Source organism: Papaver somniferum, chromosome 8 (genome assembly GCF_003573695.1).
Source record: "Papaver somniferum cultivar HN1 chromosome 8, ASM357369v1, whole genome shotgun sequence".
NCBI classification, from domain to species: Eukaryota; Viridiplantae; Streptophyta; class Magnoliopsida; order Ranunculales; family Papaveraceae; genus Papaver; species Papaver somniferum.
The window spans coordinates 145,776,511-145,848,599 of record NC_039365.1 but is presented as its reverse complement, the minus strand read 5'-3'; the positions used below and the strand labels follow the sequence as shown (position 1 = coordinate 145,848,599).

The 72,089-nt window shown below is 35.7% G+C and overlaps 2 protein-coding genes and 2 pseudogenes across 2 annotated transcripts; all 4 read right to left on the bottom strand.

Annotated features, from left to right (window-relative positions):
- Positions 1-30,317: 30,317 nt before the first annotated feature.
- Positions 30,318-35,378, bottom strand: LOC113306147. Its single transcript, XM_026555119.1, has 3 exons — positions 35,087-35,378; positions 34,783-35,030; positions 30,318-30,635 (listed from the first exon to the last, which is right to left on the bottom strand). The coding sequence occupies exons 1-3, from the start codon at positions 35,376-35,378 to the stop codon at positions 30,318-30,320; spliced, it is 858 nt and encodes a 285-aa protein (XP_026410904.1).
- Positions 35,379-40,175: 4,797 nt separating this feature from the next.
- LOC113306146 lies at positions 40,176-41,460 on the bottom strand (annotated as a pseudogene).
- A 5,009-nt stretch (positions 41,461-46,469) lies between these two features.
- Positions 46,470-47,948, bottom strand: LOC113306145 (annotated as a pseudogene).
- A 3,011-nt stretch (positions 47,949-50,959) lies between these two features.
- LOC113303357 lies at positions 50,960-64,290 on the bottom strand. The gene is made up of 27 exons (XM_026552389.1): positions 64,077-64,290; positions 63,241-63,471; positions 63,002-63,061; positions 62,775-62,867; positions 61,941-62,169; positions 61,703-61,809; positions 61,467-61,529; positions 60,734-60,834; positions 59,669-59,763; positions 59,439-59,459; positions 59,004-59,099; positions 58,798-58,918; positions 58,463-58,645; positions 58,048-58,229; positions 56,892-57,163; positions 56,156-56,257; positions 55,392-55,568; positions 54,960-55,148; positions 54,016-54,257; positions 53,783-53,929; positions 53,354-53,573; positions 52,959-53,087; positions 52,692-52,832; positions 52,244-52,327; positions 51,970-52,155; positions 51,726-51,785; positions 50,960-51,643 (listed from the first exon to the last, which is right to left on the bottom strand). The coding sequence occupies exons 1-27, from the start codon at positions 64,083-64,085 to the stop codon at positions 51,569-51,571; spliced, it is 3,615 nt and encodes a 1,204-aa protein (XP_026408174.1). The 5' UTR covers positions 64,086-64,290; the 3' UTR covers positions 50,960-51,568.
- Positions 64,291-72,089: the final 7,799 nt, after the last annotated feature.

Sequence of the window (72,089 nt, the reverse complement as noted above, 5' to 3'; positions counted from 1 at the left end):
TTCCCCTTTTCTGAAATATTTTGTGACCTTGAGTGGGCTTTGGTGTTGCGACCAACACAAGTAAATTACAAGGACGACCACTACTAATTCGACCCTGTCCCTTTAGTGTCGTGCTTCGTAAATGCTAATTCTGCTTCTCTTTAGCCAGTTATCGTTTCAGTGATTGGATTTTCTTGTAATTCCTGTAAAATCTCTAAAATATAATTATTAGCGAGATATCGAGATTTAGCTAGTGCAAATGTGGGTATAAAAGTGTCGCACTTGCGTTCTTATCATCTGACTGTCTAGTTGATTCTCTTAAAAGTATATTGGAGTTAGTCCATACAGATTGCTAAGCGAAATATTGAGTGAGATTGTTAGACCCCCCGTTTTTCAGTAACCCTTCTGTTAAAATGGGCACCCCAGGAGACTGCCCTTATCTTAGTTAGAGATGTTTAATTAAAATAGTAAGACTGATGATTGGGTAGGTGTGTGACCGTTGATGGTTCAACACGCTTCAATCACCGATTGAGCTAGATCAGGGTTTGATGATTTGCTTTTAAGTTGTAAGAAGAGTTCTTCTTATGAATAATCTGACTTTTATTATTAATGAAACTCTTGGTTGCGCCTCTGTACACGGAAATTGGCTTGAATCTCTGATTCAGGAGGTGATCGTCATCATTTCTATCCCTTCTATGTGTTAATTTGTTGTAGGGATACAACAGAGGATTGTGAATTTGAGGATGAATTGGTTGGGAAAACAACTAGGGGTAGACGGTTGAGTAGTAGAAACACTAGGGTATCAGATGAGGTGGCGGAGGAGTATTGTGAATCTGAGGATGAATTGGGTGGGAACAAGAATGAGGGTAGACTAGATTACAGTTTCCATGGTGGGGGACAACCAAGAAATGGGCCTGCATATACCATTCTTCGTGGTTAGAACATTTCTGTGCATAAGATTGGAAGTTTCAGCAAACCCACGTCTACCAACTAAACCAATCAACTTACAAACAGTGTATTTATGTAAACATAAAAATAAAAATTCTAGACGAAACGTGTTAGGGAACCACATGAAAACCGCTACTCGCAACAAAACTCAAATAATGGGACCTCCTGATGTCCTCCGCGGGACCCATCGGACCCACACCAAAAAAATTGTGAGATAAAAAGTGGGATACGGTTTTGGTGTAGTCTAATTAGGCGGTTTGTTTAGAATTATTCAAATAAAAATCCACTTACAAAGTGTTTCAGAAAATGAAACTAATAACAAGTCATCACTGTGAATTCACAACAGGCAACAACCAATAGCTCTCTACAACCAGATGACATCATCAAAAGACCACCTGCTTCATACAATCCTTAGTTATAACCATGGTTTAAGAATCATACCAAAACCAAACTCATGGTGAAGTATATTCAGCACCAGCATCAACAATATGATAATACCAGCAATAGATCAATGGTACCTTGCCTATCAAAAAAAAAAAAAAAACTACCTTGACATTGTAGTAAGGGGTTGCCAAGACATACTACCGAAACTTAAACAGAACCCACTTGCTGCTACACCAAAGCAATGCTCATCAAGTTTTCTCAATCCCATATCTAAAATTTTTAATTAAGTTCTTGTACTCTACAGAAATTATCCACACAACTCCATGAAAGCAATGCTCATCAAGTTTGCCCAATTCCAACATAACTGTAATTTTAGTTTCCGATAATCTGTAAGACAATGAATTACATGTAATTGAATACCTAATTTAATGACAAGTATGGAAAAAAAAAGATCAAGTGGACCAGCACCAAAAATTAGAACCCACAAAATTTCATCTCTTTCATTGATTCAAAAATCACTAAATCTTCTAATTGAGGTGGTGGCTGAATTTCTGGTAAGCAAATTTATAAGGAGATTGTAATGGGAAGAGCTAGAGTATCCCTGTTGTTGTTGGTGATCAGGAAATTTGGTTGGATACCATTATTTACTGAATTCAGTTCATCATAATTAGCAAACAGCACAATACCTTTCAATTTCTTTAGATTTAGTCAAAATTTTGATAGCAAATATGGTTTTTTCCCTTTTTGGTAGAAAATCCTCCCTAGATGTAAATCAATTTCTATGTAAATCGATGAAAGTCACCTGATTCCCCTCTTCCTAAAAGAAACGAATGCGTTTTGAGGTTTTGAGTTTTTTGGTCCGAAGGAAAGAGGAAAAGGCGAAAATAAGAAAAAGGGGTTTATCTAGAAAGAAAAAAAAAAGTGTCGTTTTACGGATACCGGGCCCGGCGCGACCCAGAACTTATCTTCTTCAGCGGAACTCTGTTTTTTTTCTTTCTCGATTTATCAATTCTGATTTTCTTTATAGAGGTCAAATAACTTATAGTTATACTGTGTCGTAGTTCAAATTAGTTAATGTGGCATGATTAAGTTCGATATTTTTCAGGCATTGGCTATATTTTCATGTAATTAGGTAGATTTGATGAATTCATAAAAAGAAATTGAACATCATCAGCATTATGAATTTCTGATCCCAATCAAATTTTATGTGATTACAGATCATTTTAAGCATTTGGGATGAGATTGAAAACATATATAGTATGGAAGGTTGAATTAGAACGAAATTTGCAGAAAATTGATTCCCAATCCGTCGAATTTTGATGAAATGAAAAAAAAAATAGATATCAAAGAGGACCATAAAAGTGTGACTGACACTTACATTGAAGTGACCATATAGAAGGCCTCCCTTAAGGTCGGCCAAAGACAATCTAGTAATAGGGACACTAGGGTGTCGGATAAGGATGTGGAGTATTGTAAATTTGAGGATGAATTGGGTGCAAAAAAGACCAAGGGGAGACGACATTCGACTAGTGAAAGAAGTAAGGCATTAGATGATGATGACGAAGTGTATGATTTTAAAGATGAAAATGACGAGGATGAAGAATTTGAGCCAGATGGGATTGATTTTGTTGATGAAGAGGAGGAAGATTTGGAAGAGGTGGAGTATAATAAATCGATGAAGCGTAGAAAGATCTCGGTAAAAGGACGGAATAAAAAGAGGAAAACGAAGGTTTCAAAGAAGAGAAAGAGAGAGAGAGGAATATTAGGAGTGACGAAGCCAGCTGAAAGTTCTGATAAAGATTTTGTGGATACTGTTAGTGTTGCTAGGGAGAAATGTAAGAAAACAATGAGGAGTAGAACCAAAAGAGTTGTGACGGATTGGGATTCAGATTCAGCTAGCTCAAAGTCATCGGACTTGGAATACACTATCTCTGAGGAAGAGAAAGAATCTTTGGAAGAAGCTAAGAAATTCTGTGGGGAGCTGAAAACTTGTACTAGGAGTTCAGTTCAAATGAAAAAGTCGCAGGTGGATGTTGAAGCTTCGGATCTCCAGGAAGAGAAACCATTGAGGAGGTTAAGAAAGGGAAAAGCAAATGTTAACGATTTAATAAATGATTCAGGGAAGCAAGTATGTGGAATATGTTTATCGGAAGAAGGGAATGCGATAGTCAAGGGGACGTTAGATTGTTGCAGTCATTATTTTTGTTTTGGTTGCATAATTGAGTGGTGAAAGGTAGAATCTCGGTGCCCTCTTTGTAAACAACGTTTCTCGAGTATTACGAGGGCTCCAAGGTCAAGCATAGGGATTGACCTGAGGACGACGGTGGTTCAGGTGCCAATGCGTGATGAGGTAACTATTTTCTGTACTTTTTACTGTCGGTTGTCAAAATTTTGAGTTTTAGTGATAGTGTCTAATTAGGTCCTTCCTAGAATGACCATAATTTACTTACAAGTAGGACTAGGAACCATTTAAGATATAAACTTTAGTTGAATATATTTTTGAAGTGTTACCTCAACGGCATTTGGCCTGATATTAGCTATTGTGTTTAAAAGTTTATAGTCCGTCGGAGGAAGAAGTGAGGGGATACTTCGATCCATATGAAAATGTGCTTTGTATGGAATGCCACCAAGGTGGAGATGATAGCCTTATGTTATTATGCGATATCTGTGATTCTCCTGCACATACATATTGTGTTGGTCTGCAGAGAGAAGTACCTGAAGGAAATTGGTACTGTGAAGGTTGTAGGATATCTGAAGCTGGTTCGTCAAATATACAACTTCAAATCCTAGCAGTAATCATGGTGTATCAGGTAATGTTAGCATCTCCACTTCTGTATCAGCCTATAGGACAGACACCGAAGGTCTCTTTCCACCTCCCCTGCATTTTCCAATACAGCAACCAGCATATTCTCAAGGATATAAGAATTTTCAGTTTCCTAGATATCATGTTCATGAGAGAGTTGACACCCCTGCTCCAGATGGAGAGGTAGCATGAACATGATATCTAGTAAAGTTGATTTAATAGACCAACTTTGCTTCAATAACTTCACGATCGGTTTACAATCAATAGAGAGAACCAAATGACTGATTACCTTGGTCGAACTTCTGCGATTCCTGAAATCGACTTGAATCGTGAAGTTATTGAAGCAAAGTTGTGTGAAGATCTAATAGACCAACGTTCTGTAGATGTATTAATTGGTGGTAGTATCAGTGCTGAATTCGATCACTGGGTACAAGAGGAAGGATGACATTCTGCAAGATTAAGTCCATCGAGGCAGGTTTGGGAACAAGTACTGTCGTTACCGATGGTTCTGAACTTGCAACTTTGCATTCTAAACATGACATGACTAACTTATTATTGGGTTCCGAGCAATTTAATCACTGCAATAGCGTCAGGTCAGATAATAGCATTTCTCCCCATACAAAGTCATATATCCATAGAGAAAGTGCAAGTTAATGTGCATTACTGAAGCATTTTAGATTCTTAGTCAAAAGAATACCGGTATGTATATCTTCATAGCTATATTTTTAATCTTTATATAAGCAACTGATAGTTCCACATTTTTATTACAACGTTAATGGGAAGCCAAATATTTGCATTAAATAGACTAACTTTTCTTTCTGGTTTCTTTATTTCAGAAACTGGTTTCCAAGACGTTTCACCTGGCTTACCATCATTTTACGAGTTTGACAACTCGAGCGTGTCAAGAATCTAATTATCCTGTTGATGCGGCCCTCAAAATGTTGTTTTTTTGCTATGGAGGATGGAACAGTTGATATTGGTTGATATTCATCTTGGCTTAATTTTTTATACACAACGAGGATGGTGTTGATAAAAACGGCTAAATTCAATTTTTTTTAGACGCATGACTGTATTCATTCTTGATATCTCTGTTAGAGCACAGCTCAGCCGAACTCGCAACCGTTGCTATCTTAAGCATGTTTGTCAATGTTAGAGATCAAAACTATAAGTCTTGATTTCTAGTCTACTATTAGCTAAGTCTCGGACTAGGATATAAAGTGTAGTTGTGCTCAAGACTCCATGGCGATCATCATACAAAGACGAAGAACTACTCAAGGAACTGGTGGATCTTCATCGACTAAAAGGTATGTGGAGACTTGAACTTATCTATCACTCAAAAGTCTATTTATCTCCTATCTTGAGACAAAAGTCGTTTTGATATATAGACTATTATTATACACATTTGCTATTTCGAGTCGAGTTTATCTCGCTTATTTGGTAAGCTTTCGCTTTGGCCAAGTTCATCTTTACTAGTGACGAAAGTCATGTTAAGTTTCAATCACTTGAAAATGGCTTTGACGAAAAATGGTTTGTGAATAACAACTATATAACGTCCTCTAAGAATTCAATGATTGAAATGAGAGTTTAGATTACATAACCATGGAAGGATATAAACATTGTGTGGTAACATATATGTGTGTAAGTCCTTATTCCTTGAACCAAAGTATGTGTACTTTGCTGCTCAGGAAAACCGGAACTAGAGTCCACGTACAGTCGAAAGTTCTCATCCTGAGAAATTCTGCTGGAGTTTGTAAACTAAATACAAACTTATTCTGGGTACTTAAGTCTGCGTACCAGTTCGCGTACTTAAGTTGGTTATTTTCTAAAAACGATTATTTGTGAACTTAAACTTATATAAACTAAGGAATGTATAATTGCAAACCGTGGCTATAAAGCTCATGAATCGATTTGAGTAAATCAAATCGTTTTTGTTTCAATTGTGTCTATTATAAAGATCTAAGCAATTGAACAACTCTCTAACTAGTTCATTTGAGTCATTTGAACTAGTTATGGTAAAGAAGAATATGGTTGATATGAAAGTGCTCATTGGCTAACCATTTGGTTAACTACTGTTGAATCAACTAAATGTACATGTTTGGGTACGGTTACACAAACCTAAAAAACGTGCATTTCATTTGTGTGTAACAAGCTAAGTTTCGATCTAACGGTTGAAAAATATTAGCTTGAATCTAATCAGGTTTTCATCTAACGGTGAATATTGAATGTTTTGTTACTAAGCTAACATTGATTACAAACCCTGATTTGAAAAACTATATAAGGGAGAACTCTAACAACTGGGAAACCTAATCCCCGCACCTCCTGTATGATACTAGTTGTATAAGCTAGAGTCAATTCTCCCTTAACCTTAGGTTTCTATCGAGACCATGTAGGTTAACGACTTGAAGACTTCATTTGGATTGTGAAGCCAGACCGATACTACTTTCTCGTAGTTGTGTGATCTGATCTTGTTGTTTCTATCGTACTAAGTACAATCGTAAAGATTGGCTTGAGATTGATTTCTCCGATATGCAAGAAGTAGTCACAAACATCTTCCTCTCATCGCTTGTGATTCCGCAATATCTTCTTTCGCTAGTCTATTAAGATTATTGTGAGGTGATTGATAATATTAGGTTGTTCTTCGGGAATATAAGTCCGGGTTATCAATTGGTTCCTGTTCACCTTGATTTATCAAAAGACGGAACAAAACTCGTAGGTATTTCTGTGGGAGACATATTTATCTATTATTGTAGACTTTTCTGTGTGATACAGATTTGTTTATTAAAGTATTTGACTTTGGGTTGTAGCAACTCTTAGTTGTGGTTGAGATCATCTAAGGGAATCAAATGCGTAGTATCCTGCTGGGATCATAGACGTAAGGAGCGCAACTGTACCTTGGATCAGTGTGAGATTGATTGGGGTTCAACTACAGTCCAGACCTAAGTTAGTTTGTAATAGGCTAGTGTCTGTAGCGGCTTAATACAGTGTCGGTTCAATCTGGACTAGGTCCCGGGGTTTTTCTGCATTTGCGGTTTCCTCGTTAACAAAACTTCTGCTGTCTGTGTTATTTCTTTTCCGCATTATATTTTATTATATAATTGAAATATCACAGGTTGTAAGTTGAATCGATCAATTGGAAAATCTAACATTTGGTTGTTGATTGAAATTGATTGATCCTTGAACATTGGTCTTTGGTACCGTTCAAGTGATTTCTCTTGTATTCAATTAGACTCGCATATTTCTATTTTCTTGAGTTAGTATTGAATTAAGAAAGAGAGATATAACTCTTTGATATACTTTTATTAAGATTGAGTCTGATTGTCTAGTTGATTATCTTAAAAGTATATTGGAGTTAGTCCATACAGATTGCTAATCGAAATATTGGGTGTGGTTGTTGTACCTCCGCTTTTTCAATTTCGATATCTTAAAATGTTGTAGACCACATTGTTAGTGATTTAAGGAATTCCTTTGTGAAAAGCAGAATAAAAAAAAAAATTGAAAGACAATGTATTGGACCCTGTTATTCTCATTGGCACCAGTAACATTAATATGTTATAATCCAATGTACACCAACAAAAAATTGTGATCCCAGTTTTATAGATATACAACCATACCCTTTGAACATGATGGTGGTGCTTGATTATATCCTTTGACCATCTTTTTGTTTTTTATTTTGACACAGCATGCTGGGTTAAGGACACCCAAACCAAAGAAACAAAAAACAGAAAAGAAAACCAAAAAACTATTTTCTTCTTCTCCTATGATAGACCTGTTGTGCCTTATCAGCTGTCAGAATTTCTCTAAAATCCTGTAATAATTGCATAATTCATATGATTTTAGTATCCATTCTATACTTGTTTTAGCTATTATTCTTGCATGTTTTCGTATTATTACTCTTGTTTTCTCTTATTTGCCTCTAATAGGTGAATTACACAAAAAGGAGCTACAAAGTGCTGAAAAGATCTAAGATAGAGCTGGCAAACGGGCGGGTCGGGGTTGGCTTGTGACCAACCCGCGGGTTACGGGTTAAAACAAGCCTAAGCTTGCGGGTTGATATTCTTCACGGGTTGTCATTTCTTCAACCCGTGCCCGTAACGGGTAAAACCTGCGGGCTCACGGGTTAGCCCGTAAAATTAGTATTAAAAATTAAAACTTAATTATAAGTATTAATTTATGACATAATTTCCAAATTAATCAAAGGGACTTGAGCCCAAAATCAATTACATCCATCTGATTAAGCTATTTGTGCAATTAACGAATTCAAGATCAGGAAAACAACCCATAGTTTATCATACAAATCGCAACAACTTGCTCAACACAGAACATCAAGGTTAGTAAAGATTATATGAAAAGGATGAAGTACTCTAAATCCCATTAGATATTATATCGTCAGAAACAACATATGGATCAAAATTCATACGAATCTCATTTAATGATTTAAAAAATCTTCATGGTCTTCTTTACCAAAAACCCATCCGCTGCTTTAATTTCTTCTTCTGAGAGACGATGTTGCCCCATCAATCAAAAATCAAAAAGTAATAGATTCAAGAATTGAACTGGAAAAGTAGCATAAAATCTACTAGATAAAACAACCACAGTTGAACAACATGGAATCAAAGAAAAGATTCATAATGATTCTTATAATAAAACCCTAACTCTAAATTCATCCTGAGTTTACAATAATTATCTTCTTTTTTTCTGTAAACCAATATTCAAATAAGAATAATTATTTTTTTCTTCATCTCACGATCTTAAAACCCATCTTGAATTTGATAATCAATCCTCAACTCACAAAACTCTAATTTATCTTCTCTAAATTACTTCGCCCTTTTGAGTCGGAATCAATTTCTCGACTCAACAACACTACCAACAACCATACTTCGATCTATATTTCCTCAATTTCATACTCAATCTTAACCACAGAGAAAACCCTAACTTTTTTCCTTTTCAATTCACAGCTTCATCATCATCTTCTTTTTATTTAATTAACTTCAGTAACACCATTATTAACACCAACAAAACCTTTCCCCTCAACTCTCGGTCTCAATCTCTCACTATCATCTCTAATTCTCCACCAGCCGAAGAACACAGAAGAAGAGAACGAGCAGAAGAAGAAAAGAGAATGATGTTTTAGGTTTAGCCTTTCCTTTTTATACCTTAAACGTAAGGATATGATTAACCCTAGATAATCTGACGGTAAGGATTAAATATAACTTATTAATTAAGCACTGTGGACGGGTTTACGAGTTGTACACGCGGATTTACGGTCCGGGACGGGTTAGCCCGTTTTCCTACAAGCCGACATTTCTCCAACCCTAACCCGGCTTGTTTAGACACCAGCCGAGCCGGGTGCGGGTTTTTTACGGGACGGGACGGGAAAACCAGCGGGTTTTGGCTTGTTTTCCAGCTCTAATCTAATAAGAGAAATATCCCAAGTATGCAAGTGCCCAAGTCCAAAAAAAGTGTAAGAAGTGCGACGAAAAAGGAGCAAGACGCTCAAAATCAAGAGACGGGACAAAGAACGATATTAACTCATTCAAATTCAGGATTTCTTATCACCACCTTGAAGAGAATTTAAAGAGGAAAATAATTCAAAAATAATGAGGTCAATCCGAGTTCGGACGAAGGAGTTGTGAGAAAAAAAAGTTTTTTATCGAATACCGAAAACAAGCAAGTATGCATACCCATATGCATACCTTGGAACGAATTCTTAACATGCGTACGGGTACGCATACTTATTCCCCTGGATTTTAACTGAATTTCAAATATGCATACGGGTATGCATACCATGGAAGGCCAAAACTCATGGTTAGGGTCTTTAATTCGTATTTTCGGGTCGGGTTCTTGAACCGAACTAGATACTTAATGGCCAAACAATGTAAACCTATAAAAATAGGTATTAGGCCTTTCACATCATCGATAAATCTCATATCAAAAGTTCCATATCATAAGCTAGGGTTTATCCCTTTAGGGGGAAACCACCATTATTCATCTTCTTTGTAATATGAGTAGCTAAATCCTTTGTTGATTAAGGATGAATTCAATGTTCTAAGCGTGAAGCTTTATTAATAATACAAATCTACTGAGATTTTTTATCATTATCGTTTGTCTTTACCATATCTAGAGTTTATGAGTGATTCTTAGATTGATTTGGGATGCATACTAGATTATTTTATTGCTAGTGGAAGTTAGGAAATAAGTAATCGTCGAATAAATCTCTACACAAGTAGAAATCACGAGACCTTACAGAGGGATTCTTTGGAGGTATCGTGTGTAAAAACAACATCAGCAAGTAAACCTTGAGCTAAGAGTTTAACTATTGGGATTAACCTAATTCACAAAGCTTAAAGCGTTCGATTGGATTACATCTTGAGTGAGCTACTACTTGGTGGTTCAGTTGAAAAAAATATGATATTGGAGAACTTCTGTATCCGTGTTATAAGGAGTTTTGGGGATAGCACTTATCTAGGTGATATTCTACGGTTGGTGATGAATGGTTCTTATGAACAATAGATAAGTATTCTAATCCTGTTAACGCTTGGTAACGGCGAAGGATTCCTTAATCATCATTTTCTTCTTTATTGTCTTTCTATTTATCTTACAACCAAAACCCCCCTTTGTGTTATTTACTTTATTTTGATAATATAACAACCTATCAATTACGCAGCTCTCTGTGAGAACGATCTCTTACTACCGCTATATTACCAGTTAATTAGCGGGAAATATATTTATTAATTTGATTGCACCTGCGACACGCATCAAATTTTGGCGCCGCTTCCGGAGAGCAGTTGCTAATTGATTTCTTATTTGTTTAGCTTGTTTTTATTTTTATTTTTAGATATTTGTTTTGATTTCTCTTTCCTGTGAGTCGTCATGTTTCCCTACAGAAATAACATGTAGGGAGCACAAGATTGCACATACAAAAGTGGTAATCAATATGGTTTCCAATCTCATTCTTGTGACAACTACTAACCATCCTATGGGTATAATCAAAACCAATCTTTTGGCTATGATCAATATCCTACGGAACCTTACGGATATTCTCAGACATGTCAACAACCTTATGACGGGCGTGTAAGTGAACAATCACGAGGATGGAAGGATAGTAATACTTCTAATTGTTTATCTCCTGAACTTGAGCAGAAGTTTGATCAGATTATGCTTCAGTTAAAGGCCAATATGTCCACACTGGAATCACTCAATGAACAACAAGCATGGAGAATAACATATCAACCGGATCTTACTACAATATTTCTAACCAAACTCCTGATCGTTTTCATGATCGTTCACCTATTCAAAAGGAGGAGACATGGTCTGGAAATCTTGTGGTGAGTGAACGTGTAGGTTTTTAAGAACGTCTTGACCAACTGATCCAAGAGATGATGCAACATCAACAAGGGTTGGACCAATATATTCAAAATTTGGATGAGCACAATAAAACGATGGAAGAATCACGCAAAGAATTTCAAAGGAATATGGAAAAGATAAAGATACAAACTTCTCAACTCACTGGGAATAGGAATGAGGAAGAAGTTCGGCCTCAAAACCAAACCAATTCTGAAATTTCTGAGGACGAAAACAAATATTTTGGAGATGTGCAACCTTTGGAAATTTCTTATAACAGTGATGAAGTTATACCAGCTCAGGATCGTAATTATGATCATCCGTCTATTCAAAAGGAGGAGCCTTGGTATGACCGAACCATTGTTATGAACGGTATGACATACTCAAATGCATATCTACGTCCCAATGGATATCCGAATTACAATGTTTTTAGGCCGGTTGATTTGAAAGAAGTAGACCCGATTATTCCCTCGACGGAGACTCATACAGAATATCCCAAAATTTATACTGAAGAAGAGTTTCTGAGAGCAGAATTTGATTCGGATGACGAAAGTGTTGAAGAAATTGAGAATGAGAATGAAACCAAATTGATTGATTTCGTGGAAGACCCAATTGAGATAGATAATAATAGTTCGATATAGAACCACGATATACTTGAGGTAAATAATTCACTGGAGATAATTGATGAGGATCTGAAACAAGGTTTGTCTAATCCTTTGCATAATTTTATATCTATTTGATCCTTTCCAATCAATTGAAGTAGTTCCCGAAAGAGTTGTTAACCCAACTTTTAAGAAAATACCTCACTTAGGATTGGAGTTGTTTGCTTCCAAAGTTTTAACGGATTATTTTTCTTTATTCACCACTTGATGTGTTTTATCGAGTATTGTGCAGGTTCAACAAACTGAGGAACCTTTTGAAGTTCCTAAATTCTATGTTCTTTATCCACCTCCGAGTGTAGAAATGACTAAGTGTACGGGAAACTTCAATAAAGTGATAGATTCAATATTTATATTTTGTGTTAATGTTTTTTTGAATTTATTATTTGAATTAAATATTTTTATTTGGAAGGACTACCAAATTTTCAGATTACTGGTGTACGAACGATAAAAGTAACGTCGGGCTGACGACGTTAAACCAAGCGCTTCATGGGAGGCAACCCATCGGTTTTGTATCTATATCCCTTTTTTTTTAATTTTATTAGTTTTTCATATCATATATTTCATTCCCATCTTAGATTTTACAAAGTCCTATACCTATAATGAAAGTTTTGACCAAGCAATTCTCGTCAGAAAATTCTGACTGCGTAGTTGTCACGAAAACAACTCTTGAGACTTCATACAGAGTCCAATTTGAGTGGTTGACCCCAAGTTTTAAATAGGACGGAATCACCTTTCTTTTCCAAAAAGAAAATCTGAATTAGGAGTCCGTTAAGTTGGACCGATAGGCCTGGACATTCGAGATTCGGTATCTTTCCAGAATTTTTTCAGATTGCATGTCAGTCAGTCCGGAGGACATAAAAGTCAGACCGTTTATCAAAACACTGTGATCTTTTGACACATTATATAAAAGATGTAGGTTAACAACTTTAGTTTAGGATGTTTTTCCTAGTTCCATACCCATTTGTACAGTTGTTGAGGTTTTCAAGGCTGTTATGTCAGAAATCAGAATTTTCGGTTTTGAACATTGAGGACAATGTTGAGTTTAAGTGTGCGGGAGTAGTTAAGAATGTTTGGCTTCCATATAAAATAAATAAATAATATTCTTTGATTTCTTACATTCTTGAGACTTCATCTTTTGGAGTTAATTATGAGCTATTTAGGATGACACTCTAAATCTTTTTAGGTTGAAACAGTTCTTACGACTATAGATTGAGTTCTACTTTATCGTTCTAAAATCCTTAAATATTTACATTCATAATTGAATGCGAAAGTCAGATGCTATAAATGGTATGGTTGTCGTTTAAAAGATTCATCCTCGCAATTAATCATTACTGAATCACTTTCTTTTTATTTTTTCAGTTATATGTTTCTCTAAAATGATTTGGTGGGATCTTGATACTGCCATGGATGTTGTAGCAAGGTAATCATTGGTTGAGCATATAAAAGCCCCATAGAAAATTGTCTTACACTTATAAATAGTGAGCCGGAAAATATATATACATATATATATATATATATAAAGAGTGATCCTTATATATATGCTCCTCTTCATTTATCGACATTAATAATTATGTGATAGGTCCGGAATTTCGGAGTAATCATGTAGTCGATAAAAACAAAAACCTATCATCATTATATAGCAAGTCAAAAGGACTATTGATGAGGTTCTCGACACTTGGATAGCAGTATGTGTGAAACGTCGTCCCTGTCTCCGTCGCCTAAACAAGCATGGAACGCATGATCCAATGCAACTATCACATACTTGATGAAAAGGAACATGCGCTTATAGTATCTAATAATGTGATCGAGTTAAATGGGTATTTCTATCAACTATTGTGCTATAAATAAGAATCTTTTGACGACATTCATACAAGTATTGTGGGTCACATCTTTCATTTTAGTCAACATTTCCACACTTCACTTTTCTATTTCCATTTTCTTATCTATCCATGTGATTTCAGTATGCGAGTGTTTTGACAAACGTTGGAACAAGTACGATGACTATCTTAGTAGAGTTTTGCAATAAGGTTGAATGTCACACGTAAGTAATTGCTTTTGTGTGATGATTGGAATGTATGTGGGATGTTGCAGCTAAAGAATTTATGCAAGCTAATTATTTGGCTTTCTACTTTGTGTCTATCCTTAGTAGTTATTAAAAGGCAAGAAATTAGAGTAGGTTTTATGAGTATACCTCTTGTAAACTCTCAGAGACTATAACTCGTCCACTAGGGACGCCTAGGGGTTTAAAGAGATGTTGCATTAGCTAAATGCAATTGTTTTCTCAACGACAAGGAGTTGTTATATTTAGGATTAGTTTCAGTTTGCTCGAGAACTAGCAAAATCTAAGTGTGGGGGAATTTGGTAAGTGCATAATTCATATGATTTCAGTATCCATTCCATACTTGTTTTAGCTATTATTCTTGCATGTTTTCGTATTATTACTCTTGTTTTCTATTATTTGCCTCTAATAGGTGAATTATCCAAAAAGGAGCTACAAAGTGATGAAAAGATCTAAGAAAAGAAGTATCTTAAGTATCCAAGTGCCCAAGTCCAAAAGAAGTGGAAGAAGTGCGACGAAAAAGGAGCAAAACGCTCAAAATCAAGAGACGGGCCAAAGAACGACATTAACTCATTCAAATTCAGGATTTCTCATCACCACCTTGAAGAGAATTTAAAGAGGAAAATAATTCAAAATAATGAGGTCAATCCGAGTTCGGACGAAGAAGTTGTGAGAAAAAAAAGTTTTTTATCGAATACCGAAAACAAGCAAGTATGCATACGGGTATGCACACCTTGGAACAAATTTTCAGTATGCGTGTCCCCTGGATTTAACTGAATTTCAAGTATGCATACGGGTATACATACCATGGAAGGCAAAAACTCACGGTTAGGATCCTTATTTCGTATTTTCGAATAGGGTTCTTGAACCGAACTAGATACTTGATGGCCAAGCAATGTAAACCTATAAAAATAGGTATTAGGCCTTTCGCATCATCGATCAATCTCATATAACAAGTTCTATTATCATAAGTTAGGTTTACCCCTTTAGGGGGAAACCACCATTATTCATCTTCTTTGTAATATGAGTAGCTAAATCCTTTGTTGATTAAGGATGAATTCAATGTTCTGAGCGTGAAGCTTTATTAATAATACAAATATATTGAGAGTTTTTATCATCACCGTTTGTCTTTACCATATCTAGGGTTTATGAGTGATTCTTAGATTGATTTGGGATGCATACTAGATTAGTCTATTGATTGTTTTATTGCTAGTTGAAGTTAGGAGATAAGTAATCGTCGAATAAATCTCTACACAAGTAGAAATCACGAGACCTTACAGAGGGATTATGTGGAGGAATCGTGTGTAAAAACAACACCAACAAGTAAACCTTGAGCTAAGAGTTTAACTACTGGGATTTAACCTAATTCACAAAGCTTAAATCGTTCGATTGGATTACACTTTGAGTGAGCTACTACTTGGTGGTTCGATTGAAATAAATATGATATTGGAGAGCTTCTGTATCCGTGGTATAAGGAGTTTTTGGGATAGCACTGAGCTAGCTACTATTCTACGGTTGATGATGAATGGTTCTTATGAACAATAGATAAGTATTTTAATCCTGTTAACGCTTGCTAACGACGAAGAATTCCTTAATCATCATTTTCTTCTTTATTGTATTTCTATTTATCTTACAACCCAAACCCCCTTTTTGTGTTATTTACTTTATTTTGCTAATATAAATAACCTATCAATTACACAGCTCTCTGTGGAACGATCTCTTACTACCGCTATATTACCAGTTAATTAGTGGGAAATATATTTATTAATTTGATTGCACCTACGACACGCATCATCTGGAGAAAATTCATCATTTTGAAGCTCTACCCAAGTACTACCAGGTACAACCCTGCAAGAAAATCCGATGCTCTATTAGTTTCTCTATAACAATGAGTTACCTTCCAAGAAGTAAAATTCTGTTTCAGATGTTTGATTCTTCTTCAGATTTGTAAAATACTCCAAGGTAGTTCTGGGTCAGGATTTGTAAGCAAGTTGTAAACAGCCATGAAATCAGTTGCAATGTGAACTCTGATTTGATCAATCTTGATAAACATCTTTAGACCCAATTCCACCCCCTGCAGTTCATGAGCCAACACTGAAATAGTTGAGATCTCACTACTAGCAGCACTCAAAACCTCAGCATTATTATCTCTAAGAATGGCTCCAAAACTCCCACCATCATCAGATTTAGAGCCATCAATGTTGATCATTATTTCATCAGTAGCAGGAGCAATCCAAGTGCAATCAATGATATCAGGCTGGACAAAAAGATAATCAACTCTCTATCTGCTCATAAACCATCTTACATTAAAGTTATCCTCCTCCTTACACATAGAAGCGGACATTTTAAATCTAACATCTTGAACAATTAGCAAGCTAACTTGGTCTTGAGAATTAAATATAGATCTAAATTTTTTTGTTATTCCTGAAAAAGCGGGGGTCTAACAACACCACCCAATATTTATCTTAGCAATATGTATGGACTAACACCAATATACTTTGCTAGAGAATCAACTAGACAGTCAGACTCAATCTAGATTAAAGTATATCGAGGAGTTAATATCTCTCTCTTGTTTTGATTTACTCGAGCTAACAGAAATCAGCGAGTCCTTAATCAAACACAAGGAATAAATTGGATGGTACCAAAGACCAATATCCAAAGATCAATTAATGACAATCAAAAACCAAAGGTTGGATTACTCTAATTGATGATCTAACGCACAACCTATATTATTTCAATTATAAAGATAAAACAATATAATGCGGAAATTGAAATAACACAGACACCAGAAATTTTGTTAACGAGGAAACCACAAATGCAAAAAAACCTCGGGACCTAGTCCAGATTGAACACATACTGCATTAAGCCACTACAGACACTATCCTACTCCAAGCTAACTTCAGACTGAACTGTAGTTGAACCCCAATCAGTATCCAACTGATCCAAGGTACAGTTGTACTCCCTACGCCTCTGATCCCAGCTGGATACTACGCACTTGATTCCCTTAGATGATCTCACCCACAACTAAGAGTTGCTACGACCCAAAGCCGAAGACTTGACAATAAACAAATCTGTCTCACACAGACAAGTCTATCAAAGGATCAATATGTCTCCCACAGATAAACCCTAAAGGTTTTGTTCCGTCTTTTGATAATAATCAAGTTGAATAGGAACCAATTGATAATCCGGTCTTATATTCCCGAAGAACAACCTAGAGTTATGAATCACCTCACAACAATCTTAATCGTATGGTAGCGAAACAAGATGTTGCGGAATCACAAACAATGAGACGAAGATGTTTGTGATTACTTTTTATATCTTGCCTGTCGGAGATATCAATCTCAAGACAATCAATATGATTGTACCCGTACGATAGAAGATGCAAGATCAGATCACACAACTACGGTAAAAGTAGTATCGCTCTGGCTTCACAATCCTAATGAAGTCTTTAAGTCGTTAACCTGGTTTTAGAAGAAGAAAACCAAAGGTTAAAGGAGAAACGACTCTAGCACGCAAACTAGAATCACACGTGAGGTGTGGGGATTAGTTTTGCACAGAAGCTAGAGTTCCCCTTATGTCCCCTTATGTCAACCATTGGCTATGTAATCTAAACTCTCATTTCAATCATTGAAACATTCTTAGAGGACGTTAAATAGTTGTTACACCATTTCTCGTCAAAGCAATTTTCAAGATGATTGAAACAAATTATGACTTTCGTCACATGGTAAAGATAAACTTGGTTAAAGCGAAAAGCTTACCAACTCATAGATAGGCGAGGTATACTCAGTTCAAAATACCAAATGTGTATAATCAAAGTATATATATATAGCATACGACTTCTTGTATAAAAGAGTAGGAGATAGAGTAGATAGACTTTTGAGTGATAGATAAGTCCAAGTCTTCACATACCTTTTTCTCGAGAAGTTCCACCGGTTCCTTGAGTAGTTCTTCTTCTTGTATGATGAATCTCCATGAAGTCCTTGATCTCAACTACACTTTCTATCCTAGTCCGAGACTTAGCTATAATAGACTAGAAATCAAGACTTATAGTCTTGATCACTAACATTGACAAACATGCTTGATATAGCAACACATGCGAGTTCGACCGAGCAATGCTCTAACAATCTCCCCCTTTGTCAATTTTAGTGACAAAACTATCAATACATATGGAATACAAAAAAGATAAAGAAACTTTAGTAGATCATATTCCACATGTCTAATCTTCAACATTCCTCGAAATCTTCGTCACTTTCAAGTACTCCAATGATCCCAAAGGTTGTAAGTTTAGCATCACCTCTGTTGAAGATCCGTAGCTATAACAATGAGAAAGCATCGGTCTCGATCATTGTTATACAGTGTCATAGTATTATTACACAGTGTCAAAGTCCAATTGTATCACAATTTCAACAATAATACTATGGTGATATACATCAATCCCTCTTAGTCAATACTCCATCTCACATGGAAACCACTCCCCCTTACACAATGATCCGAAAACCATATGTATTTGTAGTGTGAACTACATATTAATTCTCCCCCTTTTTGTCAACAAAATTGGCAAAGGTACAAGAACGGGATCATAATGAAATTTCCGAAAGAGACATTTCATGACTAAAAGAAAAAAAATACATACCAACTAATTTAGCTGCAATCATAAAGCCTAAGCCAAACGCATTCATCAAGGAGTTTAAAGATACAAGATAACCCCTCTAAAATTCCACAGCCGCACACCCCTCAAGATATGACCATTAAGCACAAGTTCAAAAGAACTCTCCCCCATTAGATGTCATTCCCGAAAGAACAACAAGATCTACCTTAATTTTTGAAACAAAAATGACACTAACAAGACAAAAACAACTCTACATAAACTGAACTGAAGTAAACCTACTGGAGTTTCAAACTCAATTTCCCAAAAGATAGAGATAAGCATAGGGGCAAGAGTTATAGTAATGTTTTAATGAACCAAAACAACACCAATAGACTGCCGCAAGTGTTGAAACGTAGCAGTGTCTAATGGTTTGGTAAGAGTATCAGCCAATTTTTTTTCGGAAGGCAAAAATTCCATATTTATGATACCATTTTCATAGAGAACACAAATAAAATGGTACCTTATGTCAATGTGCTTTTTTCTTGAGTGCTCAACGGGATTCTCAGTGATTCGAATCGCACTAGAGTTATCACAAAAGATCTTCGTTATTCCAGTATCAACTCCATAATCAGCTAGCATTTGTTTCATCCATAGGAGTTGAGTACAGCATGATCCAGCAGCAATATATTATGCCTCACATGTAGACAGGGATTGAGAATTTTGCTTCTTGTTATGCCAAGATACAAGATTCAGTCCTACATAGTAGAAACCCCCTGATGTACTTTTTCTGTCTTCTACACATCATGCCCAATCGGCATCTGAATAAGCAGATAGATCAGTGTTAGTATCAAAAGGGTAAGATAAACCATACCCGGCAGTGTGATTAATATACCAAATAATCCTTTTTGCAGTTGCAAGATGAGATTCCTTTGGATTTGCCTGAAACCTGGCACAACAACCAACACTGAAAGAAATATCAGGTCTAGTAGCTGTAAGATACAAAAGGCTACCAATAATAGATCGATACAATTTTTGATCCACTTTTGCTCCTTTCTCATCTCTATGTAGTTTACCAGTAGTGGGCATAGGTGTTAATTTTGGGGAACACTTATCCAGACCGAACCTTGTCACAAGGTCTCGAGCATACTTCTCTTGGGATAAGTAAATTCCATCCTTATGTTGTTGAATTTGTAATCCTAAGAAGAATTTTAATGGGCTTTTCACAAAAATAGGCCCGTTTTTTTGGTGCTTTTCATTTCTAGGCCACTTTTTTTATTTATTGCTAGACTAGGCAAGTTTTGACCAAAAGTGATGGATGGAAAGTTAGCACCGTTAGGTGCACTTAAAAAGACCTAAAAGTCCTTTGAATCGGTTATTTCGACCCAACCAGCTATTATGACTCTTTATACGTCATCACCCAGTGCGTACGTGGCACTGCTTACGTGGCAAGGCCCACGTGACACTGCTTACGTGGCACTCTTATCTTCTTCTCCATAAATCATAAATGAACGTCTCCACAACCACATACTTCTGCTTCTCTTCATTTTCAGAACTGAAAAATGGGTGGTGGTATGAATGATAATGTAGCCTGCAACAATTTTATAATAAAATTTCTCCCATTTCAGAACTTGCATTGTCTTACAAAAGCATCCATTCATCCATTCACAAAAGATAACCAAAATGAAACATAAATAGTATCAACCATATTGTTCAGATCCAGTCACAGAACAAAAACAAAAGAGACAACCAACCCATCAGACTTTCATGTACTTCTTTGGTTTCTTCTTTCCCTTTGGATCTGCAACTGTGAAGGTGACTTTGTTGTTGACAGATCCAACATGTTGATTAGTCTGATTGAAAGCAGGTTGAGAAGAAGCCTTTCTCTTTCTCCATTTTGCAGCACCTTGTTTAGAAGATTCTGAATTGTTTTGGTTCTTCATTCCATCCTTAGCAGTAGTAGATGCACCTGCAGAAGCACTAACAACCGGTTTCTTTCTATTGTACTTCCTTTTTGGTGGTTCAGGGACATGAGTAGATGATGTTGAGCCATCAACACAGGTTCTAGGTTTTTCTCCCTTTGGATTCTTTCCAACCTCTCCATCAGCACAAGTTATTGCATAGTGACCATAAACTCCACACTTCTTACACTTTCTCATTTTCTTCACACTTCCAGCTTCATCATAAGAAGGAATCATCTTCTTTCTTGTCCTTCCAGTTTTTCTTATGATAACAGGAGGATTAATGAACTCTACCAGTATATTCTACACAAAGAGAGGAAGAAAGAGAAGATATTTGTTAAGATAGATATGAAACCCTTAAAGGTTGTGTATTATATAAAGCATGTATGAAACCCTAAAAGAATCCAAGAATCTTTGTTATTATTAAATATTTATTGCACAATAATCAATATATTTTTCTTTAATAAAACTAGTGGTCTTACCCAGTCAATTTCAGCTGACAGTGGTTCAAACTCTGGAGCATATGTCTTTTTGTAGTATTCCACACTGTATACAGGGTCCCAAAAACAAATGACTCAGTTAGAGCCCTTCAAACAAGGGGAAAATATGCATAACCAGTTATGCAGTACAAAGAAAAGTGCATAACTAGTTATGCAGATGCATCAAAGGTTATGCTTATCATAAATCACTGCAGATGCAAAAAAAATATGCATAACTAGTTATGCAGTACAAAAAATTGTGCATAACAAGTTATGCAGTACAAAAAAATGTGCATAACCAGTTATGCAGATGCATCAAAGGTTATGCTTATCATAAATCACTGCAGATGCAAAAAAAATATGCATAACTAGTTATGCAGTACAAAAAAATGTGCATAACAAGTTATGCAGTACAAAAAAATGTAGTTTTCACTTCAAACAAACATAACAAACAAACATAACAAACAAACAAAGAATAAGAAAAACAAAAGACTACAAAACAAATGACAGCTTACCTTCTTCTTCTCTGTCAGAGACCAAGTCCCTATAATGGTCCTCTACAAAACCACAGAGATAAGGGCATTAGTACTAAATAAATTAAAGGATTATACAATCAAACACATCAAAGTTTAAAAAGAGACAGAAGCAATCACATACCTTCCTTGTCATTCTCAACCTCCACCTCCCCAAAGTTTGGATCACCAGCATCACTATCAACATTATCATCATCACTTGCAGGATCATTATCTACATTATCACCATCACTTGCAGCATCATTATCAACATTATCACCATCACTTCTCTCACTTGCAGTACCATCTGAAAGATACCCATTCTCAACTTTTTGTAGAAACTTATTGTAACTCTTGATATCTTTCTCTTCACTGTCATTGTCATTCATCTTCAGGACATCCTCATCATCAGGGTTACATTCATCTTCTTCTACATTTTTCAAGTGCATGACATACTCATCACTTTTCTTGTACTCTTGGGCAACTGCAAACAAATCTTCCACCACTTCTGCCTGTGTTATAGCTTCAACCCAAAAGTCATGATTGAAATAATCATCTAATCTAGGTATCTCATTACCTTGTTCAGTTCCACTAGCCTCCAAAACAGGATTACTCTCAGCTACACTTGCTTGTGTTTGTTGAGTAAACTGTGGAATATAAACATCTCCATCATCATTCTCAGCTACACTTGCTTGTGTTTGTTGAGTAAACTGTGGAACTGATACACCTCCATCATCAACATATTCATCAGAAACATCTTCTTCACTACCAGCTAAATCAACAAACACTTTAGTAGGATTCTTCTTCTTCATCCTTGGTATTCTTTGACCTCTTCTAACTGACTTGCCATGCCATCTCTTAGGTGATGAACCACTAGTAAAAACTGGTTTAGGTGGAGTCTTAGAGACTGGCTTCTTTGGAGTCACATTCTTTTTGGGTGTCATTTGTGGTGGAGGAGGCTGTGAATCTGCAGTAACCTGAGATACATCTATCTCACTATTCTCATCTAGTGGCATCACTTGCAAATACAATGTAATCCAACCATGTTCATCTTCAATTGCATTTTCCCAGAAAAACCAAAATTCTACATCATTAATGATGTTTGATGGTAGGCATGGATCAACAAACCATAGCAGGTCCAATGTCTCCCTACTGGTTAATCTCAACATAGGACTAATCCTAGACTTTAACTGATTTATACCCATATCTTCTCTGGACAAACCCTTAAACTCAAAACACATAGCAGTGTTGATTAGATCCTTCACCTTAATATTTCTGGTTGGAAATATGTCTTGTTGAACCTCTTTAACCACTTTAACCACTTGCTTTCTACAATTAAGAACAACAAAATATATATCAGACAAATTTATGGAAAACCCATCTCAGACAAATTCTAGAACCATAAAAACCCTAGAAATCAATTATCACAGAAACCATAAAAAACCCTAGAAATCAATTTCAGTTAATCATTATCAGCAGAACCCAATTTTGAAATTAAGAAACCCTAGAAATTTATCAATAGAACTTCATTATCAGCAGAACAAATTCGAACTTCATAAAAATTCTATAAACATAGAAAACCCTAGAAATTCGACAAATCCAAATAAATCAACCTTACAAACAAAACCCATAATAAGTTCATCACTGAAACGTTAAAATCAACCGATAAACCTCAAAAAACAGATTAGTGTTTTTTGTTACCTCTCTGTAGAACGCTTCTTCCTTCTCGTCATCTTCACCAGCAGGAAATCTTCAATTTGTTCTTCGAATCTCAACTAACAAAACACTGTTTCACTGATTTATCTAAAAACCCTCTCTGAAGAACCCTCTCTGAAGAACAAAAGAGAAGAAGAAACTAAATGAATCGATTTCTCAATCCAAGAATCTTCTGTTATTCCTTACACCTTCCCGCGTTGTCGATAATAACAATGAAGAACTATCTTGGTCGTGCAATTCATCCTCGAGATTTCGTGTTACTTAGATTTGTCTCTCAGATAGCAACACGTGGAGATCTTATCGAGACAGGTGGACATCTAAACGTGTGTGACTGACACACACGTGTGAAGGACATTTCAGTAATCTTACCACATGTATGAGATCTCCCTATATGATATTTTGGCGAGATATTGACAAGTCAACGCGATAAATTGACCGACATGGTTAAAGTGGATGGAATCCGTTTAACTTGCCTAGTTTTGCAAGAAATAAAAAAAGTGGCCTAGAAATGAAAGTGAGGGTCCAGACGAGGCCTACTTCTGCATATAATCCAATTTTAATTCACCAATATTGCTCATTTCAAATTCCTTAGCAAGAGAGACTTGGAAGTCCTTTGAAAGTTTCAGAAGTTGATCCATAGATGATATCATCTACATATATTTGAGCAATAACCACATCTTTCCCACTCCATTTGGTAAACAAAGTTTTATCAGCTCCGCCTCTTGAAAAACCTTTTCTAATGAGAGAAGTGGTAAGTTTTTCAAACCAGGCTCTAGGTGCTTGTTTCAACCCATACAATGCCTTTTTGAGTTTTAACACATGATCTGGGAAATCAGGGTTTTCAAACCCCTTAGGTTGAGCGACATAGACTTCCTCCTTTAAAATTCCGTTTAGGAATGCGGATTTTATATCCATTTGAAACAGATTAACCTTAAGAAAACCAGTATGAGCTAACAAAATACGAATGAACTCAAAGCGTGCCACGGGTGCAAAGGTCTCGTCAAAGTCAATCCCTTCAATATGTGAATATCCTTGAGCGACAAGTCTAGCTTTGTTTCTGACAATCGTGCCAAATTCATCATACTTATTCTTGAATATCCATTTGGTACCAACAATATTGATATTGGAGGGACAAGGTACAAGTTCCCACACATCTTGTCTTTGAAATTGATTTAACTCTTCATGCATTGCATTCACCCAAAAGGGATCGTTCGGAGCTTCATCAATATTCCTTGGTTCTACTTGTGAAAGATAACAACCAAAATTGCACATATTTTGAAGTTGTTCTCTTGTTTTGGTTGTAGAATCTCTTACTCCAATAATACTGTTGGAGTCATGATTCCTTTGAACCCAAAGATGTCGTGGATGGACACGTTCTTGTTTTCCAGGAATGGCTTTATCAGTGCTCTTCTCCTCGTCACTGGAAATGTCAGGATCAGTAACCGTTAGGGTAACTTCAACTGATTCTGGAATTTCTTTGACTTTCTCAATTGTCTCGGTTTGAGGCAATTCAGTAGGAGGATTATCATGACGAAAGTTACTAATGTTGTCGATAATAACATTAGCATATTCCATCGTGACTTGTGTTCTGAGATTAAACACTCGAAAACCACGACTATCAGAAGCATAGCCAAGAAAGATACTTTTATCACTTTTGGTGTCGAATTTCCATTTCTGTTCTCGATATTTCATAATATAGCACTTACTTCCAAACACCCTGATTTAGTGTAGGTTGGGTTTCCTTCCGTACCACAACTCATAAGGAGTGTTAAGGGTTTTAGACCGTAAATACACATGGTTGATCAAGTAACATGATGTAAAGACAGCTTCTCCCCGAAATCTTAATGGTAAGTTTTTGTTATGGAGCATTACCCTGGCCATTTCTTGAATATCCCTATTCTTTCTTTCAGCAACTTCATTATCTTGAGGAGTGATAGGTGGTGAATAATGTTGAATGATCCCCAGTTCGTCACAGATATCAAATACTTTGGTGTCTTTGAATTCAGTTTCACGATCGCTTCTAATTTTCTTTAGTTTGCGACCTTGTTCGTTCTGGATCCTTTTAACAATAATCTTGAATTCACCAAGAGTTTCATTCTTATGAGATAGAAATGCAACCCAAGTGAATCTGGTGTAATCATCTACCATAACTAAAGCATACTTCTTACCAGCAACAGTGGGTTGTTGAATTGTCCGAAGAGATCCGTATGAATTAAATCAAGTGGATCTTTAGTGAGAATATCTCGAGATGATTTTTGGTGAACTTTCGTTTTCTTACCCTTTTGACAGGCACCACATACACCTTCAATCTTTACAATGATTTTGGGAATGCCTCTAACAAATTCTTTGTTAATGATCTTTGTTAGAAGACGATAATTTATGTGAGCAAAACGCTCATGCCAAAGATGTGTAGATTCCATCTTAGTCAAATTGAAACGGTTGCTAAACTGAGTATCAAGTAGATAACAGTTGTTTTTACCACGAGTTCCTTGAAAAATTATTTTCCCAGTTTTTTCTACAATGTCACATCCATTTGCATTGAATACAACTCGATGGCCTTTGTCACAAATTTGACTAATAGAAAGAAGATTAGCAGTCATACCTTTTACGTATACTACATCATGGATTTCTGGAACACCGGGAAGTTTGATCATTCCCTTCTTGCTGATGTAGCAACAACTCCCATCTCCAAACGTTACAGGACCTCCTTCATAGTCAATAGACGAAACAAACCATGTGAGATCACCTGTCATATGTCTACTACATCCACTATCAAGAAACCATTGAAAAGGAGACGTAGATCTTAAATCAAAGGCACCCATACTATTAGTACTTCTATGTTTAGAGTTTCCTGATAGTTTTGTATATCCTTTCAGAGTATCAAAAAGTTGTTTAGTTTTCTTACAAAGATTACTTGCAAAATTCAGACTCTTTTGAGACGACATACAAACTTGTTGAAGGTGATTGGAAGAATCACAAGAACAATACGTGCCAAAGCCTTGAAGTTTGTCTGAGTAGTTCCTAGTCATATCAGTTTTCACAACAACCGGTCGTTTATTACTATATGATTTACGACTATTCTTTAAAGAGGAACAACTGGAATATCTCAGATTCACCAAGGGACTATTATCAGATATCAAATCCTTAAGAATTGCAATTTCTGCAACAAGACCAGAGTTGATCCAGATTTTTTCATCCAACCCTTTTTGAAGAGTAACCAGTTTATCAGACTTTTTTCTACGGTTGGCTTTTAAACCTGGTGAAGCGTCAATTGAGACTTTATGGTCCATATAGTCATATCGCTACAAACACAGACTTTTGAGGTCTTGAACGTGTTTACCTGCTCTGATACCAATTGAAAAAGCGGGGGTCTAACAACACCACCCAATATTTTGCTTAGCAATCTGTATGGACTAGCTCCAATATACTTTGCTAGAGAATCAACTAGACAGTCAGACTCAATCTAGATTAAAGTATATCGAGGAGTTAATATCTCTCTCTTGTTTTGATTTACTCGAGCTAACAGAAATCAGCGAGTCCTTAATAAAACACAAGGAATAACTTGGATGGTACCAAAGACCAATATCCAAGGATCAATCAATGACAATCAACAACCAAAGGTTGGATTACTCTAACTGATGATGTAACGCACAACCTATATTATTTCAATTATAAAGATAAAACAATATAATGCGGAAATTGAAATAACATAGACACTAGAAATTTTGTTAACGAGGAAACCGCAAATGCAGAAAAACCCCGGGGCCTAGTCCAGATTGAACACACACTGTATTAAGCCGCCACAGACACTAGCCTACTCCAAGCTAACTTCGGACTGGACTGTAGTTAAACCCCAATCAGTCTCCCACTGATCCAAGGTACAGTTGTACTCCCTACGCCTCTGATCCCAGCTGGATACGCCTCTGATACAAGGTACAATTGTACTTCCTACGACTTGCATATAAAATAAATAAATAATACTCTTTGATTTCTTGCATTCTTGAGACTTCATCTTCTGGAGTTAATTATGAGATATTTAGGATGACACTCTAAATCTTTTTAGGTTGAAACAGTTCTTACGGCTATAGATTGAGTTCCACTTTATCGTTCTAAAATCCTTAAATATTTACATTCAGAATTGAATGCGAAAGTCAGATGCTAGAAATGGTATGGTAGTCGTTAGAAAGATTCATCCTCGCAATTAATCATTACTGAATCACTTTCTTTTTATTTTTGCAGTTATATGTTTCTCTAAAATGATTTGGTGTGATCCTCATACTGCCATGGATGTTGTAGCAAGGTAATCATTGGTTGAGCATATAAAAGCCCCATAGACAATTGTCTTACACTCATAAATAGTGAGCCGGAAATATATATATATAAAGAGTGAGCCTTATATATATATATATATACATATATAAGGCTCCTCTTCATTTATCGTTATTAATAATTATGTGATAGGTCCGGAATTTCGGAGTAATCATGTAGTCGATAAAAACAAAAACCTATCATCATTATATAGCAAGTCAAAAGAACTATTGATGAGGTTCTCGACACTTGGATAGAAGTATGTGTGAAACGTTGTCCCTGTCTCCGTCGCCTAAACAAGCATGGAACGCAGGATCCAATGCAACTATCACATACTTGATGAAAAGGAACATGCGGTTATAGTATCTAATAATGTGGTCGAGTTAAATGGGTGTTTCTCTCAACTATTGTGCTACAAATAAGAATCCTTTGACGACATTCATACAAGTATTGTGGGTAACATCTTTCATTTTAGTCAACATTTGCACACTTCACTTTTCTATTTCCATTTTCTTATCTATCCATGTGATTTCAGTATGCGAGTGTTGTGACAAACGTTGCAACAAGTACAATGACTATCTTAGTAGAGTTTTGCAAAAAGGTTGAATGTCACACTAAGTAATTGCTTTTGTATGATGATTGGAATGTATGTGGTATGTTTGCAGCTAAAGAATTTATGCAAGCTAATTATTTGGCTTTCTACTTTGTGTCAATCCTTAGTAGTTCTTTAAAGGCAAGAAATTTGAGTAGGTTTTGTGGGTATACACCTCTTGTAAACCCTCACGAGACTATAAATCGTCCACTAGGGACACCTAGGGGTTTAAAGGGATGTTGCACTAGCTAAGTGCAACTGTTTTCTCAACGACAAGGAGTTGTTATATTTAGGATTAGTTTTATTCAGTTTGCTCGAGAACTAGCAAAATCTAAGTGTGGAGGAATTTGATAAGTGCATAATTCATATGATTTTAGTATTCATTCCATACTTGTTTTAGCTATTATTCTTGCATGTTTTCGTATTATTACTCTTGTTTTCTATTATTTGCCTCTAATAGGTGATCTATCCAAAAAGGATCTACAAAGTGATGAAAAGATCTAAGAAGAGAAGTGTCCCAAGTATCCAAGTTCCCAAGTCCAAACGAAGTGGAAGAAGTGCGACGAAAAAGGAGCAAAACGCTCAAAATCAAGAGATGGGCCAAAGAACGATATTAACTCATTCAAATTCAGGATTTCTCATCACCATCTTGAAGAGAATTTAAAGAGGAAAATAATTCAAAAAGAATGAGGTCATTCCGAGTTCGGACGAAGAAGTTGTGGGAAAAACAAGTTTTTTATCGGATACCGAAGACAAGGAAGTATGCATACGGGTATGCATACCTTGGAAAAAAAATTCAGTATGCGTGTCCTCTGGATTTAACTGAATTTCAAGTATGCATACGGGTATACATACCATGGAAGGCAAAAACTCAAGGTTAGGATCCTTATTTCGTATTTTCGGATCGGGTTCTTGAACCGAACTAGATACTTGATGGCCAAGCAATGTAAACCTATAAAAATAGGTATTAGGCCTTTCACATCATCGATCAATCTCATATCACAAGTTCTATTATCATAAGTTAGGTTTACCCCTTTAGGGGGAAACCACCATTATTCATCTTTTTTGTAATATGAGTAGCTAAATCCTTTGTCGATTAAGGATGAATTCAATGTTCTTAGCGTGAAGCTTTATTAATAGTACAAATCCATTGAGAGTTTTTATCATCAACGTTTGTCTTTACCGTATCTAGGGTTTATGAGTGATTCTTAGATTGATTTGGGACGCATACTAGATTAGTCTATTGATTGTTCTATTGCTAGTGGAAGTTAGGAGATAAGTAATCGTCGAATAACTCTCTACACAAGTAGAAATCACGAGACCTTACAGAGGGATTCTGTGGAGGAATCGTGTGTAAAAACAACACCAGCAAGTAAACCTTGAGCTAAGAGTTTAACTACTGGGATTAACCTAGTTCACAAAGCTTAAAACGTTCGATTGGATTAGACCTTTCGTGAGCTACTACTTGGTGGTTCGATTGAATAAAATCTGATATTGGAGAGCTTCTGTATCCGTGGTATAAGGAGTTTTGGGGATAGCACTGAGCTAGTTGCTATTCTACGGTTGATGATAAATGGTTCTTACGAACAATAGATAAGTATTCTAATCCTGTTAACGCTTGGTAACGATGAAGAATTTCTTAATCATCATTTTCTTCTTTATTGTCTTTCTATTAATCTTACAAACAAAACCCCCCTTTTGTGTTACTTACTTTATTTTTCTAGTACAAATAACCTATCAATTACACGTCTCTATGTGGGAACGATCTCTTACTACCGCTATATTACCAGTTAATTAGTGGGAAATATATTTATTAATTTGATTGCACCTACGAAACGCATCATCTGGAGAAAATTCATCATGCCGAAGCTCTACCCAAGTACCACCAGGTACAACCCTGCAAGAAAATTTGATGCTTTATTAGTTTCTCTTTAACAACGAGTTACCTTCCAAGAAGTAAAATTATGTTTCAGATGTTTGATTCTTCTTCAGATTTGTAAAACACTCCAAGGTAGTTCTGGGTCAGGATTTGTAAGCAAGTTGTAAACAACCATGAAATCAGTTGCAATGTGAACTCTGAGTTGATCAATCTTGATAAACATCTTTAGACCCAATTCCACCCCCTGCAGTTCATGAGCCAACACTGAAATAGGTGAGATCTCACTACTAGCAACACTCAAAACCTCAGCATTATTACCTCTAAGAATGGCTCTAAAACTCCCACCATCATCAGATTTAGAGACATCAGTGTTGATCATTATTTCATCAGTGGCAGGAGAAATCCAGGTGCAATCAATGATATCAGGCTGAACGAAAAGATAATCAATTCTCTATCTGCTCATAAACCATCTCACAATAAAGTTATCCTCCTCCTTACACATAGAAGCAGACATTTTAAATCTAACATCTTAAACAATTAGCAAGCTAACTTGGTCTTCAGAATTAAATATAGATCTAAATTTTTTGTTATTCCTGAAAAAGCGGGGGTCTAACAACACCTCCCAATATTTTGCTTAGCAATCTGTATGGACTAACACCAATATACTTTGCTAGAGAATCAACTAGACAGTCAGACTCAATCTAGATTAAAGTATATCGAGGAGTTAATATCTCTCTCTTGTTTTGATTTACTCGGGCTAACAGAAATCAGCGAGTCCTTAATCAAACACAAGGAATAACTTGGATGGTGCCAAGGACCACTATCCAAGGATCAATCAATGCCAATCAACAAACAAATTGTTAGATTACTCTAATTGATGATCTAATGCACAACCTATATTATTTCAATTATAAAGATAAAACAATATAATGCGAAAAATTGAAATAACACAGACACCAGAAATTTTGTTAACGAGGAAACCGCAAATGCAGAAAACCCCCGGGACATAGTCCAGATTGAACACACACTGTATTAAGCCTCTACAGACACTAGCCTACTCCAAGATAACTTCGGACTGGACTGTAGTTGAACCCCAATCAGTATCCCACTGATCCAAAGTACAGTTGTACTCCCTACGCCTCTCATCCCAGCTGGATACTGCGCACTTGATTCCCTTAGATGATCTCACCCACAACTAAGAGTTGCTACGACCCAAAGCCGAAGACTTGACAATAAACAAATCTGTCTCACACAGATAAGTCTATCAAAGGATCAATCTGTCTCCCACAAATAAACCTTACAGGTTTTGTTCCGTCTTTTTATAATAATCAAGGTGAATGGGAACCAATTGATAATCCAGTCTTATATTCTCGAAGAACAACCTAGAGTTATCAATCACCTTACAACAATCTTAATCGTATGGTAGCGAAACAAGATTTTGCGGATCACAAACAATGAGACGAAGATGTTTGTGATTACTTTTTATATCTTTCCTATCGGAGATATCAATCTCAATATGATTGTACTCGTACGATAGAAGATGCAAGATCATATCACACAACTACGATAAAAATATTATCGGTCTGGCTTCATAATCCCAATGAAGTCTTTAAGTCGTTAACCTGGTTTTAGAAGAAGAAAACCAAAGGTTAAAGGAGAAACGACCCTAGCACGCAAACTAGTATCACACGTGAGGTGTGGGGATTAGTTTTGCACAGAAGCTAGAGTTCCCCTTATGTTCCCCTTATATAGTCTTTCAAATCAGAGTTTGCAATTAGGTTACCTTGGTAACAAAGAAATCAATATCCACCATTAGATGAAAACTTGATTTAGATTCAAGCTAATATTTCTCAACCGTTAGATCCAAAACTGAGCTTGTTACACACACTTGACAATGCACGCTTCTAGGTTTGTTTACCGTACCCAAACGTATGCACTTGTTGGTTCAACAATAGTTAACCAAAAGATTAGTCATATGAGAATTTCATATCAACCACGTTCTTCTTCAACATAACTAGTTCAAATGATTTCAAATGAACTAGTTAGAGAGTTGTTCAATTGCAAGGAAATCTCATGTACTACACAAGACACAATTGAAGAAAAGATGATTTGATTCACTTGAATCGGTTCATGAACTTTTATAGCCACGGTTTGCAAACTGCATTCCTTAGTCTTTTTAAGTTTAAGTTCAGAAATCATCTTCAGATATATAACCTTCTCAGGTTCGCGGACTTAAGTTACCGGGCAGAGTTTACAAACTCCAGCAGAAATTCTCGGTGTGAGAACTTCGCCGGTTCACAGACTGGGTTCGCGGACTTAGTTTCACGCAAGTAGTTTGTCAACTCCAGTAGAAATTCTCAGGTTTGAGAACTTCGGAAGTTCGCGGACTGAATTCGCGGACTTGGCTCACGCCATTCTTCCGGTTCTCTTGATCAACAAAGTTCACAAACTTTGGTTCAAGGAATATGACTTATACATAAATGTGTTTCCACGAAAATGCTTGTGTCAACCATTGGTTATATAATCTAAACTCTCATTCCAATCATTGAAACATTCTTAGAGGACGTTATATAGTTGTTACACCATTCTCGTCAAAGCAATTTTCAAGATGATTGAAACATATTATGACTTTCGTCACATGGTAAAGATAAACTTGGTTAAAGCGAAAAGCTTACCAACTCATATTTCGAGATATAGATAGGCGAGGTATACTCGGCTCGAAACACCAAATGTGTATAATCAAAGTCTATATATATAGCATATGACTTCTCATATCAAAGAGTAGGAGATAGAGTAGATAGACTTTTGAGTGATAGATAAGTTCAAGTCTTCACATACCTTTTTGTCGAGAAGTTCCACCGGTTCCTTGAGTAGTTATTCTTATTGTATGATGAATCGCCATGGAGTCCTTGAGCTCAACTATACTTTCTATCCTAGTCCGAGACTTAGCTATAATAGACTAGATATCAATACTTATAGTTTTGATCACTAACATTGACAAACATGCTTGTGATAACAACGCATGCGAGTTCGACCGAGAAATACTCTAACAATTCCTCTCTCTCCAAATATGGTAGATAAAACCATCGAGGACAAGTCTTTTGATGACAGAGACACAATAATATCTTGTGAAGTTTTGAGAACACCAACTGATTTCCTCATCCCAAGTATTTGCTGGCACTCTAATAAAACCTAGCTTTAGGAAGAATACTCCAAATATCAGAGGAAAAAAGACAATCATGAAAAAGATGATTTTCAGTCTTCCCTTCTTCCCTACAGAAGACACAAGAAGCCTCAAAAATAACTCTGCAATTTGAAGTTTGCTTCTAGTTTTTAATCTCTTATGAAAAGCAAGCCAGGAAATAAATTAATATCTAGGAATATGCTTTTTAAACCAAACTAGGTGTTTCCAATGAGGAGAAGGTAAATGATCAGATATAACAATATAAGTGTGCTTCACTGAAAACTGGCATGTGGTGCTAGACTTCCAGAAAGCATGGTCACTCTCATGAATATTAAACTCAGCAATGGTGATTTGCTTTACCATTTCTCTAGTATTGTCTTCCATGTAAGAAGGAAATATCACTCTTTTAGGGTGAATAAAACATGAAAACCAAAATTAAAGCATGCCACTCAAAAAAAAAAAAAAAAAACTTTATAAGCAAAGCCTATCTGGATAAGCAAGAAATCTAGGCTTCCAAGAGTTCAATCTATCATCCACCCTCTCAATAATAGGAAAACTGTCTCTGTAAGACAATCTAGTGGATAAAAAGGGAATGCGCAGGTATCTGAAAAGTAACTCCCCTATAGAACAATCCAAAATAATAAAAATTTGTTGCAGGATGTCTTCTTCAACAGCAGAATGAAATAAGGAAGTTTTATGATTGTTCATCTCAAGCCCAGTACATAAACCAAACTTATTCAAGACAATCTTGAGACTAGAAGCAGCTGAAGTAGTACCTTTGAAGAAGAGCATCACATCATCCACAAAACAAAGGTGAGTGAGACGTGTGAGCTTGGACCTTGGATGTAAACTAAAATTTTGTAACTGTACCTGCCTGAGAAGGGTGGCACTTAACATCTCCATGGAAATATAAAAAAAATAAGGAGATATTGGATATCCTTGTCTGAGTCCCCTCTTAGCTCAAAAAAAAACCATATGGAGAGCCATTCAAAAGCACTGAAAATTTAGTAACAGTAATGCATAATGCAATCCAATTAATAAAAAGATCTAGGAAACCCATTTGCTTTAAGACATAAAAAATTGCATTCCATTTGACAGTGTCATAAGCCTTCCTCACGTCAATTTTAAGGCACATCTGGGAGATCCATGTGATCTATGATAGTTTCTAACTAGTTCATGTGCCAACAAAATATTGTCTTGAATACTTCTACCATATATAAAGGCTGATGGATTCTAACTAATAAGACCCCCTAGGATCCTCTTCATTCTAAGACAAATGATTTTAGTAATGCACTTATAAGTAAGATTACAACAGGAAATCGGCCAATAGTCTGAAACAACTGAAAGGATTTTTATTTTTTGGAATCAGAGTAATAAAAGTAATATTTACTTCCTTTAGAAGCTTAGATTTAGTGATTTTTTTTTGAACAACAGCAACCAACTCATCACCAACAATAGACCAGCTAGTCTTGAAAAAATGGCTTGAGAAACCATCTCGGCTTGGTGCCTTACTAGATCCAATAGAATTTAAAGCAATAACCATTTCCTCCCTTGTGACAGGCTTAATAAGATCAGCTACATCTTCTTGTTGAACACAAGCCTCGAACCTTAAATTCAGAAAATCACCATAAAAATCTCCTATGTATTGCTACCAAACAGATTAGAATAATAGGAGACACATTCACTAGCAATACCCTTATCTTCAGTAAGCTTAACATTGGCATTGTCATAAAAGAATGAGATATTATTTCTAGACCTGCGTTCTTTTAAAGAATTATGAAAGAAAGAAGTGTTTGCGTCTCCCAAATCTAACCATTTGACCCTGGACAGTTGCTTATGAACAGATTCCTCATACTTATCCAATCTAACATACTCAGTAACATAGTCTCTCTCCCTTCTAGCCAACTCTTGATCAAGAGGGTAAGATTTCAAAAGTAATTGAGCATTATCCATATTTTCTTTAGCTTGTAAAACTTGTTCAGACATAGTTCTGAATCTAGTTCTTTTCCGTTTATAATCTCATGTTTCACATTTTTGAGCTTATTAACAAATTTAATCATGGGGTTCCCTCTCACATAAATATTCCACCCAAATCTGACCACTTTCAAAAAATCAGCTTCCTCACAGAGAAAATTATAGAACCTAAAAGGAGGAGAGTCATGTTTCCTATTTTTAAAAATAGACACAATAGCTGGAGAATGATCAGAGATACCTTGTAAAACCTGGTAATTTTCTTAATATGATTTTCGCACTAAAACACTGCCCATATTATTTATTCGGATTTTTTATTAATCTAAAACTTAGTTTGTAAAAAATAAACATTTATTTATGAGTGTACTTATGGTTCCCATAATAAAAAATATTAATTTATTAAGCTATATTTCTTAAAACTATAAATCATTTTCCTTGTTGATTGATTAATTAATTAGGATTTAATTAGTTATGTAAATAATAGGTGCATTGATTGGTAATTACATGTAATTAATTTTAGATATTTTTATTAATGTTAGGATAGAGATTTATTATTTTTAGCTATCTATCATGAATTTTGGATGCATAAGAAAATTGAAAATGGAAGACTTGAACTATTTTTGAGTTTAATGATTTGGCTCTCATGAAGAAATGTGTGGACATGTCTTACATTAATTAATGGGTTAGTAAAGAACGCGCGGTTGGGGATATCAAAACTAATTGGGGGATATGAGTTACTTCCCCCAACCAAAGGTGTCTGCTTAGGGGTGTTTTTTGGGGGCGAAAATACTAAAACATCCTTTGATTAATTAAAAAATATTATGAAAAGACTGTTATACCCTTCCCACAAAATAAAAAAAAAACTTAAAATCAAAACCAAACACAAAATCAGTTATCCCCCATTTGAGTACCGTCATACTCGTGTGTTAGGGTTAGGTTTTGAAAAAAAAAAGATTCTTCCATCTTCCTCTCCTCTTCTTCATCGTTCTTCATATACTCTACGATTAATCGTTGAATCAAAAATTTCCTCGTCGATTAAAACCAACCCATAAAAATGCCTTCATGAAAGAAATTAGATGCCGAATCGAAATCAAAATCGATTGCTCAACAGAAATTACAGAAAAGGGTTGCTTTGATTGCTCAAGAGCAAGAACACGAAGAACAAGAGACTTCGGACGATCAACTTCTCGTAAACATGGCTTCTGTGAGAAGGTAAGTGATTTAGAACTATTTAATTAGTGTTTCAATCGATTTGTAGCTACGAATTTAGGTCAAAATCGCAAACCTAACTGCAAAGGTTGAGTTTCAGTAGCTTCCGACATTCACTTTAGTATGAATACCACATCGGAAAAGTGTAAAGGCATTCAATTTAGGATGAATCCCACACCGACACTGCGTTACGGCATATGATTTAGGCTAAAGACCACACCGGAACATAGTTACGACATTCGATTTAGGATGAAGACCACACCGGAACGCAGTACCGGCGTTGAAATTAGTTTGAATACCATGTCGGTATTCAGTCGCGGCATTGATTTGAATTTTTTCGAATACGCCGGAAGTGAGCTTCTAATACACAGAAAACCCTAGGATTTTGTTATTGGTACCGGCATACGTGTCAGGTTAGATTCTATGCCGAAAACCTGTTACAGCATGAGTTTTAATTTTACGTATGTTCCGGTAATGGTGTTTTGGTATCAAGGAACTTCCTAATGATTACCGGCATCCTCGAAATTTATTTGTCAATGCCGATATTAGTTGCGGCATGTAATGGTTTGAATTTACCATGCCGTTTCCGGTCACGGCATGGTCGATACTTTGTTTCGGTATGCCGGTAGTGATGATTCTATGTCGTAATGTGGTGTATCTATGCCGGTATTAGAAATGAAAGTTAGTTGTCTTATATTTATTTCGTGCTTCTTTTGAAATAGGTCTAAAGAAAAGGAAGCTAAAGCAAAGGAAGCTTACAAAAACTAAAGATGCTGGCATTAAGAAAATAAGGAAGGACGGTCTTGGTACTCCTCAGTCTCTGCCTCCTGGAGGGAAAGACCAACGTCGCAAAATCCGTTTGGGGGCCGATACAAGAGGTGAAGTTTGGGAGAGTGGTCGTGACCGTAGTAAACTCGTAATCCGTGAATCTACCGAAGCAGTTGAGGAGGAAGATGAGCAAGATGAAGAGGAAAGTGGGGAAGAAGATAATGAGATTGATCAAAGTCAATAGAAAATCAAATCCAAGGAGTAGTGGAACAAGGTGGGCCAAGTCAACAACCGACACAAGGCAAGGGCAAAGGAAAAGGCAAAGTAAAAGTTAAAGGTTCGCACCTTCCTCATATTGATGACATGATACCTGATCTTGATGGTGGTAGAATTTGGGGCGCAACTTCTCATGGTCTGGGGTATCTATTTGGCTACAAGGACTCGTGGGCTCGTACTATATATCAAACCTATGTAAGAATTTCTATCTCGTGCATATGTATTATTTTGTATTTATGCAAAATATCTTAATCGTATTATCTCCTAATTGTATGATTATAAGAAGGTTGTGCGTGTTTGCCGAAACCAAGCCGCGTCTCATTGGGATTTGTCTAAGGAATGTGAAAAGGTCCAAACATTAGTAAAGGATTCTGGTTTATATCCTTTGGTTGAAAATTATTTGAAGCCAGATATTGTGACAGTCAATTACTTCGTCGAAAGGTATCATGGTGAATCAGATACCATGCACTTCCCGTTTGGCGAGATGACCTTGATCCCTGATGATGCTCAGAACATTCTAGGCTTGAGTGATACCGACAAATCAATTGCAGAAGGAGATCATTGTTAGGATCTAGAATGGTCGAAGTTGCACGCTCTTAATAACAAGCTGTTTGGTTGGGACTACAAAATTTTGTGGAAAGCTTTTATGTATCTAAGACTAGTAGGACAAAGACCATCAAGCTGACACTGCTTAAGAAGAAGTTTGAAAACACGAAGCAGAGAAAAGACAAGGATGGATGGGACCCCGCACAGATTCATTATACAGCCGTTGCGTACCTGTTATTCATCTTGGGCACTAGAGTATTCCCTGACACTAGTGGCAACAGGGTTAGTCCAAACACCTTCAATACTTGGATATTTTTAAAAATGGGGGATATTTTTCACCGGCATAGAAATATTATGAATACCATGCCGATTCTAGTGGTGCCGGGGTGGTATTCGTACTACGTGTATGCCGGCACCAAGCTTTTTCAGAGAAAAAATGGCGGTTTCAAAAAAAGAAATTCAAATTTTCGACCTCTTAGCAACATTACCTGTGTATTGGGGATGCTTGTATGTTGAACTTGTTTACTTTCTTGGGTTGGTTCTTCAAAAAACACTTCATGCTCACGAAAATCATATTCCAAGGGTGTTGGTTCATCATATAAGTCCAATTATGAGTTGTTATCATTAACCGAAGATTGAAGATATGCTTCTTGTTGTAGTTGAGCTAAAGATTCAGCAGCTGCAATTCTCTCCTCACAATCATCTTCCATTTTCACAAAAAAATTTCCACTCAAAAATATTTTTCCCTCCTTCTACTCTCACCTCACTGACACAAATTCAAATAAAAATACACACTAATTTATCCCCCAAATACTTAAGATTTTACTAATTATTATTAACCACTAAACCTGATTAGTGAGGGCTAGATTAGGAATTAAAAAAATAATTACATAAGGGGTGACCCAGGTTTGATATTTGGATCCAGTTTTTGTCATGTAGCTATATCCCAAAATTAGTTTTGATATCCCCCATCGCGCGCTCTTAGTAAATATATATATATATATATATATATATATATATATATATTTATTTAAGTTTTGAAAGATAAACTAGGAAATTTATTGATTAGTACTAATTGCATGGGAGTCCAAATTTGTTCACACTCCTCTAAAGAGTGATATTATTCTGATTGGTTGATTAGTTAACTGATGGCTTCATTATCCTCCATGTTTAGAATCTCGACCCTCGTTACATAACTCCATAAATTAAATCAATGGTTGAGATTAAAATGTTACGTGCACACTCGTTAAGAAGCGTGCACAAATTCGCAAATTAGATGAATTATTCCTTATTTCTGTGTGTAATCAATGTTAGCAAACTTAAAGCAGTTTTCATTAACATATATGTGAAATTATGTTTAGGTGAATTAAGGGTATATTTCAATAAAAATATAAACATCATTAATAATGATTTAAAAAATTTATCTGTGTTAGTATGGAAAGAATTATTTTACGTAAGTATACATATTAAGCAAGATGCGTTATTTTCTTTTAGTAAGTTTGAATTAATAAATAGCATGCATGGGTTCCAGATCCTTTGTCCCAGAAATATTCCTTTAGTAAGACAACTGCATCTCACCAGAGGAGATGCAGAAAAACGAGAAAAAACCCAACCCAAAATTTCCTCAAAATCGCCTTCGACTAGTCAACGCTCAACGACCCATTTTTTGTGTTATAGCCGCCATCACATTTTAATTTACCCTTTGACCATCTTGATGGTGCTTGACCAATACTTTTCTTTTTGAAGTCGAGCAAAATGATTCAGTTTACAATGTAAAGATATTTAACAAAACAAAAGATATTTCAAAAAAAATAAAAATAAAACAGACACCATAGAACACAAAATGAATTAGTCTTTGCAGCAAATTTTCTCTCTAATAAACCATAAGGGTGTGCATTAATAGGCACAAGAAAATGCCGCATTTTCAATTCTATGCAATTAGAATTTGGACCATTGAACGCCTCGCAGAGCCTATAAAATGCTTGCAGCCACATGTCGGTATGGTCTTGCGTCTCATGTCTGCCCAGGTTTATGCTTTTCCAAGAATGCCTTGGCCAAATTGCTAAAGCTTACACTTACATCCACAGCTAAAGCATACCTTTCTATGACTTCAACCACTTCAGGCTTCAAGATCTCTTCCTTATTCACAGGGTTACAAAGATAAGAGAGATCTCCCACTGCATAGTTCACCTATCCATAAAGTTAATTATCGATTCACCTTGCGGGAAAAAAAATAAATAAGTTTTCTCGGAACACTGTTTGATTATGTGTATGCCAATTCAAATCTTCAGCATATGTTCCTTTCTAATTGAGGTGCAACCTGAGATACCAAATATTAAAAGTTAACAAACAAGCGATAGTTGAGTCTAGAAACTTACAATATTTCTAACAGGGTTAGATAAGCATTATACAACCAAAGGAATTTCATCTCATTGAGAAATAAGAGCAGCATTTGCTGGGTCTGTCGAGAAGAACACATAAGAGCAAATACAAGGTGTGGTTATGGTTAGTAAGCATTAAAATATGGGTCGAACTAGTCAACTAACCAACAGAAGTATTGCAGATACCACCAACACCAAATTCCACAAATTTCTTGTTTGGCTCAGTCACACAGTCTAGGAACAGATCCAAAACATTAAGTTGTTAAAAGCCAACAAAAATAAGGTGCTCAGTATTAAGTGCTGCAGATACCAACAACCACTTCCTTATTCCTGCCTACCCAAATCCAACTTGATATTGTACCTGGCGCAGAAACGTAAAGTTGAAGGGATCATGGAAAATAAAGTCATTAAATCTCGCGTCATGTTTATCATTCGAGTCTATTTTTTCAGTTTGCATAAACTGGATGATTAACTGAAGTAGTCAGCTAATGAAATAAAATTATGTTCACATATATGCAGTATGAGCAATAATTCAGCCTGAGGTATCATCATAACAAAAGTATATTATTCAATCCGAAAAATTATCAAGCACGTATAGTACGATAAGTTGATTATCTCTTTAGATCAATTAATTACCTTCATTGGTAGCATTCTGAAATTCACTCACCAACTCTTATAATAGAGAGAGAAAAGGGGTAATATAGAAATTTCATTCATTCAAATACTTGAATACTGATAGTTAACCATATGATTCACTATGATCACCATCAAATCAATCAATTTTTACCCATATTTTGAAATTTGAAGAATCATGGGTTGATTGATTTACGAAGAAGTAGTATCACCTGAAGGTATTGTAACCTGGGGATGCTGTTACGCCCTATTCGTTCTTTCTGCCTCTTGTTGTTTGTAAACATGGGGAAGTATTTAAAGAGGTCTGAGAGCGAAAAGAGAAGTTGTTCAATATAAACAGGTTCAAGAGGGTGTTTGGCCAGGAGATTTTCTTTTGCTTCAAACCCTAGTTAGAGCTTCTCCAATGGTCAATGCGGTTGTTTCATACGTGGCACCACCTTAAAGACATCCTATTTTATCTTTGTGTACTATATTGGGAATAAATTCATAAACACAATGCGTATAAAATTTTAATCTCCAACCCATAGTTTTTGAAATTTTTATGTATTTACGTGTCATTCATTTATTGATAAATATAATTCCCAATTTATTTTTTTTAGGTAATTTTATTTATAAAATGGTAACTAGGAAGCGAAGACATCCTCTAATGGTGTGTTTGGTTGTAGAATTCACAATTCCGAGGGATGTATAATTCCATGGGATTACAAACACCGGAAATAATGCAAATTCCTCGTATGTTTGATAACTAAGTGAAAATTCCTATGATTCTTAACATTTCCTTGTTTTAAAACCCATGTACTGTTTGGATACTGTTTAGAGAGGTAGGGAGATGGCATTCAAAATGAGGGATTTGGTGGAATTGTAAATCCCGAAAGAAATGTGAATCCAAGGAATTTGGGAAACCAAACGTACCAAGGGAATTGTAAGTCCACCAAATCCACTGGACCCATGAATTCCACCTTTAGAATTCTGCATCCAGACCCACCATAAGTGAACCTCTAGTTTTAGAGGTCATGTCATCTTGACATTAATTATATAGGTTGGGGTTGGAGAAACATTTTTAAGAAAATGAATGTGTATCATATGTGGATTAAAACTTTTTGCTTTCCGAACATTCTATTGGAGAAGCTCTTTGTAAGTTCGCGAATTATACGAAACATTTTTAAGAAAATGAATGTGCATCCTATGTGGATTAAGACTTTTTTGTTCACAAACATTCCATTGGAGAAGCTCTTAGTAAGTTCGCGAATTATACGTGTATAAATCGCGAATCCAACTGTATCAACCAAATCCGTACGTATCAGCCGTATAACTGGAACCCCGACTTAGATTTGTGAATTTCCAGCTTAAAACAAATTATACGCGTATTTACGAATTACCGAATCATATAAATCGTATAATACTTTTCCACATCATCACTAATTTATCATTTTTTGTTATATTTTTGGATTTTAAAATTGTACATACACCAATCTGAATCCAATACCACAAACGTACATGTTACGTGCTGACTATAATGCATATATCATATGTACAGTTCATGTTAATTATTAAATTACAGTATCTAAAGAGAGATTATATTAAAAATAATTTTTTAATAGGCTATAAATGCTGAATTTTGTATGCCGAATTCATATCTCTAAAACGAATTATACACGTACATATGTCGTTCCGTATTGCTGTCGAATCACGAACCGTTGATCATATTTTTGACCAAAATTGACTTTTACGAATCCTTATAATACTCATATGTATATCGTTATGACCATTGGAAAGAAATTTATTGCTGGTGGAGCAAGAACTCATTTTTTCTGAAAATATGCTCTAGAACCAGAACTAGAGGACTCATGAAGAGAAACAACATCAACTAAAAAGTTCCCCTGAGAATTTTCCTTGTTTGATTCAAAAGCCTTCAAATAACTGTCTTCATTCATCTTATCCAATAAAATGAACTTATTATTCATAAAAACTCCTTCTCTTAACTGAATGATAGGGACTTCATTAAGAACATGACTATCCAGGTTAACATGCACAGAATTGCTACTAAGTTCCATCATAACTTATTGAGCATGAACATTACTTGCAAAAACCATTCCTTCTTCAGAAGTATAAGATCCAGTTTTAGTTGGATCCCTTACTCTTTTACCAGCCTTTGAGATCCATCCCTCAATACCAACAAAAGTACTATTTTTATTGGGAGTTTTTGCACCATTCTTAGATTTAGAAATCCAACCATCTCCATCTATAGTAGTAGTGTTATTCTTCTGAACCCATTTCTGCACCATTTTTTAAATAGGATTTACTTGTTTAGGAAAATGAGACGGGATATGACCAAAGAATGCACAATCACTGCACTTGGGAGGTTTCCAAGAGTAATCCATTTTTAATTTCCACTTTATCCTTAACCCCAAGAGTAAATGTAAAAGAATCAGGAAATTCACAGTCAACATCTACTTTAACACAAATCCTCGCATAACTCATTCTGGTTTTGTGTAAAGTTTGAGTATCCATTATAAGAGGTTAACCTAGATAAGTAGTAATCATACTCAGGCCCTTATTATTCCACATAAACATGGGAACATTCCTAAAATTCATCCAAACAGGGATTGATTTCAACTCTGCAATTTCCTGCTCAACCTTCCCAGAACAAGGTTTGACAATAAACAACTATTTGAAATAAACATAGATCCCATCTCCAGAGCACGAGTTCTATCCTCAACAGATTGAAATTAAATATAAACATGCTCTCACCATGAATGGTCATTTGGAGATTACCTTTAGGTTTCCAAGCACGGTTTACAACATTCCGTACCCAATTAAATGGTAATCGTCTACCCACAAAAGCTCCAATTACTTTATCTTCACATTGACGAATTTCGTCATCAAACACCTCATAAGGAATATCCATAGAGTTCTTACCATCAAATATTGGATATGAGTAGAACTCTATTTCTGCAAATAACAGACTCCTTATTCTTATCAAACAGAGAAGACCAAGCAGCCGGAGATCCGACATAACCTGACTGACGAAAACCTTCATTACCAGGTGGAATAACTGGATCTACCAACAATTCATTACCAAAGAACTTTGAATTACCAACACCCCCCCAATAAAAGAATCCTCTAGAGACATGGAGAGAGCCACTATAGGAAGGATTTTTAGAGAAGACAACTGCATCTCACCAGAGGAGATGCAGAAAAACGAGAAAAAACCCAACCCAAAATCGCCTCAAAATCGCCTTTGACTAAGTCAACGCTCAACGACCCGTTTTTTTTGTGTTATAGCCGCCCTCACATTTTAATTTACCCTTTGATACAGGTGTATCCGTACTCCTTTAGGGAACTTAGTTTACCTCAAGCTAAGTTGAGGGAAGAATCCTATTCTAGGCAGGAATCCTTGTTTAGGAAGAATTCCTAGTTACGGAAGAGTTTTGTTTTAGGAAATACTCTTAGTTTAGGAAATATATTCCTAATAGAAGTCCTTGGTCGGCTGAGTACGATGAAGGTTATAAATAAAGAGCTTTGGATAATATCTAAGGACACAGATAATAGGCACAGAAAACCTAGGAGAATCTTGGAACAATACTTGTGCAAGCTAGCAAACAGTTTAAGGTTGATCCACTGTTTAGAGAGATTGTGAGCGTAACAAATAGAGAATTGTAATTGTTTTCTTGTTCATAACCTAGAGAAGATATTTTCTTCGAATTACTACTTGTGTTCTGTTTTCTAAGTTTCTCGTCTATTATTATTCTGAATTCCGCCTTTATAGTAATAGCTACCAAGGTATAGAGATCATACGTATCAAGTTGGCATCAGTGCAAGATTCGTTTCTTTAAGGGAAGATTCTTGTGGTTTATGGTCTTCACCTACAAACAGCTTGGTGAGTTACTCGAGAAGCAAGAAAACGTTTAAAGAACAAGAAAATCAAAGATGGGAAAGTAAGTTGATGATCCTAAGCAAAACTAACCATTAACTACGAAAGAGAAGGTGGATGCGGTACAAACATACATGAAGTCTTATACACCTAAGCAGAAGACGAAGAAAAAGATTACGTTTTCATCTGGTGTTTTTGAGGAAAAGAACGAGGAAGAAGAAGAAGAACCACTCGAACAAGATTGCGTTTTGGAGCAAAGATTGACTAAGACAAGAAGAGGAGTTATGGATGCTTTTCAAATTAGACGTCATGGTCAAGTTTCCAGCAAAGAGAGATGGTTCAGCAAGGTAAAAGGAACTCTCGGATTCCTAACTTTCAAATATAACTTTCACAGGAGTTCAAGTTCTTGAGTGGGGGCGCATGATACATGTGTATCTTTCTCTCTCCGGGAACTAGTGATCCTCAAGCCGGATTGAGGATAGATTTCTACTTTGGGAAGGAATATTAATTTTTAGGCAGTATTCTTAGATAAGGAAATATTCTTAGACAAGGTAATATTCCTAGACAAGGAAATATACCTAGAAAAGGAATATTCCTAGATAAGGTGATATTCCTAGATAAGGAAATATACCTAGACAAGGAATTCTTTCTAGAAAAGGAATTATTCCTAGATAAAGAAATATACCTAGAAAAGGTATTATTCTTAGATAAGGAAATATATTCCTAAGAGGTTTTAGAAACCTTTAAAGATATGAATAGAGATGTTTAGCTCATAGCTAACACATCTAGAGTGTGGTTTGTGATACAGACTCACCTAGATCAAAAAAGGAGGTTTGTGAGACAAATCACCTAGAGATAAGTTTGTGAGGCAATTAATTATTGTAAAATCAAGCTTAGCAAACAGTTTAAGGTTTGATCCACTGTTTAAAGAGATTTTGAGCGTAACAAAGAGAGAATTATAATAGTTTTCTTGTTCATAATCTAGAAGAGATATTTTCTTCGAATCTGGTTTATAGTGTGTTATGTTTTCTAGTTTTCGTCTATTATTATTCTGAATTCCGCCTCTATAATACTAGTCTCCAAGATACAGAGATCAATACGTACCACCCTTTGACCATCTTGATGGTGCTTGACCAATACTTTGCTTGTTGAAGTCGAGCAAAATGATTTATTTTACAATTTAAAGATATTTGATAAAACAAAATATATTTTCAAAAATAAAATAAAAATAGACACCATAAAACATAAAATGAATTATTATTTGCATCAAATTTTCTCTCTAATAAACCAAAAGGGTGTGCATTGATATGCATAAGAAAATGCCGCATTTTCAATTTTATGCAATTAGAATTTGGACCATTGAACGCCTCGCAGAGCCTATAAAATGGTTGCCGCCACATGTCGGTATGGTCTTGCATCTCATGTCTGCCCAGGTCTGTGCTTTTCCGAGAATGCCTTGGCCAAATTGCTAAAGCTTACACTTACAGCTCCAGCTGAAGCATACCTTTCTATGACTTCAACTACTCCAGGCTTCAAGATTTATTCCTTATTCAAAGGGTTACAAAGATAATAGAGATATCCCAGTGTATAGCTCATCTGTCCATGAAGTTAATTATCGAGTCACCTTGAGGAAAAAAAATCAATCAGTTTTCTCGGAACACTGTTTGATTATGTGTATGCCAATTCAAATCTTCAGCATATGTTCCTTTCTAATTAAGATGCAACGTCAGCTACCAAATATTAAAAGTTAACAAACAAGCGATAGTTGAGTCTAAAAACTTATAGTATTTCTAACTGGTTTAGATAAGCATTGTACAACCAAAGGAATTCCATCGCATTGAGAAATAAGAGCAGCATTTGCTGGGTCTGTCGAGAAGAACACATAAGAGAAAATACAAGGTGGGATTATGTTTAGTAAGTATTAACATATGGGGTCGGACTAGTCAACTAATCAACAGAAGCATTGCAGATACCACCAACACCAAATTCCACAAATTTCTCGTTTGGCTCAGTCACACACAGCCTAGGAACAGATCCAAAACATTAAGTTTTTCAAGCCAACAAAAATAAGGTGCTCAGTATTAAATCCTGCAGATATCAACGACCACTTCCTTATTCCTGCCTACACAAATCCAACTTGATATTGTACCTGGCACAGAAACGTAAAGTTGAAGGGATCATAGGCAAAGTTAGCTAAGTGTGCAACTACTTTTTTCCTTTGTTTCTGCAACACAATAAAGTCATTAAATCCCCCGGCATGTTTATCATCCGAGTCCATTTTCTTAGTTTGCATAAATTGGCCGATTAACTGAAGTAGCTAGCTAATGAAATATAATTATGTTCACCTATATGCAGTATGGGCAATAATTCAGCCTGAGGTATCATCATAACAAAAGTATATTATTCAATCAGGAAAATTATCAAACACGTATAGTACGATAAGCTGATTACCTCTTTAGATCAATTAATTACCTTCATTAGTAGCATTCTGAAATTCACTCACCAATTCCTACAATAGAGAGAGAAAGGGGGCAACATAGAAATTTATTTCATTCAAACACTTGAATATCGATAGTTAACCATAAGATTCACTATGGTCAACATCAAATCAATCAATTTTTACCCATATTTTGAAATTTGAAGAACCATGGATTGATTGATTTACAAAGAAGTAGTATCACTTGAAGGTATTGTAACCTGGAGTTGTCGTTACGTCATGACCGTTCTTTTTAAACATGAGGAAGTATTTACATAGGTCGGAGAGCGAAAAGAAAAGTTGTCCAATATAAACAGGTTTAGGAGGGTGTTCGGCAAGGAGATTTCCTTTTACTTCAAACCCTAGTTAGAGCTTCTATGGTCAATGTGGTTGTTTCATACGTGGCACCACCTTGAAGACATTCTTTTTTATCTATATGAGGGAATATATTTCTAAACACAATACATATAAAATTTTAATCTCCAACCCATAGTTTTTGAAATTTTTACGAATTTACGTGTCATTCACTTATTGTTAGATACAATTCCAAATTTTATTTTTAGGTAATTTTATTTATAAAATGCTAACTAGGAAGAGAAGACATCCTCTAATAATGTGTTTGGTCGAAGAATTCATAATTCCGAGGGATGAAACCATGTTAATGGTGGCACTCGTATCGTGCGTTGTTTGTAAACATTACATCAATAAAGCATACTCATGGAAAAAAAAGAACAACAACTCTGATTTGGAATTTCAACTACATTTGCAAACGGCTATCACTTTTATTTTCCTAAGTAACTTACATAGACACACGACTGTGGTCAAAGGGAAGCTACAAAGTTATTGCAATGCAAAAAATGATAATTATAGGACCACCCTCTTGTACCCAAAAAAACATTTTTTTGGATTCCAACGTATAGATGTATTTCTCTTCTGTGAAGATAGAAGGATTTGAGTTTTAATACATAGATAGAACAAAGATAATCATTTTTGGAGTATTAGTTTAACATTTCTCACATGTAAAGTACGTAATGTTGGGATTTTTAGGAGACAAAACGCAACTCAACGGCGTGCGTTTTCTTTTCCTTTCTTTCCTTCTGTCAAATTTTTGCTTTGGTAGTTTTTACTATTTCTTATCCAGATGGGTAGAGAGAAGTAGTGGCAGAAGAAGTGGTGACAAAACAATGATAATGATATTCTCTCTGTTCATGCAATAATGATGACGAAGAAGAGAGGAATGGCAACTTCCCGATAAAAACGAAGATAGCAGATTACTATTGATTCTGGTTGGTCTTTGACCCATCTTTGAGTCTCCACTCATGCTTCTCCACATGAATGGTTTTGGTTCCATAATCCACCTCCAATACCAATAGTAACCGTCTCTTATTTTCCTCTTTGTAATGATATAAGCCTTGTGCATTTTCAATTATCAATCCGCTTCTTGTTTTTCTTCTTGTTAGAGCGTGGATAAAGTTGTAAATTCTTATGCTATATTTGTCGCACACAACCACAGATAGTAAATTAGCTGAATATTCTTCGCTAGCCGATAGTAAAATAGGCAACCATCTAAGTTAGGTGGGATTAGCCGATAGTAAAATAGGCAACCATCTAAGTTAGGTGGGATTTGGAGTGAAGCCCGGTGCAGTTTATATTTAGCAATCAGTACAGCAAATGTCGTGAATATCATTTCTGTTTAGCATAAGTCCCCACTTCCTAGATATAGCAGTTCCACTATGGCACTTAAACTGCTGGGCATACTATATTAACATGTATTGTGGACGATAAGAAAGCTTCTAGCTAGAAAAATATTGCCAATATCTTAACCTTCCACTAACCCAGGACCAAAAGGTTTAATGGGATTGGGAGGGGTGAACATACCTTGAGATGTGGAGGTATCAGATTTTGGCAAAAAGTCGCACACCAGAAAGACACTTAGGAATACAAAGGGTTCCCAACTTGGGTAAACATACATAGGGGCAATGCAATCGCATCAATGATATAAGAACTAAGAACTTTTTCTTAGTATCTTGTTACAGGGACGGCATGGTTTATTAGAGGGGCGGCAGTGTGATAATAGTGTCCTTTTAGTTGGTTAGGAGGTGTCCAATTGATTTTGTAAATTGTCTAGATTACCCTCCCCATATTTTAACCTAAATCAAAGTTAAATTGAAAATTTGTTTTCTTTCTTCTTCTCTTCTCCTCCCATCAACCGTAACCTCCATTAAAACTAAAAATTTCATCGTCTTCGATTAATCATCGATTCGAAAATTAATCAAGTATAATGACTTATATGAGGTATGTTATGAAAACCCAGTTAGGGTTTACTTTATTTTGTTCGATTTAAGTTTAATTTCTATTAGAAATTAGGGTTTTAGGTGAAAATTGAAATACAAATTTCTGGGTTTATGTGAGTTACGGTTGATTTTAACTCTATTACGAACCGTAACTGGAGAATTTGATGTTGTTACGGTTGGTAATAGTTCAATTACCAACCGTATGTTCTTATATCTGACAATTTTCTTCAGTTACGGTTGGTAACCATTTTTATTTACCAACCGTAACTCAGTTACGGTTGGTATTGAGCATTTGGTTACCAACCGTAATTCAGTTACGGTTCTTATCGAGCATTTAGTTACCAACCGTAACTGGTTTTACAATTGGGTTTTCCCAAATTTAACCAGTTACGGTTGGTAGTTCATCTTTTACGAACCGTAACTATGAATTACGGTTGGTTACGAGCAAAATGTCAACCGTAATTAGCTCTGAAAATGTAAGAAATTGAAAAAAAAATTACGTATTTGAGCAACAAAAAGCTAGTTGGGACTAATTTAGAAGTATACCTGGTCATTTTCAGGCATTGGGTTTTCACTTTGTTGGTTAATTTCTTCAATTGATTGAGATTGACCTTCACTTTGGGTTAAAACTTCTCTACCATCTCCAAATTTTTTTTTTAAAACCCTAAAATCTGATTTTGTTTTGATTTTGAGTTAATATAAGTGAAATTAATCATTAACATTAAACTTGATTATCATCACTAAATTAGGTTATCAATTATGAGGGTTAATTTGTCATTTCCAATTTTTTTTATAAGGGACACTTTGAATGATCATGTAATGACTCCTTTTGTCCTATTAGAATGCCGCCCCTATAACGGGTTACTTTTCTTATCTTCAGAACCATTCATTTGACTGGGACTCGGACTTACACCTAAGAAAACACCAACAACCCCACCTATAAGATCTAGTTGTTCCCAACTATGTTGGGGTGAACTCAAACCCAAAATCAGTGCTCAGTATGTGGAATGTTACCATCATGATTAGAGGACTACAGAAACCTGGTGAAAGGAATTGGTCCTTGCAAATTCTAGATAAATAGCCTCCATACAAACTTTGGAATGAAAAATGACAACGTGATGTAACATTTAACAAACATATCACGTTCAAAGGACCTCGAAGGAAAAACACCATTGATTATAAATGAAAAAGAACAAATATGTACCATAAAAACACCCATGACCAAGAATAAAAACAAAAACAAAAACCCAACACAAAATACAAGAATGTTACATTCGCCAAAATTAGCAGTCTGCAAATTCCAAATTGCACCCTCAAATATCCTCAACTTTCTTTCCTTCTGGGTTGTGATCAGCCCTATATATTCATTGATCACCACTTACTAAATTTCCCCACCTAAGCATACAGGGACGACAGTAACTCAACTTACCACAAGAACTACCTTTAATCTCGACATGAAAAGTGTTGTTGGCTATAATTTCTAAAATAATACACACAATTATACTCTTTGACCAAGGGATTTAAAGATAAGGCCCACCCTAAAGAATTTGGCACTAAATCATCTTAACTCTCAAGGTTATTTCTCATTACTAAAGAAACTGCAAGATACAGCTCTCCAGTTAGAACTCCTGAATGATCACATATATCCTAGAGAGCACGGGGAATTGAGAAGAGTCATGGTAAAGGGTAGTGGAAGCAAGAGGGATCGAACTTATGAAATATTTATAGAATCAGATAGATAGATAATGTCAAGATTGGCTGACGTAGAGGACAGGTACCAACCCAGACATTTTGCCATCCCTTCCAGGTTTTTTCTTCTTCACCTGGAAAAAGATATTGGAAGGTCAAAACAGATTATTGAGAGAAGGAGAGAAGAGAGGAGTTGTACTGGTGAAAAAGACTCACATAGAACCAACCGTCCACCTCATAATCGATTTCGAGATCCTCTCCTGCTGTCAGGTTTAGCTGCAAGATAACAGTTAAAATTTGTGAACAAAATCATGCCATATGGATTACATCATCTAAGAGGGTTTAGGCTGTTGGCATTGTGCAAACTGGAGGTAAAACAATAGCAGTTCCATTTCTATGACGCACACCCTGACATGTTGGTTAATCCATGCGTGATTGTGAAGACCTAGAAAAAGTTTACCTCATCATCACCACCGGCAGTGAAGTCATATAATGCTTTCCCGAATTGTGAACTTTGTGAGGAAGCAGGCTCATCATCATCTTCATGGGATCCGAAACTCTGTGCTCCACGTCCCGCCAGAGGATTCTCAAACGACTCGAATCGCTGCATAACTGATGATGAATATGATGGAGGGTCTTCTCTAACCTGAACATTTGTGCAGATTAAATGCTATTAGCTTCGGTTTGATCATAATATGCAAAGGTGACTTGTATGACAGAGTATGGCCACTGACCGGAGATACTGGACTCTCGTATATTGATGGAGTACTGTAAGAAGGGTTGCTAAATCTGCTAGCAGCTGGTCCTGATGACCTATCCTGTTAATCCAAACACAAGTTGTGAGTAATTTCTAACACGTCGGTATCTGAACGTCCAAGATAAGAAATTTGTAGTTTGTTGGAATGTTCATTTCATTTGGCTGCCAAAAATATAACCATTCCAAAATAAAGTATCAAGGAGGAGAGCATGTAATACCCAAAATCGAATGATCTGCACAACTTAGAAGTGATTTCTCGAACTTTTATGACGCATATGATTCTAATGGTGATCTAAAATATATAAATTATCATTAAACATGTTTTTCTAGTTTTAATAAGCCAGTACAATTTGCATATAATAGACCACAGATGAAACACGGAGGGTATATGTACGAAACAACTGATAAGTGTTGGAGATAGATACCGAGGGCTGCGACGACAATCCTGATGGTTTTGAGCTAAACAAAGAGGGGTAGTTCATGCCACCAAAATGAGATGATATAGAAGTCTCCACCGATCCTGTCGACTCGGGAGATGATGACCAATATGACCTTGCATCTTCTTCCTGTAGAAGTAGATAAGAAACTTTAGCATTAAAGATCCTTGTCACTGACTGAGCCAGAGCACTTGAAAATACTACTGTTCTTGTACTCAAGCTGTATCCTACGCAAGATAAGATATCCAGTAATACCTCCATCTCTGAAGGTTCTAGAAGTGTCTTGGCCCACATATCATCGTAGCTAACTGATGGCCTAGAGGTATAATGCTCCTCTTCAACATCTGGAGCATCAGTTCCAGCGCCAGCAAGGAATTCATTTACCTATAAACATTTAGATAAAAACAAAGAAGTTAAAACCGCAGCAATTACACCACACTCTTAGGAGAAACAGACTTAACAGGAAAAAATATGAGCCTCACGGTGCAACAAGGGAAGGAAGTTCCAGAAATATCACATACAACTTATATATATCAAAATACTGCAGTTCATGCTGGACGTGATGACAAAGGATACTAGCCCTGTTAAGAGGATATAATATGTTTGATCATCTGATAGTCCCTGCAGATGTATTTAGACATGTATCTTACCCTGCTCATTGCTGGTGCATTCTTTCCCCACAAACCATCATCGCCTAAATTTGCAGCCCACGCGTTTACTAGGTCATCATCAAGCGCATCCGGCTCCTTTGCTGCTTCTTTAGTAGTTTCATAAATTAATTCAGAGATTCCCGTAGCAACAGCTGGATCGTTCAAACCAGTTGATGCACTTATGTTGTGTCGGGTACGATATATGTCAATAAGCTTCGCACTGTTACATGAATACAAGAAGTTAAATGAGATTTATTTATTTTTTACATAGGATCATACATTGTGTAACTGTCTGTCTCTGTACACTGGTTTTTAGGCTATTCAAAATCATTGCATTTTGCTACACCGAGTCGACCAAAGCAAACAATACGGCCATCAAAATGTTAAACCATTGAGTTGAGTGGTGCTGCAATAATAATGAAACGCTACCTTGTTGGCCCAAGCGGCAGATATTTTGCTCTTGGAACATAACAAAACAATGAAACCAGATCAAGCAACTTCTCATGAGTCTCATACAATTTCTTGAGTTCCTCATCTGTCCACTCCTTTTTTGTGTTATCATGATTATGTATTTCTCTGCATACACACGGACAAAACACATATAAGAGTGAACGAAGATCAATGTTAAGCACGATGAAGTAACTACATGCCTTTGCTCTTACTTGCTCAATTCATCTTGTTCTTTATACATTTCATCAAGAACCTTGATCATGGGACTTATTAAGGATCCTAGACCAGTACCACTCGCCCCTTGATCTTCGCCATTACTTACATACATATCTAAATATTGAGATTGCACCCCACCTTGTGCTAGAGCATTCAAGAATTCATATATCTGTAACCTGAAAGGCTCGCCAGACCTTATCGCAATAGTTGTAAGCGCTTGAGCAGCAATGATGCGAACCTGCAATCACAAATCAGAACAGGAGAATCAAAATGATTTTGTTGAATACAACACTAACATACCATGATGAAAAAGAGCCATCTTAAAACCAAATTAAAGACTTCGCCTAAAAGCCCCAAGGATGATAACTTTGCACAGATCCCAATTGATAATAAGTTAGGATCATTTTACCAGAAAAAACTCAATATATTGGGGCAACTCCGGACAAACATACCCAGAAATCCGGCGTCACCGCCAGATAAGTTTTCTTTATTTGATTGATCACCATTAAATAAATTTTACTTTGAACAAATGAAAATATAATCACTAGATTACCATACCGAACACTACTTAACAACCTTTTTCAAAGTTCTTTATTTTTTTAAGGAATATTTTGATATGTGAAAGAGAAACATACACATTTCGTCATTTTGCACTCAAATTTAGGTGAAGAGAAGAAACAAAGAAAAAGGTAGAGTTCCTATAAAATTCCCAATCAAGGATGAGGATGTGTTGAAGGAAAGGATATAGGTTTATAATTTTTCTTTCCTTCATTTGGGAAGTGGAAAGGCAGCAAAATCTTCTAAAATAAGTTACTGAATTTATAATGAAGCTGTTGAGATTTATTTTGGGAATAATATGCAGCTAAACGGTATCTACTTTTTATACGTCAGTAGGAATTAGAAAGAACTCAAGAGAAGGTAGCAAGATAGGAAAACATACCTCCCAGCCCCCACTGGACGCACACCTTTGTAGCCGAGTCAGCGCACCAGCTAGAGTAGGATTCCGAGAACTGGCAGCAGCAACCATTTTATCTGCGTCTAGCATCATCAGCGCAGTTCCAGGAGGGGTTGCAGACTCCCATGCGTACTCAGATGCAGCATAGTTTGCGTTTTCTCCAAGGAACCATACCTGCATGTGAACACCAGATTATCAAAGTATGTATACACTATAGGTGAGCCATGGGACATACAAAGAAAAATTCCACGAGTTCCTGTGGTTGCATTGCCTAAGAAACTGCAATAATGTTTCTATCATTGACTATACACTTGTTGACGCACCAATTTCGCCCATTCTGTCCTATAAACTTCTTGTGCACTAACATCGCATTACAGTAAAACATATGTAAATGTTAAAAAAACAAATCATACTTACTGCGGCCAGTACTAATCTCTGTAATGCTAAAGCCGACTTAGGATCAGACGCAGAAACCCTGTCTATGGATGTAATTCCAGACAGCGACCCAGGTTGTGGTGGTGGAAGATCAAGAACTATCGTTACGGCTTCCAAAGCTGTGTGTTTTCCATCTGGCCCAGCTCCAACAAGGCAAGTCTGAAAGAAACGTTGATTGTTTTTATTTATTTATTTTAAAGCTGAAAGTCAAACAAAACATGATGCACCACTCTACCAACAGGTCATGCATGTGAGTCATGTCAAAGCATAAGTTAGGTGAAACTAATATACAAAAATTACTAATTTGGGCCACAAAATGATATTCTGAAAGTTTCATACTTTCAGAATATCATTTGTGTACATAGGTTAAAATCAAAATTATATGCGAGAAATTGGAAGAACATAACTCCAAAAAGCAAATTGAGGTTGGCCTAACAGTAAGTTTAGGACTTTCGAAGTTATTCGTAAGTCACCAATCATATGAGACTGATTTAACTTGTTTATGAGGCCATAATCTGGCACCAAGGGACGTACTAACTCAGACCAGTTAGAGCAGAATGAGGATATAACAAATAGTATTGAGTAGTAAAGGAAAAAACAAGAAAACAGCATTCAGAAGAATCTAGGGATAGCACAATGAACGAGTGATGTTCAGAATGTAAAATGAGGATCTTGACCCACTAGACTGCTTTGTAAAAATTGATAAATGAGAAGGTTATAGTAAGATTCTGAAGAGTTAAACCTACTTTCCATAGCAACTGCAACACATCGGCGTCAATCTTTCCGGGAACTTTCGTTGCAAAAATTCTCGCAATTTCAAGAAGAGTGACAGCCATGTCTGGTGTTGCCTGATAAACCAACAATGCAGATGTTAAGGTAAAAGAAGTTTGACAAACCACAATATACAAAATGATCCAAATGAAGATGAAATATTTCAGCAGTTTTGTACGGGTTACATTAAGAAACTAAAAAAACAAAACATGACATCGGAATGCATAGAAATATACAGCAAATAGACAATCACTAATACAAGTTGGATGTATGCAGCATCTTTACTACTCATCCTGTAACAATGCATTAGGAATTAAAGACCAAAACATTTCAAATTTAGTGAAAAATTACCAATTACTATGCAAAGATCAATGTTATGATTACAGGTTCAGGATATATACAGAGTTCTTTCATACACAAGCCTATCCAATAAAGGATATAGACAGGTGTATCTCCAGTACTAGCAATGTACCTACAAATACACATCATTCCTAATAGGCTCATTTAGTATGCGAATGAACTGCCAACAAGCACTTAACAGGTTGATGTGCAACAAATCAAACACAACAGTTAATTTGGCATTTGTACAAATTACCAAATATACCTATTTGAACAGTTGAGAAACAAACCCCAACAATTATTAGGTAAACATAAACAACTATGCTAATACAAACTAATTATAAGAAATGTTGTTCCGCTTTTTTGACATACCTTAAACCGAGCATGCAAAGTGAGCAAGATATCATTCAAGAGTGTTGCAGGCCAAGCTGGATCAGAAAGCTCTGACGCAATTATAGATTCTAGTTCTTCAAAAGATTCATATGGACTTTGCATCCAGATCAATGCTTTTATCACCATTGCTCTAACATAAACACACTCGCATGCTACAGTAGTTCGCACAACTTCCATTAATGAAGCTAATAAACTAGCAATTGTATCCTTGCCTCCTGCCCCATTGGATAATGAAGAAGACTTCCGGGGAGCTGCAAAACAATAAAAGAGAAGCTATTAATATATACCAGAAAAATTATTTGAAGTTTCTTTTACCTTTAAACATTTTAGATAAACAGAAAACAGAATTCTTATGTACAAGACTTTTGGATTAAAAATTAAACATTTAGAACTACTTACTGACGGATGAATTAAACTCGACTATAGATATGATTATGTTCCATATCTGCATAGAAGCATTTTGCTACTAGACTAAAAAAATGGGCATAAGAAAAAAAAAGTAATGAAATAAGTCATAGTTTAGCTTATGGAACCACGAGACTGTTTTGTTATATGATTAAACTTAAACCATCTCAATATGCCAGCCAAAACTTCAAACTGAGTTTGCAGTTCTAAGAAACAAGTAACAGTAAGTGCAGAGACTAATTAGTGATTGCATTTCAAGTCTCTGATAAATGAAGGGTTTTTTTTTCGGACGACATGGTTGCTGGCCCAAGTATTCTCAAGTATGACAAAGTGCATTAGTGCAAGTCTCTATGTGTTAATTGGTATACATCAATAAATAAGTGGTTCTCTAAATAAATGAACGGCTTACTATTTCCTATCAGAGAAAATGAACCTAGAGGATAAAAGTTATAGATACAACAGTCAACAGTAGCATATGAAACAAGCTCAGTGGAATGACATAACAAACAAGATGGCGGGTATGACTGGCTGAGTATCGAACTTCGCTAGTCCAGAAAGGGAACACTAAGAATCACCCAGACAGTCCTTTTTATCTTCTCTTGTATCATGCAAGTGTGCTAGACCAAGTCACAAAAGATAAACCTATTAACTGAATCATAGAACAGTAATGTTCGATACAATTGTATGAATAAATGTAATGGCAGTACACTCACACAATAAGATAAATTACCTTCAGCTAGTGGATTGATATCCTCGTCAATGTACTCTACACTTTCATTCAGATGTGCTCCTTCGTCGATGTCTTGGATGCCTAATGCAAATGCAGCAGCCCGACTCTTCCCCATCTCCTGCACAACTCTTGATGCAGCATGAAGTACAGGCCTCGAGAAACTTCTAAAAGAACTTTCAAGTCTGGAAAGAAAACAAATATAATCAAGCACAAACGACAAAATGCTTGATGTATTGAGCAACCCAATGGTGAGAATTTCAACTTTACAGTTTGACGACTCTTTACTTTTGAGAAGCCCAGTGAGACGGTATGCTTATAAAAAATCAGACCCCTTCAAAGTCGTATGATGCAAGTACCTCGTCAATGTAAATTAGAATGCAGAAACATAACAAAGACATAAGTGAAACCCACGAACCTTCTCATTACAAGTTTTACAAGAGGCTGTGGGCGCCTTGTTTTCTGAGAAGCTTTCTCTTTGACAGGCTTTGGTGGGAGACCATCTTTGGACTCACCATCCTTTGATGACACAGACGGTGCCTCTGGCAGCTTGAGAATTTCTCTGGTCAACCGGTACCATCCAGCAGCACGTTCTTCCGTGCTACCAAAACAGAAAAGGTTAAGTTTGTCAAACTACTAGACTAAGAAAATCAAAGAAGACATGATATGGGCAACTTCCATGACAATTCCAATTCATCTGCTGAAACAAAAAACATTCTTGCCATAATAATTACAAACAGATCATCGACATACTTCTCCGTGTTATCGAATTTGCCCAATACACAAAGAATAGCTTCAAAACAAACTCTTTCACTAGGATCCAGAAGAAGTTGGTAGAGCACGGAGGCAAATTGAGATTTAATGTCAGGTCTCTCTGCAAATAATAGTAAAGGTCATATTAACCTTATATTCCAGTTTGACACGTTAATTACTAATTAGATGCATGTAGTTACATTTACCATCTAACGCACGAGCTCTAGATATGGTGTGGCACAATCTGGCAAGAGAGACTCTTGCAAGGACATCGTGCAGATGGAGAACATCCTGCAAAGCCCCTGAATCATATAATATTTATCACAACTTAGCCAACAATAATCTGAAATGCGTTACAGGCTGTATAAATGTATAATAAGTGTATTAAAATATTTGATGAAATAAGCACTAGCATCTATTTCCTATCCCTACATTGGTCAGGCTAAATGACTGTTGTGAACCATTTCTTTTACCCAAGTATACACATGCTTTTGGTAAGGCTAGTAGGTCTCAGTGGCAAAATTCACATCACTGAGTGCTGATGTTCTTTGGAAAGAAGAAAACATGAAACTAGATTCATTCCTTGAGTGCATTATACAAATTATAGGTAGTCGCGAAGAAACAAAGAGAATAGGCGATACCTCCAGGGAGAACAAGTTTTCCTGCACACACAGAAAAACATAAAAGAAATTGTTAGAAATATATTTGAAACCAACTAATTACACCCCTTAGCCGCCAATGTCGCCCCACCTTCCAGCAGATTCTTTTCATTAAAAATCTCAAAAATTTGACTATCTAATTATGCAAACGAGAATAGAAGTTCCTACTAATCTGTGAATAATTAGTATATATGTAGAGTTAAGCAACTTACCCAAAGCCATCGCAACAGAATAAGGATCTTTAGTGGCCAACTCAGAAATCATTGCCAGAGCATGCCTCACAGCAACTGGATCAGCAAATGATACACTACAGTGACAAGTGAGTCTCAATTAACAAACTAAATATGTAACTGCAGAAGCCAAAATATAGCAGCAGTAAAGATAAATATAACCAACCTCAAAGTAACATGCTAAAGACAAAAGAGTGCAATATACACGTAGATCCCATTAAAGTTTACTAAAAATCAGATCAAGCATGCAACATAAAATGTAACTGCCATGAAAAATTCATTACTCTCATAAATAAATAAAAACTGAAGAACTTGATTATAGAACAAACTAGAAGAGAATAATTTGGATATGGCTGAGTACAAGTTACAACACCATGAAAGCTGAACGATTCTGGAGCTATTAACTTTGGATCTGAACAAAATTTAGGATAAGGTGCTTCATAGCAGAATATGATAATCTAAATACTGACGAATTGGTAGATTCCTAACAAAGCTTGTCAAAATATATATAGTAAGAGGATATTCATTTGATGGTTAAACACATGTCAAACTTAATTGTGAAACTTAACTATAAGAATACTTGTTTGATAATAAGAATCACAGCGACAAATAAAATTCACAACAGTAGTCTATAAGAATGAGCATAAAAGGCTCTTTCAAAATAAAAGAGCTTGTGAACTCCACAGGGTAACAGGAAATTATATGATGAGATCTTCTACTTTTAAGCTTCATATTCACAGATGTACAGAGCATTATTACCTTAGTTGGATTAACGTATGACATTTTATTCGTAACCTAGGCTGTAGACATTTGGCCTTTTTAAATCATCTAAGGAACAACCTTCACTGACTTGAAAATACTAAAAAAATAATAAAAAATCATTTAACGAATAAAACTAATTTATATCTCATAAAGATTTTATGTACTGTGAAGAGTGCAACAATTAGGTTTAGGCATTCTCCATTAGGAACCACTTAAAAGTTAAGACTCGCAAAACATGAGCACTTAAATTCAAAAGAAAAAGAAAGTTGAATATATATTGCTTACCCCTGTACAGCACGGTGAAGGAAAGCTGGATTCCCAGGGTCTAGAGGAAGTCTTCTCAAAGCACTGAGTGCAGCGTATTGCAGATTACTCCGTATAACAAACTGTAAGAGTTCATAAGGTCATTAATAATCTCACTAATTCTCTTTGAAGCAGTAGGGGATTAGGATGCTTCAAAAATTGCACTTAGTTGCAAAAATAGAAGAACTATTTGTGTAAAATGGTTTATTCACAAGGATTACAAAAAATTCCCATTAGAACTGATACAAATTCCATGACGTGTTACAAGAGAGGGGAAAGACAGCAATAACTGCAAAATCCTTAGACTGAACCAGGTATTTCTGATAAGAAACGTTGAAAACAAACTGATATAATATTCTCGAACACTAACATAATTATTGGTAAAATTATCTGCTTCCCGAACTTGTGTAGGAACGAACATTTAAGCAGAAACCGACACTCCGAACAACATATAAACTAAAAAAATTACTGAGGACATAGAAAAAGAACTTCGAGAAGAATTGATATCTAATTCTGCTGCTAAAAGAAGCTAATATCTAATTCTGCTGCTAAAATAAGTTATTTGGTAAAAAAAAACATATATATATATATATATGTTTTTTACTTGATGTGTGACCAACCCTCAACAACAAGCCAATTGCTTACAATGGGAACTGCATGTCGACATTAAATTAACATATTTTTTTTCCATTGGCATTCACATGTAACCAGTTACCTCTTTATCACCACCTTTTGTACCAAATATTCCCTTCTTCCTCTTTTGTTTTGTATCACCAACCTAGGTTCAATAAGCATAGATACAAATCGTTAATAGTATATAGTTTACAGAAAATGAATTCCCCTGCAGAAGAAACTACAAAGCAAATTCTGGTCTGTGTCAACTAATTTAAGCAAAGAAATTTCATATACACTTGTTCCAACAGATCGCTGACATGGAGTTTAAGAAAAAACCTTCTCAAGGATACCAAACACAATTTCATATAATTGGGTCAAAATCTCGGTGCTGCTTGATGGTGCGTATGTGAGGGCTTTCAAAGCAGCAATTCTTCGAGCATGAACTGCAAAAGATACACAAACGCAAGTCAAATAGAGAAATCAACGGAGGAATATCTATTAAAACATGACCCAGCATGATATCAAGTACAAAAGGCAGAAAGTTAGGTTTAATTTGATCCAGGAATCACTTTACATTCAACATCTTCATTTAATGACTCTGTCGTAAGCTGATTTACAATTCGAGGTACAACATCTGCTCTAGTAACCCCACCACCAGCATCAATGTCCGCAAGAGCATCCCAGTTTGGTGTAGGAATCCCACCACCTGCGCTTAAACCCTGTGAACCAGTATCTGATAAAATCCTCGCCAAGTAGTAATAAACATAGCGTAGAACATTTCTGTCCTCGCACTGCTGATCAAGCTACAAAATTAAAATAGTACATAAGCCCACCTGATCCACTCCATAGAAATATGTGTATGCATTGCTAAAATATACTGGCCCATTCATGATAACAGAACTCTATAGATTTTCAAGTTCTGAGATCAGAGTAATATGCAGAGAAGAAAAATAACATAATACTGTATAAATTGGTTTGAAAGAAGATGAGAATAAGTTCCGAGTATAAACTTCTCAAGGAAACACTTCCAAAGGACAAGGTTTGGATGAGCCAACTCTCACTAGTTTCTAGGCTCGCTACAATGTGTTAGCAAAATTTGTAAGCAATTGGGAAGATACATCACACCAACTAGTATAATTATACATTGTTAACGAAGAAAGCATGATAACATAGAGGATAAGTTTTTGGGCAGAAAAAAAGCTTCAATGCCTACAACCCAGTAGGCTTAGATGCCAGGTCTATCATAAACATCTGCCATTCAATTCAACTATAGCACACAGATAAGACACAACAAAAATGTTTGACCCAGTTAGATCATGTTTGACTCAGTTAGAACTGTTCAACAAATATGTGAAAACTAACAGCAATGAGACATAGAGGAGGGGAGAGAGAGAGAGAGAGAGATTACCATGAGAAGAGATGGTGCTACAGAAGGGTCCACTGAGTTATATACAGCAAGTTTGGGGAACACATGATGCACTAACTGCTTCTGGGAGCTTTTCTACAGAACAAATTCAAGAAAGGTGACAGGTTAAGGTTCGTAGAGAAGTGTGGATGAAACAAAATGAGCAACTAGAGATAATAGCATACTTCTAATCAATAAAAATATTATAAATGAAAAACGACCACCCTTACCTGATCTGACGAAGCGGCAAGTTCGTGAATACTCCTAGCAAGCTGTGCATATGAAACCGGCTGCAAAAAGAAATAATTGTTTGACAATGCAAAACATAATATACAACACAAACATTCATGAGTGATGACTATTCAGACATCGGGAACTCCTATGTCAAGGACTTGTGGCAGATAAACAGAACTCAACAATGACGGAATGGAATTTCAAGGGTCAATAAAGAGCTTGCAGATGCAAATACCTTTCTCTTCTGTTTGCTTGTCATATTTGTTCTCACAGGATTTAAAGCTTTGGCTACTGCCATGGTATCGCTTTGTATCTGCATCAAGGTGCCCCTTTTAGACCTCTTCTCTGTTGGCACTGGCTTCTGAGCCGGTTTCCCAAGGATGGATGGCGTTGTTGATGACGTAGATGCGGGGGCAGATGAAGGATCTGAAGTGATAAGATCCATAAGTGTTGTCCCCGAAGCATCCTAACAAGATGTGGCAACCATATCATACATCCGTTATAAATGTCAAATATAAACCTAACAATTTCATCCCTGATGTAAGAAGTATCCAATTACAAGTTAATAACGAAATTTGGTGAACATTAAACACATAGTTCGTATGATAAGCTCGAGTAAATATTGATCCTACTAATATGAGAGTTGGTGAAGTTCAGTTTCTGTGGGCGTGGTCATTACAACCATTAAAGCTGAATAATTCCAACCCTAACTATTAAATATGCTTATGCCAGTTTGGATGCTGGTTAGATATCTACAAAATCAAATGGAAGTAGGAAAAAGTGGACGAGTAGAATGAATCGTAAATCGCTAATTTTACTGCTTTAAAAAAATGACAAATTGAAATGACAATGAAATGAACTTACTCTCATGCGTTGAACTCAAAAACCTAACTATACACCACTAATTCTTCTTCTTCGTATATCATCCAACATATAGAATTACGTAATAATTGAAGCTATTAACAAATGAATTACTTCAAATTTGATGATAGATCTGGTTTTTTCGTGTCATCTTATTCAGTTGATAATGTAGTAAAGATTTGAAATACAAAAAATGATGAGATCTCTTACCGTAGCCATGGATGCAGATTAAGGAAGCTGATCTGCCCAACTCGGGAAACAAATTAGGGCAAATTGTATCCGTCTCCGTTTCGGAGAAGAGTTAACGAGAGATCCAGCGGGAAAGTGATGGGTTTCTTTCTAATTTTTTTCTAAAAATATTTTCCAACTGTTCTTGTTGTTGAGAGATGAGTAGTCTCTCGCTGATGTTTTTTTTTCCTATTTCCGATGTAATAATATGTTCCTGGATGGACTCACTTTTTCCTTCCTACCTTTTACGCCCACCCACCCCAATCCCGCTCGCGTTTGCTCTAGTTGATGCAGAAACTGTGGGGCGGAATTATACGGTATTCTGGTTTGAACTTTTGAGCTTTTGGGCTTTTTGTGTTTTATCAAAATTTTGATTACCTTTGATGGGAGCTTCAAAACTATACATGAGATGATCAAAGCAATTCAATAAACAAATTTGAAGTTTTTTAATTTTTCTCCCATGATACACTTAACAAACATGAAAAACGGGGGCAAATCAATAAATTTGACGGTTTGTTCAACGCGGATCAATATGAGCTAAAACCGCGCGGACCAACAAAATTCGCAGGAGGATTTTTTCCAACCGCCAGTGGGCCTTCCAAAATCGCTCACTGTAAATTGAGTTTTCCAAAAGTTATTTACTATTATTTATCTCATTTTATTCCATTTTATCTCATACAAATACAATATTTTAAACTTTAACTCTATCTTACAAAATATTTTATAAAAAGAAATAGTAGTGGGACCCTGAAATATCAGATACTTTTCATTTTACTTTGGTTCTTCATAATGGACAATCATATTTGTTCATCCATGTGTCTTGCCAAAAAAATAATTTGGTGATTACTATGGGAACTGCCCTTAGAAATTGGATCTATAGCAGGTTTAAGTAAAATGGTGCCTCATTACCTGGAAAAATGATAATGTTCGGATACCAACTAATAAGGACCTGGAAGAAAAAAATGGACTTACTACACGTAGATACCTATCCGATCTATTATGGACTAAAACTAAGATAATGAAAAATATGAAGCAAAAATCTTAATTGAGTCTATCATAAGATTTATTAAAATCTAGTTTCAAAGTCATCCACCATTTAAGCATTTTTTCTTCTTTCTAACAGAATTCAAAATTTCATTGTTTGGTATTACGAACAAAAACATGCTAGGAGGGACTAATAGTTCTACTCAACAAGGGGCGTAAAAGATTATCCAAAACTTTAGTAATTATTCTCACAGCAAGGTTGCATCAACTAATAAGTCTGTATTTCTCGATAGTGATAGGCGATTGAAATTAGGATGCAATTGATCATCAAGAAAGAAATAAGTAACCATGGATATAATGTTAGGTCCCACAAAGTGTCAATGCTTTCTATTCGGTTACATAGGTCCCATTTGGTCAATAACAACTTTGGTTTCAGATTCGGTTACTCTTTTAGTCGATAACTAATTGTCCTCATGGGTCTAAATAGCAGGGAAAAAGGATTTAAAATCTTGTATGTAGTCAGTAATATTCACATGCTGATTAAACAAAGATTCAAAATGAGAGACTATGATGTTCAAGGTCCTCATGTAGATCAAGCCGATCACCATTTTAGTATTTTATACTAAAATGTTCAAGGTCCCTTATACGAAAATATCTAGCTAAACTTTTATCAAACTTTTATTTTAGTATTTTATCAAACTTTTAGTATTTAAGGGACACTCCTAATCTTTTATTTTAATCTTTAGTATTTTATCAAACTTTTGGGAGAAAAAACACAAGAGAAAAAAAGCTAGGGTTTTGGAGCAACTTTCAGCACTGTAACTTTTTTTTTCTTTCTTCTATTTTGTCATCTGTATCGCATGGATTTCATTAATCCCCTGATTAGCTAAACTTCTTATTGATTGAGGATGAATTATGAGTTTTAGACGTGATTTGAGTTATTATATGAATCTATTTTAAAGTTCGTCGCACGATTATCTTTGTTATACTGTAAATGATGTTTATGATTGATTGGTAGATTGTTTAGGTGGATAACTGAATTGATTTTTTGATATGATCTAATGTTAATATTAAGTTAGGAGATAAGTAATCACCAAATAACTTTTACACAAATAAAGATCACAAGACCTTGATGAAGGATTTTATGGAGTGTTTGTGTGTATAAACAACACTAGAACGTGGACCTTGAACTAAGAGTCTAACAACTGGGATCAATCTATAAATTCACAAAGATAAATCATTCGACCAAATTACACCTTGAGTGAGATACTATGAGGTAGTTTAAACGAATATAATTTCATGATATAAGTAATTCAGGGGATAACACTGAGTTAGATACTATTCCATGATTGATAATAATTAGTGCTTAATCGTATGAATTGATGAATATAATAACTTGATGACACTTAGTAATGAGGAAGGATTCCTCAATGATATTTGTTTTTTTATTATTTATTTTGTTTATAAATCTAAAACAAAACCCCCTTGTGACACTTTTGACAGCTAAATCTCCGTGCTCTTCGTGGTAACGAACTTGACTTTCATTATATTATTCATTAATTGAGTGGAAATAAGGTTACTAATTTTTTGCACCTATGACACGCATCAATCAACAAGAGAATAATATTGATAGAAATTACAAAGTTTTCTTCGTCTCAAACTTTTTGATTTCATAAGTTTCATATGTTTTCTTTGATTGATCTTATGAGGTGGGATCGATTATAGGGATCTCTATAAACTTTTAAATGGAGTAAGTTATCCTAGTTTTTTAGGTTGATTGGTATGTTATTTACCTTAAAGATCCCCTTATAATCAAACAAATTTTCATTACCTTGATTGTATATCTTTCAGAAGAAAATCAGTACGCTACCTATTAGACGCGTATTACATAAAAAAAATTTATCTAGGCTAAAGCAACTCATAGGGTTGTAAAAGAAGCTAGCTAGGGGAATCAAGTGCTAGGGTCTTGCGAGATCCAAGAGATGTAAGGAGAACGGATGAAGTTGAGTTGCTATGAGCATCGATTTGGTTTGAACTACATTCCAGTCCGAAGTATGATAGTAGGCTAGTGTTTGTAGTGGTTTAATACAATGCAGTGTTCAAGATGGATGAGGTCCCGAGATTTTTCTACAATAATATAGTTTCTCAATAACCAAATTTCCGGTGTCTTGTGTTATTTCTTTTCCTTATTATATTGTGTATCCTTATAATTAAAGTATCACAAGTAGTACGTTAATAAACCTAGATAGTTTTTTCGCTCAAACTGTATAGAACATACAAGACCCGTTTTGTGATTTTGTGTATTGAAATATTGATGACGATACTTGTTCTTGTTGAATTCAGTTCATGTAAAATTAGGGTACATACTAGGTTAACCTTGTTTTATAATTAGGTACAAGGATATTTTATGTTGAACTTTACTTATTGATTGTACAAGCAATTATCGATACAGGTTCATTAACGAAAAAGTTGGTGGTGTACTAGATACCCGCTCCTTTTATATACTCGCTACTCAGATAATGCTTTCATCATTGGCAATAAATAATAGGGATATTTTGACTTTGGGTCACATAAAAGTGACCAGAGTTGCATTTAGGTCACGAAAAAAATTAATTAGAGTTTGGGTCACGAGACCGTGGTTGACCATCTTGATTGTTAGGAAATCTGTTAAATGTGTAAATGATTAATTAAAACTTGGATTTTAGATTATTTACTAACTTTTCCATTTAAACCTTGAAATCAATTTGAAGAGAAGAGACGTTCTTTTCTAGTTTCTTCACCTGAAAGTGAAGTTGTTGATGAACCGAGTACAACGTAATGAATAAGACAGGAAGATGTAATTAAATCAAGGTGAATTTTAACAGGGAATGGTTTAAAATATTTACTATCAATGGAGGGATTTCTAAAAATTGAGAATAAAGATGAAGGATATGTTTCTTCCAAGAACATCTATATGTGATGTAGATAAATTGAGAAAAAAGTGAAGGAGATTGAAGGGTTTTGAATCAAGTAATGAAAAAGGAACTTCTTGCTGAGTTCGAGTTTGGTAAGTTTTGATGCTAAGAATATTGCGAAGGAAGTGTGATATACTGTTGATTGTGGTTGATGTATGGAGAAGCTTCATGAGTGCTTTCTGGACCTGAATTGATCAATAGGAATACGTTGGTTGTGGATTTAAATTTGGTTTGGTTTTGATTTGTTATATGCCTTGAAAACAGCCATCAAGTGGCATCCTTGTTAAGGGAAGTGGACATACGCAGGTGGTATTTGGCAATGGTTAATAGTTTTTCTTGATTGGTGTGCAAGTTTTATGTGTTGTGAATTAATGGGTTAGGTTGAATGTGTATGCTTGTTTTAGAAGCTAAATTCTCAAAGAATGGGAAACAATGGGCTTAATTCACCGGCAAACACATATTTGCATCACCAATGAAATGCACTAAAAGTGTTTGCTAAAATTCCTAAATGACCCATTCATATCTTATACTCATGAACATCTTCTTACTTATGTTTGATTTTCCTCATTCCTCTTGCAAATCAACGACAGCGGAAACAACACAACTTCCTTTCCCTGTTAAACTATTTCCCAAATCTTAATTGATTCTCTTGAATTTTTTTTTTTGTTGTTATGTATTTGTTTGTTGATTTCGCCTGTAATTGCTTTGGTTTAATTAATTTCATTTGAAATGGTTATGAGTATTGGCGATAGTTGAAAAAGCAAGGGTCTAACAACCACACCCAATATTTCGCTTAGCAATCTGTATGGACTAACTCCAATATACTTTCAAGAGAATCAACTAGACAGTCAGACTCAATCTTAATAAAAGTATATCCAAGAGTTATATCTCTATTTATCAATCCAATATGCAATCAAACAAATAGAAAATTTGCGAGCCCAATTGAATATAAGAAATAACTTGGACGGTATCAAAAACCAATATCCAAGTGTCAACCAATATAATCAACAACCAAAGGTTGGATTAAAAGTTGATTGAACTTAGCACAACCTATGATATTTAAATTATATAGAAAATATAATGCGGAAAAGAAATAACACAGACACCATAAATTTTGTTAACAAGGAAATTGCAAATTCAGAAAAACCCCGGGACCTAGTCCAGATTTGAACACCACACTGTATTAAGCCATTACAGACACTAGCCTACTCCAAGTTAACTTCGGACTGGAATGTAGTTGAGACCTAACCAATCTCACACTAATCAAGGTACAATCGCGTTCCTTACGCCTCTGAATCTCAGCAGGACTCTGCGCACTTGATTCCCTTAGCTGATCTCACCCACAACTAAGAGTTGCTACGACCCAAAGTCGAAAACTTGATAAACCAATATGTATCACACAGAAAAGTCTATTGAATAGATAAATTTATCTCCCAAAGATATACCTATGAGTTTTCTTCCGTCTTTTGATAAATCAAGGTGACAGGAACCTATTGATATACCGGACTTATAATCCCGAAGAACAACATAAAAATATCAATCACCTCACAATAATTTTAATCGTATGGTAGCGAAACAATATATTGTGGAATCACAAACGATGAGACGAGGATGTTTGTGACTACTTTTTATCTTGCCTATCGGAGATTAAATCTCGAGCAAATCTTAGAGAAGACAGTACCTCCATACGATATAAAACATCAAGATCAGAACATGCAACTACAGAGAAAATAGTTGGGTATGGCTTCACAATCCCAATGAAGTCTTCAAGTCATTAACCTAAAAGGTTCTGAGAAAAACCTAAGGTTAAAAGAGTATCAACTCTAGTCGCAACTAGTATCACACAGGAGGTGTGGGGATTAGGTTTCCCAGTTGCTAGAGTTCTCCCTTATATAGTCTTCAAATCAGGGTTTGCAATCAATGCTACATGTAACAAAGCATTCAACATTCACCGTTAGATGAAAACCTAATTAGACTCAAGCTAATATCTTTCAACCGTTAGATCGAACTTAGCTTGTTAGTTGTTACACACAAATGAAAAGTGACTTCATATAGATATGTGTAATCGTACCTAAACGTGCGCACCTTTCTTGGCTCAACAATAGTTAACCAAAGTTAGCCATATGAACACTTTCATATCAAACATATTCATCTTAACCATAAATAGTTCAAATGACTCAAACGAAACTAGTTCTAGAGTTGTTCAATCGTTTATATTCTCATAGAAGTATACAAGACACGATTGAAGCAAAATCGATTTTCATTCAGTCGAATCAATTCATGAACATTATAGCCACAGTTTGCAAAAGATTGCATTCCTTATTATATAAATGTATTAGTTCATGAACAAACCGATTTTAGAACATAACCTACTCAAGCATGCAAACAGGTACGCATACCTAACTGGCCGGACTAAGTTTGGGTTCGCCAGTATGCGAACGGGTACGCATACCTTCCAAACTCAGTTGAATTTCCGGGACTTGAACCTCACGCCAGTACTCATACCGGTATGCATACTAAGTTCCCGGATTTTCACTAACCAAACAATACGCATACGGGTATGCATACTATGGTTCCCGGACTTGGACTACATATATGCAAGAACGCATACTATGTTATATCCAATCATGATTATTTGTTTTAAACTCCCATTTTAATCATTGAAACATTCTTAGAAGACAACAATAGTTGTCACACAAACTATTAGCTTCAAAGAAATTTTCAAGTGATCGAATGATCAATACGAAAAATTCTGAGTCCACATCAAATGACTGTCTCACACAAATCATGTAAGATGTTACAAGGAGATTTTCACATGATCATCTTTTGACTTTCGTCAAGAATATAAGATGAACTTGGTTAAAGCGAAAGCTTACTAACACATATTTCGAGAAATATGTAAGCGAGTTAAACTCAGCTCGAAATATCAAATGTGTATAATCGAAGTTTATATAGCTATACGACTTTTGTATCAAATAGGGTATAGAGTAGATATACTTTTGAGTGATAGATGAGTTCAAGTCTCCACATACCTTTTGTTGATGAAGTTCCACAAGCTCCCCTTAGTAGTTATTCATCTTCAATCGATGAACGCCATGAAGTCTAATGGTCAACTACACTTACTATCCTAATCCGAGACTTAGCTATAAGTAATTTAGAAATCAAGACTTAAAGTTTTGACAAATAAACTTGACAAACAATCTTGAGATAGTAACGCTTGCGAGTTCGACCGAGCAGTGATCTAACAATCTCCCCCTTTGTCAATTTTATTGACAAAATTATCAATACATACGAATTACAAAATAAATAAACTTTGTAGCTTCTCATCCAAATGCTTGATTTCCTTGGTTCTTCAACATTACTCGAAATCTTCGTCAGTTCCAAGTGTTCCAGTGATTCTGAACGTGTTCAACTCAGCATCATAGTTGTTGAAGATCCGTAGCTATAACAATGAGAAAACAATTTTTCTATATCATTGTTATACAGTATCATAGTATTATTACACAGCATCAAAGTTCAATTGTATCACAACTTTGACAACAATACTATGGTGATATGTATCACTCCCCCTTAGTCAATACTTCATCTCACATGAAAACCACTTCCCCTTACATAATGATTCGTAAAACATATGTATTTGTAGTGTGAACTACACATTAATTCTCCCCCTTTTTGTCAATATAAACTAGCAAAGGTACGAAAACTAGTGGGATCCTAATGAAATTCTCATAGAGATTCTTCATGACTAACAAAGAACATATCAACTTTTTTTAGATGCAATAAAATAGTCGAAACTAAATGCATTCATCAAGGAGTTAATAAATATACAAGAAAACTCCTACAATATTCCACAGCCGCACTACCCACGAAGATTTGGCAGCTAAGCAAATGTTCAATTAAGAACTCTACCCCATAAAATGTCACTCCCGAAAGAACAACAAGAGTGACCTTACTTTTATAAGAAAAGAAGGATTTCTTTAGAGATTAACAAATTACATGAAACATGAATTTGTATCCAACAATCTCAATTAAATTAACCACAAGAGAACTCATGATT

Coding starts and splice junctions, on each gene's coding strand:
- LOC113306147 (XM_026555119.1), bottom strand. CDS start 35,378: ATGTCTGAACAAGTTTTACAAGCTAAAGAAAATATGGATAATGCTCAA. Junction 35,031..35,086: donor TAAGCTTACTGAAGATAAGG/GTATTGCTAGTG, acceptor AGCAATACATAG/GAGATTTTTATGGTGATTTT. Junction 30,636..34,782: donor AATCTAAGCTTCTAAAGGAA/GTAAATATTACT, acceptor CTTTTCGTTCAG/CCTGATATCATTGATTGCAC.
- LOC113303357 (XM_026552389.1), bottom strand. Junction 60,835..61,466: donor CAAAAGGTGGTGATAAAGAG/GTAACTGGTTAC, acceptor GAACTCTTACAG/TTTGTTATACGGAGTAATCT. Junction 59,460..59,668: donor TTCTGTTGCGATGGCTTTGG/GTAAGTTGCTTA, acceptor CTGTGTGTGCAG/GAAAACTTGTTCTCCCTGGA.